Source organism: Vigna unguiculata, chromosome 3 (genome assembly GCF_004118075.2).
Source record: "Vigna unguiculata cultivar IT97K-499-35 chromosome 3, ASM411807v1, whole genome shotgun sequence".
In the NCBI taxonomy this organism is placed as follows: domain Eukaryota; kingdom Viridiplantae; phylum Streptophyta; class Magnoliopsida; order Fabales; family Fabaceae; genus Vigna; species Vigna unguiculata.
In genome coordinates, this window is record NC_040281.1 from 52,177,908 (window position 1) to 52,249,996 (window position 72,089).

Genomic DNA, 72,089 nt, shown 5'->3' on the forward strand with positions numbered 1-72,089 from the left:
CTTTCTTAAAATATGTTCCATATACATATTATATTTGTTTGAAGCCGACCATGCATTTTATTTGAACGGAGTCCTTTCTAAATATCTTCAGAAGTTACAACAGGGACTATAAATCATTTTTGTTGGATCAAGTTGTTTGAACAACTGTGTGAAAAATCAATATTATATATGTTTCCCAGTCATCTATGGTAAGATCATGCATACATATATTATATATTTCAAAGTATTTATGCTTTAATGTTTTATATAATATTTTGTTAACAAAAATCATTATTCTTTCTCCTTCAAATTAGGGATGTAAAAAAAATTCGTACCCGTGAGTATTTACGGATAAAACTCGTAACGGGTAAGAAATAAATATTGTAAATGGATATACAGAGATAACAGATACGAGTATTTTTTTAATACCCGCATGTCAACAGGACAGGTACGAGTATCATAGTATTTGTACATGTGGATACTCGTACCCGCTATACTCTAATTTAAATTTTAAAAAAACATGATTAAAATATTAACATATTGATTTTGAATGAATTTTTTTTATCAATTAGTTTAAAAAAATTATTTCTTTGTAAACTGTCATTCGACACTATTTAAAAAGTTATTTAAACTTTGTTTAAAATTTATGAATGTTATGTATTGTATTTTATTTGAATTTACGATTAAAATGTATTGTTAAATATTTATTTTTATTTTTGTGTAAATATTCACGGATACCCGTGAATATTAAAAAATGATGCAAATATCTACATAACGGATATCCGACGAATTGGGTACAAGTACAAAATGAATATTTATCCGATGGATAGAATACGAGAAACTACGTACCATATCGCCTTGTTGACATCCATATTTAAAGACATTAAAATATATCTTAAGCTTACTCCTGCCTATTTAATAATGTAAAATAGTGTACGATTATGAGGATATTTCGTTTTGTGAAAAGAAAATCAAAAGTATCCATATGATTGCACCTATATTTTAATTCAAATTCAAGGCATGTAATGTACTTATCGTAAACTTTTCCGTTAATCTGACTTTATCAGAGTGAATATACATCTAAAATATGAAAAGAAGGGTTGTTGTTTTAGTTCAAGCAAAGTTATTTCATAAATTTAAATTATTTAAATCAATACAAAATATCTCTTATTTATTAATTATAGTTTAGATCAGTCGTTTCTGTTTTTGTGTTGAAAGGGCGTGTGAATATAAGAATGGCCTTTTTTTTCTCTTGCCATCCTTTTGAGCATTGAAAAAGAGAAAGGGCCCATTAAGCATTGCCTTTCCGCTGTTTGAGGACAATGATGGATCAAGTCGGCTTTATATATGACCATTGGATCAACTAAAAAAAGTGGGCTATGATTGAGATACCAGTTTTTTTTTCACGTGTGAAAAAAAATTTAGATATTTTGAAGCTTGGAAGTTCTTCTTCTGCCTCTTGTCTCTGGTCGTGTGAAATTTTTTTGGAATATTTTTAAGGATGGCTTTATTCCTTTGTCGTCTCGGTGTGTTTCAAAATATCAGTTTGAAGTTTCACACGATAAGTTTGGAAATGAAATGAGAGCAACTTAAAAAAAAAATATATTTAAAAATAATTATTTTTATTTTTCAAAAGTGTTTTTTGAAAAGTTTGAAGAATGATTTTTTAGAGAATAATATATTTATATAAGGAATTTGAAATGTTTGATAACAAAAATATTGGATAAATATTTGTAAGTAAAATGTAATTTTTGAAATTTATAAATAATTTAATTATTTAAAACTATAAAAAAATATTTTTCTGAAAAAAATAAGCAATTTGATTTTTTTTTCTTTTTGTATTTTCTCTAGATTAATGTCTATATTTCTTTTATTGTCGTTGGATTTGTCTAAATCAAAATGTAGTCAATTCAAGCGTCTTCTTGGTTTTATATTGTTTCTGTATCAATGTTGGTGAAAGGTGAAACATTGTTTCAAGGTAACGTCGGTTCAAGAAGCAACTAAAGCACTTGTTTTAAGTCTTCAACAAAGAAAAATATTTCAATTTTCCTTTTTATTATTAATATTTTTTATTAAATTAATTATAATTTTTTTAGTGAATTATAACTTTTTTATGAAAAAGATAATGATCAATTATTTTTATTATCTTATAATTAATTTGAATTTTATTTTCTTCTTTGATATTTTTATGACTTCTTTTATTTTTCTTTGCTTTCTTATATTCAAAGGGAAAGTGTTTCTTCTTGCTTTCTTTCATTATAGAGTCCTATTTTTAGGGTTTTGGCAGGTTGCTTTCTTTGAATCTTATATTGTCCGTATGTACCAATCTTTTTATCTTCATTTCTGGTTAGTATATTTTTTCTTTCTACTAGGCTGTTGTTTTTATTCTATTTGTTAGATTTGTATTATAATTAGAAATGCGTTTCTTTTCTCTAGTTTTTTCTGGGTACTTTTTAATTTTCGGATTTCGATAGTTTTTTTTCCCAATTTTGTCTACCAAGAAAATTGCTTTTCAAATGAATATAGAACTTAAGTTTTGTTAAAAATGTATTAGACCTAAAAGGAGACAATTTGATGGATATTTTGAAAATGAAATTGTAAAATCCCTTCAAGAATAATTTATAATTGATTTTTTTTATATTATAGATAAAAAAATTACCACACTTCAAAGTAGATTTAAATAATTTAAAATATATGAAGATATTTTTTGGTTTTTTATTTAGTGTTAAAAAAATTAAAATCATAAGATTGTGTATTTGTAAAAGAAAAATGCTTAAACATTGAAAAATCTTTAAAACATGATAATCTATTTGATATTGATGGATTTAATTTAATTGCAGAATTAAATATCTTAATAGAGATTATAGGTTTGAAAAATGATAAACCAATTGACATTCTTAATTATAAAAATAATATTTTTTTTTTCCAAATGCACTACACACGCGCATATATATATATATATATATATATATATATATATATATATATATATATATATATATATATATATATAAAACTTATAGATAAATGTTAACAATTTCAATTACTTTAGCTGAGAGGAGTATTTCAAAGCTAAAAATAATACAAATTTATTATTTAAGATCAATAATGTCTCGAGAAAGATTAAACTGATTAGCATTTATTATTTATTAAAAAAATGTTAAATAAAATTATTTATAATAGTTTAATAAATAATTTACATTAAAAAATGTTCAAAATATAGATGTTAAATAAAATACCTATTTTTTAAAATTTACTTAAGTTTCTCAAACTAGTGTTCCGTGTTTCACGGTAAAGTTAGTCAAAGCTATTTTCCTATTAACATATCAAACATGTTATTTTCTTTGAGGACCAATGTTATTTCTTAATGAAAGTTAGTTAAAATTATTTTCTTCAACATCAACAATATTTTCTAATTAATGTCAAACATGATTTTCTTCTATTGACATTAATTGGAGTTATTTTTTGGAGATGATAATTAGGATTGTTTTTTTTTTTTTCAACATTAATCAAAGTTTTTTTTTCCCAACATTGGTTTTACTTATTTTTTGGTCGATACTTATTCAATATTGACAAAGGTATTTTCTGGTAGATGTTAACAAAGTTTTTTTTTTTTTTTTATTGGGGTAAGTGGAACTATTATTTGACCAATGGAAACAATTTTTTGTTTTCATTTCATATCGATTGAATTTGTTTTTGTAGACAATGATGAGATCATTTTTTTCACCGACGTAGGCTTCGATTATTTCTCAATTGATGTTAGTCAAGAGTTTTCTCAGCCAATCAAAACTATTTTTTATTAGAGTTAGAATTTTTTTTAGTTGGCATTTGTTGATATCTTTCAACCAATATTTGTTTTTATCTTTCAACAATATTTGTTTTCAGCCAATGTTAATTGACAAAAAAATTTCGGTGAACATTCTTATTTACATACCAAAATTTTGTTAAAAATACATAAATATGAAAGCATATACATAGCATAACTCCCTATTCATATATATAACTATCACCCATGGAATATACATTTTGGTGCTGTCTCAAATTTAAATATTTATCTTTATTTCGTTTGGATAATTAACTAGGGTATTGCTATTATGTCTTCTGTTTGACTAATATTTTCTGTACTGATTCATTTTAGATATAACAACACAACAACAATATCGTTCTTCTTTTTGTTTCAAGAAAAAAAAAAATATGAAGACTAGAAGCAGCGACAAGTTGGATAAAAAAACTGGGCCTAGGCCATTCTAATTAAAAAAAAATTAAACTGGTCTCATGATTGTTATTCACACCTCAGTATTACTAAAATACCCAGTTTTTAAATAATTATTCATAAGTGTTTTTTCACAGTATTTTTAATGGTGTTACGAAAAAAGTACTTTATGAAAATATTTAGTTATTTTTTATATTTCGAAATACTTTTCAGAAGTGTTAGATCCAAATGTGTTTTAATTTAAAGTATGCCTTGTTTTAACAAAATTTAGTTTTTATGTAAAACTATATTGTGAAGTGTACTTCTGATGATATCTAACATACCATGGTATAATGTGAAGTGTACTTATGATGAATATAATGAGATTTTGACATAGTAATTGTGATTGTGAATTTTATAGATGTATTAACATCTTAATAATAATAGTACTACCGACAACATTTTTAAGTGATGCAATTATCAAAATCACCCAGATCCTCTGATAAAAAATGTACTAAATGAGATTGAAAAATATTATTGTACATAATAATAGACTTGGAGTTGGATAGTGTCTATCAATGAAAAAAAAGGTTAAATATGTTTTTGGTCCCTCAAGTTTAAGTGAATTTTGGAATTAGTCCTTCATCAAAACTTTATACCAATTTAGTCCTTCATCTTTCAAAATGCGTGAATTTAGTCCTTTTAACCAAATTTTGTTAATTTTATCTGACGTTTCAAGCACATTTCATGATAGTATTTAAGTTAACATTGAAGTAAAAATGTGTCAAACAGTGTAAATAATTTAAATACTATCATGAAATGCGCTTGAAACGTCAGATAAACTTAACAAAATTTGGTTAAAAGGACTAAATTCATGCATTTTGAAAGATGAAGGACTCAATTGGTCAAAAGTTTTGATGATGGACTAATTCCAAATTTCGCTAAAACTTGAGGGACCAAAAACATATTTAACCCAAAAAATATATATATGTTACTTGTCCCTTATTGTAGGTACTCGTTTAAAAAATATACATAAATATTTTAAAATTCGTAGATATATATGGATATTCGCAAATATTAAAAAAGAGATATTTTATAATTTTTTAAACTAAAATTATAAAAAGAAAATATAAATTAAATTTTAATTTTAATTAAATTAAATTTAATAAAATATAAATTAAAATAATTTTAATTAGTTCAATTTAATAAAATATAAATGAAATTTTAATTTTATATTTTTGCGAGTAATGAGTATCTATGGATATCGATAATATGATAGTTACATCTTATTCGATTATAATCTGGTACTAAAACTTCACTATCAACGAATAAGAAATACTCATAAATATCAATTATCTATCAAAAATTTTATCTCTTTGAGCATGATTATTTTTATCATTCCTAACTGTACATCTTAGTTCTCTGCTACTATGATGCTTTCCTAATAGACTAAGACAAAAGTTAACCTTGAAAACAATTGGATTTCTTACTTTTTTTTTCATTATTAAGAAAAATAGATTTTGATAAAGTACTTTCCACATCCGTTAAACTTTTAACACTTGTAAAAGATATTTTAAACCTTAAACACTTTTGAAAAGTATTTTAAATAATATATAAAAGAGATATGTTAGTTTTGTAATTATTACGTTAGATTTTTTTTCTATTTTTACAAATTACATGTATTTGGTAGAAGAAAATCTTATTTAAGTTGAATGAAATTACATGAAGTCATGAAACTCTTTTTCCACATTGGTAAAGGAACTCAACTTTTAGAGTAATATTGTCCAAATATGCATGTGTATAAAAATGTGAGTAATACTTATGACATTGCTCCCATCCCATTATCACTTTCATTTTCTTTTCTCCCTCTCTCACTCTTTCACGAAATATTTTCTATTCTCTACTTACTCTCACTTTTTCTTCCGATCTTCATATTTTAGAATCTGATCACACTCGTAATAGTTAAGGAACTAGAAAATAATTCTATCCGATCAAATTTTCAAACAAATTAAATTTTTATTTACTCCATAGATTATTTATTCTCTTATTTTCTTTATTACTTTATCATCAATATTGATGAGAATCAATTGATAAAAATATAAACTTGTTTTGTTCTCTTGGCATACGTTGTTCTCGATCTCTAAGTTTTGAGTAGTCTTAGTGGTTGAAGTTTGAAAATTTTCCTTTTAAGATGACATTTCGGTAAGAGAAGCTAGATTAATTTTGATAGAACTCCAAGATAAATTACATGGTCGTAGAAGTGATATGGCCAATAAGTGTTGATTTTATAAAAGTTGTATGGGTTAACGAAATTGATATGTTTGACTTGTTTGTGTGATGTTCCGTATTTTAAATAGTTTACATTTTGGTATTTGAGTCAAATTAGTTCAGTATGATGTTGTTTTGAATTATATGTATCAATTTTGGCATAATAGATGAAAAGAAATCTCATTCAAAGCTAATTTGATTATCGAATTTGTCCTTTCGGGTTTCTAAATTATGTAGATTCGTTAGTCAAACAATATTTTCTCTGGACGAGACAAAATTCACTTATTGTGCTGATGCCTTTGGTTGAGTGAGCAAAATTCTGGTTGAGCGAATTTCACAATGTAGTTGGTTTGTTGTGTGAGCCAAATCCTGACTCAATAAGAGAGTATTTTATGTGTCAGGTGGGTTACCAATTTATTGGATCCACACTGATTTAATTAAGAAAAATAAAAAGAGGTATTTTTATGGGCTCCCGGACCATTATGCAATTTAAATATACAACTCTTGCATCAGGTTTGAGATGAGAAAAAAAAAATAGAGTGAGAAACAGAGAAAAAGAAGTAGTGAGTGCCTCTGGTGAAAAGCCATCAGAGAGAGAGTGAAGAAGAAAAGAGTAACCAATATATCCTGCGCAAGTTTGTGGAGAAGCTACCTTGGAGAAAATGTTTTATTCATCTTCTCATATATTGGAGTTCACTCTATTGTTGATTTAAGGTACTCATTGGGATTTGTTATTCACTTTGTTGGTGAAAAGAATAGTGCTCTGTTGATCATTGGAATCTCCAAGAGAACTTGTGGTGCGCCCATTAATTTATATTAGTGGAAGCTTTTACTGGGACAAGGTCTCGTGAGTTTTTCCTCCATATTGAGGTTTTTCCATGTTAAAAGTTTTGGTGTTTGGTGGTTCCTCCCTTCTCTATTTTATGCATTTTATTATTTTGCATATTATCATATTATTTATTTAGGGAAGATTTGATCTCGGTTTTGTTTCCGTGCTTGGTTATCTGTTATTTTTTTGAGATCTTCACAACATTATGAACTCTTAAAAAAACAAGTTTTCAAATGTTTTTAAATGCTAAAATTGATTGATCATTGTTTTGTTATATTGGATTAATATATTATATTTTGTTGGTTCTCTAGTGGGTGTTCACCAAAGTCTCACATCAAGTAATATGAAAAAATGGAACAGAAGAAAATTATTATAAAAGTGAATTGTTGATTTGAGAGTGGTTAGCACAATTCAATTAATCTATTGTGTGTATAAGGAACTTTGATAGTTGTGTGTCATTGAACAGTAGACCTTGAGATGTCAAACCATGTTAACTTTTTTGTGTGCTTTTATTTATATTTCTACTCTTATTTGTGGGTACACTTTTACTTCAACGAATTATTTTCCTATTGCATGGTTCCCAACATATTTGGTCATTATATTAATATAATATTACCATTTAAATTGAGATGAAGTATAAATTATCGATGATATGTGAGGAGTTCTAATTGTGACATAATATATGTGTGTAATTGTGAAGAGATTTAAAATTTATATGAGAATGATGAAATTTTTGTGAATTTTTGATCACATATTTGGGATGACATGATAATTATTGTTTGGTTTGAGTATAAAATATTAACACCTATATTATAACAAATACCTCATTGCTTCATTAATGATTTGATTTAAGTCATATAGACTAAGATATTAGTGGTGAGAAGTTGAGAGGAAAAGTTTTTATACATCGTGACATGTATAGTTGTGTGACTTGGAACCTGCCTTAATCCTTTTTCTTAAATTTACTTGGAAATCTAAATTTTGGATATTGGATTAGATGTTAGTCTCTAGTAAAACATAATACAAATCTTTCAAAAACTGTCAATTGACATTTCACTTATTGAATATCCTTTATGTATGAGTCCATGTGTGGTTGTTGTAGGTTGGATTTTGCATGAAAATAAATTAGTGTGACTTGTTAATTAAAATGTATATATATATATATATATATATATATATATATATATATATAAGTTAAAAATTTGTTTCAAAAATTTACTCTTACATTTGTTATTTGTGCTGTAAATTCTGATGATTGTACTATTTACACAAGCAAATACAAGTACAATTGTAAGGAAAACATTTGAAAGATAATATAGATATATAATTTTGTTTTTACTTTTACTATCCTTATATAAATAATTGTGTGTATATATCTTTTGTATTTTGTAAGGACCTAGAAAATAGTCAAGAGTAGAACGGACCTTAAAACATTGGATTATAAATAAAGATTTTATTTTATTAATGAAAGTTATATTAATTTGATGAATTAGATGAATTTGACTGGTTGGGTAAAAACACATCACCAATTTACGGAGAAAAAACACAACCATAAAGAATAATCATAATGTACAAATTTGTATAGCGTACAAAAAACATTCTCAACCCTTTGATCCCAATTATACCCATACTCTCCATAGCAAGAATCTAGCTACACCTCACAAATACTCTACTATAAGAAAATCAAACACTAGCCGAAATTGTCTTTGACTTTGAACAAAAAACATCATTCACTTAAAGTTCATTATATCATTATATAGTCATTAACACCTACTCTCTAACTTATCTTAGATGATGTGAGACTTCTCAAAATATATTATCTTCGTCGACCTAACACCAATTGATGATAAAAATAAATTTTTACGTGAACAATCTACTCTTATCTTCTCTAATTCACCGTATTAATATTACTATCACGTAAGAATCAACTATTATTATTTAGTTAATATTAAATATAAGATAAAATAATACAATAATATTATTTGCTATTCACCAATATTAAATAAAACTAAAATTGGTCTCCATCATGAATGTTCTTTTTCTTTTTCATATCTTATCATATTCTCAGTCTCAATTCTTCTACTCAAAATATACCAGACAATAATTTATGATATAAAACCCTTTACATTTATTTTGATAATTTATTATTTTGGACAACCGTTTAACAATAAAATAAATACTTACGTGTAGTTTGCTTAAATTCAGAAGAGATAAACTTTATAATAAACAATGTATTTCATTATGTATATAAAATATTAAGTAGCCCAGTCACTTCTTCATTAGGCTGTTTGTCAACTTCGAAATTATGGCCAATGAAGAAAACAAGAGAGAAGAACGTTAGGTGTTGAATCACTACACTTGAAAAATCGAATATGAGAATATATATTTATTTGAATATGAAAACTTTAATTATACATTGGTTTGACTTATAATTTTTTTTTATTTGGTAGTACATTGTAAATTCAAATAAATATAGGTTGATGTAAACTAGTTTCGAAGGTATAGATATATATAAACTTAGTTATAATCAAACAACAAGAAAATATAGAATAGAAGATATATATGTAAGATAAGATGTATGGATAGCAACATTGATTGTTGTATGAATATTGTATAACATAGGAACAATAAAATCATTTACGGGGACGCCTAAGGCATTGACCCTAACGTATTGTATTATTTAAACTTGAAGGTATATAAGAATGAACTAACCTCATACCTATAATTGGGGGTAGGTAGTAAAAGATAATTATATAAGCTTAGAGATAATCGGATAATAAAAAATATATAAACTTAGTTATAATCGGATAATAAAAAATATATAAACATAAGATAACGTGTGTAGGGATATTAACATGAATATTGTGTTAAATATGGGAACACTAAACAAATTTTTACGGGGATAGACCTTCTCATAAAAATTAATTTCCACATCATTCAAGTAGTTGAAAGATGGTATAAATTGAATAAGAGATTAAATTAGGAGGTTTGTGTTGTCTGACTATTAAAATGCAAATATTCTTCATTGTATGCCATGGAAATTGTTTATAATTTAATATATATATATATATATATATATATTGAATTTCAATTATTTTTTGATATATATTATCTGACAATCACACAATTCATCACCATTTTGTTGTAAAATTATAAAGTTAGACAAAAAATTGTTATGTAGTGTAGGGGGTGTGGTGAAAACAGAGTAAAAATACAAAAAATCATTCATATCTATTCTATCATATAAAGAATATTTCTTTTTTGATGTACATATTTAGTTTTTAGTTTTATCCTTAAATATTTTTTTAAATCAAAATAACTATTTTGTTAATTTTATCTTTTAAGTGACATTTTTTTAAATTTAACCACATTTTCAATTTGATCGTTTTTTTCAAAAGCTGAACTATGTTTTAGAATAAAATAACTATTGTAATAAAAAAATCTAAAAAAATAAACATTACTTATAATAAAATTTATTTAAATTTATTTTTGTAATTATAATAATAATAATAATTTTATCTTTTATCATAAAAAAATTGAGCACACTTTAGATAAAAATAAGTAAACTCGTGTCACGTTAAAATCAAGAATAAAAAAGTGCTTAAGTTGCACATTTAATTGTGTAATCTCATATTTAATACTTTTAAATTTATTTTTCGTAAAATGTTTTAAAAAATTTGTTGCCAATTGAAAATTGTCCTAATTTCTAATTAATATGTGTTCATCTCTTGCATCTAAAGTTAAACAAACAATTAATACTTTTTATCAGGTCATCTTTTATTTTTTTTAGTAAAGAAATATTTTAATATAATTAAATTACTTAAATGTAAAAATAAAATTAAATAAATCCAATATTTTAAAGAGAACAACTTTTTTATAAAACATAATAACTTGTAGAACACGTGTACCCATAAGTGAATGAGTATATTACAATTATTAATGCACATTTTGACTATAATCTATTTAGGAGAATATGAAAGCAAAAGTAAACATGTTTAATAAATTAAATTAAGTTAAAAATATGTACCGAGTTAATTATTTTAAAAATTTATTACGATATATAAGTGAAAACAAATATGTTATGTGTATTAATTTGTTTGGTAATATCCCATTTTAATAATATAATATTATTAAAATAAAACATTTTATTCGAATATTTATAAAATAAATAATTCAATGTATATCGTATATTAGTATAGTCATACCATATATGACTATAATAATATCAAATATATACATTCACAAAACTATTATATTATGATTCTATTGCAAAACTATGTATAACAAAATGTATTTTCTCTCAACTGTCCATACTATTGGCGACTCAACCACAAGAGATACCTTTACACATATATCTTCGTATATTCACATCAATAAGGTGATTATTGTCGAAGAAGACAAATAATACAAATGTGCAAAAGAGTTCTTCTTATAATATCATATACTTATTGAATCATACAAATCATTGGTAAAGACAGTCATATCACATACAATGACTCAAACAAGATTCAATCATTCAGATACAAGCATTGATGTGAAATCTCGGGAGATCTTGCACTTGTGATGATTTCTACTGCTCTCTAGAGTAATTACCAATGAGTTTCACCCACGTACAAAGAAATTAGTCCATTAACATTTTTAAACAAAATAAAACTTTTAGACTAAGATCTCCTGCATCTCTCATCACGTACCTCATTCTACTCCACCTCGATACCCATACCAAAATATTTCTCTGGAGATTTTCAATGTTTCATTTCTATTTTTGTTTTCTTTTTGTATTATTTTAACTTTTTTATTTCACTTTTAACACGAAAGAAACATCAATGAAACTGTTATAAGAAATGTAAATATGAATAAAATGGTTTTGCTTTCACAATTGGCAACTTTGCATTTAATTGGTATCTAAGATTAAGTCAACTGATTTGGTGCATAAAAAGTCTATTGTATCATGTTTTTCAATCGATGATGAAGCAAATCAGAGTTTTTCCTTCTGATTTTTTAATGAAATTCATTGGTAAAAGACAACTTTGAATACCAAGTGAATGATTTCAGCACTCAAATTTCCAAAAAGCATGGGAAGAATCATTTCACATTTTTCCAAAAGCAACATCTAAGTATGTATGTAATTACTTTTAATTTTATTTTAAATGGATAACCTTCGAGTAAAACTATGGTTAAATATATTCATACCTTAGCAACAATTACAAATAGCAAAATTTCTTAAGTTTAGAAAGTATTCTTTACTTGTTTTAAAAAATAGACCAATCTTCAGTTTTTTTTTTTTAGCAAACCAGAAAAAACAAACTTTGTTAAATTCAATAAATTAAGGTGACATAATTTATTGTCTCAATATATTTTGGTCAGTTAATTGTCACCTGATACCATTAAATGGAATAGTAATAGTTAGGCAGGCGTGTTTATATTATCAGTTTCGATTAGATACATAAAAATAAAATTTATGCTAATTAATTTTTATTGAATTAAAATTTCTAAAAATCATCAATGTACTACGATTCAGTCCACTTCCGTTGATAATAATTGAGTTACACAAATTTTAATTTTAAATATAGTTTTTTTAATAAAAAATATGTTGATAATTTTAATAAAAAAGTTTAATAACATTTTGTTGTAGTTAAATCACTTGAACTAAATAATAAAAAATCTAAAAGAAAAACAATTACTTATATATATATATATATATATATATATATATATATATATATATATATATATATATATATATATATATGTATGGATACCTTTTTTTTCCACAATAATTTTCCAATTTTATCCTTTAAATAATTTTTTTTAAAATTAAGACTATTATTTTATCAATTTTATCTTTCAAATAACTGTTTTTCTTTTCAAATTTAATAGTCTTCTTTTAATTTGATCATTTCTTTTAAATTTAATATATTTTTTAATTAAAAAATTATCTACAAAATAAATAAAAAATTTCTATAATTAAATTATAAAAATTATTTATATTTAATTTTATAATTATAATAATAAAAAAGTGAATATATAGTGCATGTATTTTCATTAGTTTTAAGAAACTTGTTGTATAATGATGAAGGAAAAATATTATTTTATTATTTTGGTTTAAATGGTTTAAATTTTCAGATTATACATTTAATAAGATTGATTCAAACAAATATATTTCTTAGTGCTAATTGAGATTAACAATAACAAACCTTATAATTACTGTTTAAGGGCAGAAAATCTATACATGATTTAATCATTCCTTATGTGATTTAATAGTTTTACTTTGTGTTTTAAAGAAATAAAATCAAACTTTAATATTTAAAAATACTTTTTACTACATTAATTTGTGAATGATACTTCATAACTTATTACTTTCTTTTTATTTAATTTTATTAACCAAATAGAATACCATATTTAGAAAAGATTGGTTCATAAACTCGGTTAAACGACGTATTATTTTCAATCAATAAAATAAAATAAGATAAATCAGTTTCAATTATTTTATAATGACAAAAGATAATATAAAATATATTATCAATTTTTAGATGGGAAATTAGAAAATAGTAGTCTAAAATTAAAGAATTAATAAAGTGTTTAAAATAATGAATATTTGATTATTTTAATATTAAACTATTAAAGTATAAATGAAATTTTATAAACTAGTTTCATTAGTTATAAACACCTCATTTCTCTAATAATCTTTTCTCCATAGCTCTCTCCATTCTTTCTAGATTTTTTACTTTTGTTATAAACTTTTTGTGTTAATTTGTTTGAAGATCAAAGACCATTAGGGTGACTCCTGAAATGATTTCTCTAATCGTGTTCAATCAATTTCTCAAACTGAGCAATATGATTTTTTTACCTTGTTTTTCTTGTCTGGTGTTAATTCCTATGCATGTAGGGTATTTTGATCTACATGTGACTTATGAGTTTTCTTTGTGATTTTTTCATTGATCATGTTATTGCGGTTTCCTAGGATAAGTTGTGAGCTCTCTTAGATTTGAATGGGATTTGATACTTTTTTTGGTTGTTTGCATTGTCTCACAGGTAATGGAAGATAATTGCATTATTTTAAGTTACAAACATGTTGAAATTGTAAGTGTATATTTATATTGTGACTTGTTATTGTATCTGGATTGTGGAATGATCGATGATATGTGATATGTGAAAGCTATGGAATTGAAAGTTTTAATCCGATTTTTTTAGAATGCTTGATTTTTTATTGTTGAATTTGAGGTCAATTGATATTGATAATTGTGATAAATTTGAGTTTGGTATGTGATTAACATCTGTGAAGGTTCATGGAAATGTTTAGAAATGATTTGGGAATGCAGAATTATGTAGAAATCATGTTTTGCATAATTATGCAGACACACCGGGTGAGTTTCAAGTCAAGGGCTCACTGACTATAAAGTTGTTGGGCAAATTTAAAGTCAAGGACACACTAACTTTGAGGTCGCTGGGCGAGCAATTACTCGTCGGGCGACTTAATTGAAATATTTTTCCTAGAGTCCCAGTGATAAACTTGTTGGGCAAGCCATCTAGTTGGTAGTCAAAAAAGGCATTTTTGCACTTCTCGCCTAACGAGAGGACGTGCTCGTTGAGCGAGTGGATCAGAAATTGATAAGTTGTTTACTGAGTTATTTTAGAAGCTTTTAATTTCTATGCATGATTGATTGAGAGATGATTGGTGAATTATAATTTGTTGATACTAATTCAAAGAGAATTAGTGGATTGCTTAATGTAAGCATTGATGTAGGGACCAAGTTGGAAGTTATCTTGATGCTCTAATAACCATTTAAATTCTCTAGTAGAGAAAAATGAGGTATGTGGTGAGAGGAGCATGAGGTTCTAGCCTAGGGGTTTACCTTGACCAAAGGTGTTAACAAACTAACCTTTTGTGTTGTAATGTCGACCATTTTGCAGAGCATCAGATAACTTAACATGGTCCGACATCAATGCTTGTATCCAGATAATTGAGTCGTAACTTTAGATATCTATATGAAATAAATTGTTTGATTGTGTATGACTTAAGTAATTGCATTGTGAATTGAATTAAATCTTTTATTACATTAGCTTACCCTTTCTTCTGTATTTTGCATATCTTATCTTACTGAGCAATAATCACTTGATGGATATAAGCAGATATGGAAGTTGTAGCTGATCAGAGATGCAGCTGTTTAGTTGTATTTATAATTTTTGGTGTATACTTCTTTTTTTAGACTATTATGTATAATAATTATATTTCAGAATATCTTATAAATGACTGTGATATATAATATATACATCTTAATATTTTATGCTTTGATCTCTATCATTTATGAAATGTTTGGTTTAATAGTTTAGACTATTAAATTGAATGTTATTTTTTTTAAATAATTTTCAAGACAACCTGTAGAAAAAACAAAAAACATTTAATTATGTAATTATTAAATTAATTTACATAGAAGAATTAATACATAACATTAAAGTGGTCAGTATAACTAATTAATGAAACATGTTATAAATAATTTAATTAAATATGTAATGATGTAAAATGATTTATATTTATATTTTGTATATATGTTAGTGAATTAGATTGAATTTTTATTTTAAATTATTTGAATAAAATTTAATAGTTATCTATTTTAAAAAAATGTATTCTGCATTATTTGAATGTTTTTGTAACAATTTCTTTTTTGAAAAAGTGGACCGACCTCGCAATCAGATAAAAAAAAAACTCTGAAATTTATATGATCCATTTGTCTGCATCATTTTTTGACTGTCATAAATAAGCGGACCAAAACCACATTACCATTAAATTCATGTTTTCTAATTCTTTTACTTGAAGAAGATGTTGGGTTCCTAAAGTATAATGTAAAACTTACTTACCCATAAAAGGACAAAAGAGAGGATAATAAGTAAAATTTGTGAACAATACTGTAAAAAAGAAGAAGAAATGATTGTTTAGAGATGTGAAGAGGGAAAACGTACGCAATTCACTTTTTTAAGATAATAAAGTAAACAATTTATTATGATAGTAATTATTAAAATAAAAATATTATTAAATTATAAAAATTTAAAACAATAATTAATATGCACATAGTTGTTGACACAATATATTTCCACTTATTTTCTATTTTTTATTTATTTTTGGTTTATCTCCTTACTAGATACTACTACAAGTATATGTTTCTATGTGTATTTTTTTTCTTATAATAATAAATATTATTATAATAATTATTAAAATAAAAATATTATTAAAAATTATAAAAATCAATATTTTTTTAATTTATTACATATATTTTTTATTATATAGGTGACTTTTTTTGCAGGCAATTATTTGAATGAATGATTATCTAAAAAATAAAATGATGGAAATTTGTATATATGAAAAAATAGTTAAAATATTTTAGATAGATAATACCAACTAAAAATCAACAAATATATAATAACTATTTACACTCTCCTATTATTTTTCGTATAAAGGAAGGCCGACTGTGATGAAGTAATACAGAAGAAAAAAATATATATAATAGTTATTGCTTTTATTATAAAAAAACTAAGGAAAATGAATGAATTATTATTATTATTGTTATTATTATTATTATTGAAAGTGGGTCAGAGAGACACGTTATGAGCAGACACTTCCATGTGGCCACATGGATGAGAGAAAGAGAAAGAGCAAGAAGAAGAAGAACAAGATCATCAACACCACCACCATCAGGCAACAGAGGAAGAACAACTGAAACATCTTAGACCCATAATTCTCTCCCTCTTTTCTTCTTTTTGTTAATTGTGTGGGAGGCACAGAAAAAGAAGAAGATGAAGGAAAGCAGTGATGGGTTTGTGAGGGCGGATCAGATTGATCTGAAGAGCATAGATGAACAGTTGGAGAGGCACCTCAACAAGGTGCTCACCATAGACAAGAAAAAACGCTCTGATGAAGAGGAAGATGCTGATCAGGTTCATGTTCACACCAGTGCCACTGCCTCTCCCAAATTCAGACCCGCCTCTGCTCGGCTAAACCTCAAGAAGCAGAAGCAGGAGTGGGAGATTGATCCTTCTAAACTCATCATCAAAAGTGTCATAGCTCGTGGCACTTTTGGCACTGTTCATCGTGGTATCTATGATACTCAAGATGTTGCTGGTTAGTTCTTTCTTTCAACTGATCCATTTTTACTTGATTCAGATGCCTAATTCCCCTCTCACCAAACTTCAACTGGGAGGAGTTTGTTTCCGCATGTCTTTTGTAGCGATCTTCAAGTTATTATTATTTTTATTTTCAACAAGTGGGCTAACTGTTTAATTTGTATGAATAAGCCTCCCATGAATGAAATTGTAAAAGCTCTTAGTTCATCTGCAAAATTATTACTTTAGCAAATTACTCCAATCAGTGAATTAATTCCTTTGCTCCGCAGGATTTTCTTGAAAAGAGTTGACTTTTAGAATCGTTCGGTGTGGAGTTGAATTTATGGGAATAATAGTAAAATTTGGGATTAGACCTTTAGTGATGTAGAATTCTAAGTGACCCCATTGTGGATTTGGTCTTGTGGTGTGGAGAATGTAATAATTGTGGTGTTTTTTTGTTTCAGTTGTTATTTCTTCTTTGAGTAGAATTTGTGGTTTCCTTTATCTGAATTTACCTGATCCCAGTTATTGTGGTTACTTAATGTTCAGTGAAATTGTTGGACTGGGGTGAGGAAGGACAGAGGACAGAAGCAGAAATTGCCTCCCTGAGGGCAGCCTTCACACAGGAAGTTGTTGTTTGGCATAAACTTGATCATCCCAATGTCACAAAGGTTGATTTTAATTTCTTTGACGTCAGTTTATTCTTGTCTGTGCAATTGTCATTATAAATGTTGAACTTTTTATTTCATAGTTGTGTATGTTAATATTATTTGATTTTATTTGGGTGGAGGGATCCATCTAAACATAAAATTTTCTGCCATCTTAGGTCCTATGAATTTGTTATCAGCTGAGGGTTCATTTTCAATAGAATGCAAATCAATCCTCCTTTTTAAATATGTCTTTGCATGCTTGAATGTAATGAATTAATAATGTCATACAAGGTGTTCAAGTGGTTATGTATTCTGATAAAAGATCTTTTAATTCTCAAGGATATCAAGATTTTAGTTGGTTTCATGTTTCAGGGATTTCCCTTCTTAATTATATCTTCCCACTTTTCCACCTTCCTTCTATATTCTCCTTTCCCTTACATTCAACTAGAATTTGCTTGAAATTGTACAAGGACTTTCTTTTGTGTGGATGAGGGCCACTATTGTCCTCCTTGTTGTTTGAAATTTCCATGCACTGTGTTTTAAGAACATTCTGTATGCATTCAGCCTACTGTATCTTTATTGGAAAAATACTGAAATATGAGAAATACAAGTATAATATGGAGCTGAAAATATACTATTAGTATAAAATCAAAGTTTCTTCACAACATATGAGCTTAACTGTTCTAGATATGTTTTTCTTTCATATTGTTTCTCTGTCTATAATCTGATATTGGTGGTAGAGAATGTTCAGAGGTACACTGCATTAACTTGTGGCATTATTCTCATATACTAACCTTATTAACGAGATACAGTGCTTGAATTCCAGAAGTTTTATATAATTTCTAGTTTGCACTTTAACATATTTGGAGTTTATTATTTTTCATATTTTAAAAAGCAGTTTTGAGGAGATCTCTGTTAACAGTAACATTGTTGAAGTATGCGGCTCTTAATTTATAGCATGTTAATCTGTTTTATACTCTGTTGATCTAAAATTGAATACTAATATCTTCACATAGAATGGAGTCAGTTTTGACATATGCTTATTCTATGCATTCATTATAGAAAATTTAGTGTGTTCTGAACTCGAGGGTGAAAACAAATGTGAATAGACTTTTTCCTTTTGGTTCAGCATCCATGGTTCTGTTGAACAAAGATTTTAAATAAATAAATTAGCCTGCCAGCATTTTTTGAAATTTACTTTCAGTGAAACTTCTAGTCTTCCGGCTTCTATTCTTTATGAGCAACCTTTTCTTCGGAAAAGTTTATCTGTCTATTATCACATTCTCCTCAAAATGAACATCAACGTTTTCTAACTAAAGAAAAGATACTCTGTTTCTTCATTAGATTCAATTCCATTCATTCAGTATGTTGGGGCACCCAAGTCTGGACTTTGTCCATTTATCCTAGCATCTGGTACAAAAGATGCATGTAGGTGTCGAGCACGAGCTTCTTCCCCCCACCCCCCCATCATGACATTTTCTCTTTCTTGTTCAATCTTTTGATATTTGCAGATGATTTGTTTTTCTCTTTTTCCAAAGGGTATTGTATATGTTTCTGCAAACATTTTTCTACCCAATATTTTTTAACCATTTATGTCTCCATGTTCAGTTTATAGGGGCAACAATGGGGTCTTCAGAATTGCAGATACAAACTGATAATGGTCTAATTGGCATGCCAAGCAATTTCTGTTGTGTTGTTGTGGAGTATCTTGCTGGAGGAAATCTGAAATCATACCTAATAAAGAACAGGAGGAGGAAGCTAGCTTTTAAGATTGTAATTCAGCTGGCACTTGATCTTGCAAGAGGGTATCTATCTATTTTTTTTTCCCCTAGTTTAGCGTTTGGGCCAATAAGTCTCGTAATTTTTGTGTGCAACTACTCAATCTTAATTCACTTGGTATTACAGGCTGAGTTATCTTCACTCTCAGAAGATTGTCCATAGAGATGTGAAGACAGAGAACATGCTGTTGGACAAGACACGCACAGTTAAAATTGCTGATTTTGGGGTTGCACGTGTTGAGGCATCAAATCCTAACGATATGACTGGGGAGACTGGTACTCTTGGTTATATGGCTCCAGAGGTGAGTAGTCAATACCTGAACAATCCTTTACAAATTAGATATTATTGTACTAGTATGTGTGACACTTTGGAAGCCTTAGCGCAAAGGCAAGCTGTGTACCAATAGATTTCATGTGATGGGGAATTAGCATATCATGTCCCAATATTTCATTCAAGTGAGGATAGGTGTTTCCAGTTTTCATGTCAATATTAGAGCTATTCAATGAGGGTAAATTACGACTTTCATGTGGCATCATATACTGTGAAACTGTGAATAAGAGAAGGAAAAGATGAGATAAAAATATTTAACTGATCAAAAGAGAAAAACCCTTGTAATTAAATATTTATTTTTGTTTTCCCATCGGGGATGGTGTACAGGTTCTAAATGGCAACCCCTATAACAGGAAATGTGATGTGTACAGTTTTGGCATCTGTTTATGGGAAATATATTGTTGTGACATGCCATATCCTGACCTAAGTTTCTCAGAGATTACATCAGCTGTTGTTCGACAGGTATATTTTCTTCTCTGTTTTGATTGATTTCCTCAGTTGAGCAGTGTTTATCACTGTGTTCTGTGTCTGTGGATCCATTATGATTATGTTACTATGTTGTGTTTGAATTTTAGAATTTAAGACCAGAAATACCAAGATGTTGCCCAAGTTCTCTGGCAAATGTCATGAAGAAATGCTGGGATGCCACTCCAGATAAGCGGCCAGAGATGGATGAGGTAGTTTCCATGCTGGAGGCCATTGACACAACCAAAGGTGGAGGTATGATCCCTCATGATCAGCAGCAGGGTTGTTTTTGCTTCCGCAAGCATAGAGGGCCTTGAAGGTTTATTCGTTAGTCTTGCAAACAATTTGGTTATAGTGATTTTTCACTATTTGAAGAATCAATTTGTATCTATAGTGAGAAAGCAGTATTTGGATACTAGATGAGACAAATACACAGTAAAAGGGGTACAGGTAGGAGGAGCTGGTGACATGTCAATATGTTGGGTGTGTAAAACTGTACCTCTGATTTTCTTTTACCTTTTTTTCCCCACATTGGTTTGGGTTCTGTGGGTATGAGTATTACTTTCTGCTTGGCAATGTTGCCGGATTTGACTTGTAACTTGCAGGATCTTCATTATACTATTACATACTCGCAATCATAATTGATGATATTAAGTTGGATCCATTTGCTTTGAAACCAATACTTGTTTTTGTTAAACCAGAAGTAAAACCTTTTTTATCACTTGATACAAGTTCTTCTGAAAGAAAAAACTCTTGATAGCATAAAGAACCATTGCATCCTTCCCTTTTCTTATAATTATCAGAGAAAAGTATGCCAAAAACTTTAATTTTCCCACAAGAAAAAATGAGTTTCTACGTAGGCAAGATGAGTTTTTGCATGAATAAAAAGAACTTTTAAATACAATTTCGAAACTTTTCACCTTGATGTACCACCTCAAAGTTTTCCAATCCTCGCCAACTTCTTCTGTTCCTATCAGCACATCATAATTACATTATGATTCTGATGACACTAGCATATGGTATCTTTGACAGTTTTTTCCTTATCATCACCAGTTTGTGAAAATTGGGTTGATGATAACTTGAAAATGAGTTGCAATGTGTATTGTAATAGGTTTTACCTCTTCCATGTTAAATTTAGAAAGAATTTTGTCCAAGTAATCGCCTTGGTAACCCCTGGAAAAAGTATCATGAAATCTAAACATTCCCTGGATACAAGTCTATTCATGTATCTTGTAGACTCAACTCCAGGTATGCCTTATTTCCTTTCAAACGCCTAATAACAACCTACTCTTGCCCTCTTTTCTATCCCGAATCATCGACCGAATCATCGAGTAGGGATGAATATTGAATTTCTCTTTTATGATTGGATTTTAATCCTCTTTTTCGTTATTGATTCAAAGACACCGTTACTACTCAATGTGATATATATAGTAAAGTTAAGGAAATATATAAGAGAAAAAAAAAATCGTGAAAATAAATTTTAAGGTTTTGAGTTGAAAGTATTATTATAAAAATTTAAAAATAGAAATAAAATTAATTTTATTTTTATTTATATATTTTCATATACAGATATTCTGTTTTTATAGTATTTTATTCCTATAAATCCTACTAAATTAAGAAACTTTTGATTGTACAATATTTTGTACTACTACACAAACCTATAATTTATTCAATAAAATATTCTTAGTTTATTACTTTCCTCGAGCTAGTAAATGAATGACATACATTACTAACTTGTTTAATAATCTTCTAAACATATGATTTGTCACCACTTTTGGTAAGACTATTTGCAAATTGTTCTTTATATCGAATATTTGAAAAATTTTAAAATATTTTTATCAATTTTTTTTTATTAAAAAACTATTAACTCTACATGCTTTGTATGATCATGTTGAATATGATTGTGGACAATGTCACAAGTAACTTTATTATTCTAATACAACTGAACAAGATATGTATGTGCATATTCTAAATCTTTGAGAAGTAGTGAGTCCTACCTTCACATAGTCAAACCATTCTTCTAAGTACAGTTTCTGTACTAGATCTAGCTACAATTTTCTGCTTCTTACTTTTGTATGTGTTAAGGTTACCTCCTACAAATGTGAAGTGTCTAGATGTTGAACTTCTATCATTAGGAGCACTTGTCCAATTTGCATCATTGTAGTTGTAGTTGCATATGCTCTCATGTACCTTAAAATTCATGTAACATTCATGTGTTTTTTACTTAAATTGTGCAGGAATTGACTAACCACACTAAGAGCATAAGTTGAATCTGGTTTGATGTATGAGAGATACACCAATCTACCTACGAGTCTCTAATATTTCCCTTCTTGTTGGTTAAAGTCTCACCTTCAATACATAACTTCAATCCCCTTTCAACTGAAGAATTTGTTGGTTTGCATGCATCATCCCCGATTCTTTCAATAAATCCGATGCATACTTTAAATGAGAAAGAAAAATACTTGACTTTGATATTAAGACCTCAATTCCAAAAAAGTATTTCAAGGGCCCAAGATCCTTCATTCTGGATTTCTTTATTAAGTACTCTTTCAATGACATTCCTCTACATCATTTCCCATAACTATCATGTCATTAACGTAGATAATAAGAATTGTAATATTTCCTTCCTTATTCTTTACGAAAAAAGGTATGATCTTGATTGTTCTATTGATACCAAAAGCAAGCATCGACTTAGTAAATCTACCATATCATGCTTGTGGTGATTGCTTTTGCCTCTAGAATGACTTCTTCAATTTGTACACCTTTTTGCTATGTATATCTGGGATCCCATGTCCTTCTGGTATTTGCACATAAAGAGAATAGTTGCAGTATCAATTTAAATTTGAAGAGTCAATTTAATCAAATATATTTTAAAATAATTTCTTTGTGAAACAAAAATGCATGTCTTAGCACTTGTGCCATAACAAAATATTTTCACCTTTCCTCATTGAGACCCTTCAATTGGTAATACTTAACCAAGTTTCTTTGAATTTTTTTGTCAAATCCAGATAATACAGATAATACAACCTTCCTCCTTTAATACATTAATCAATTTTCTTCCTTGTTTGAATGTCTTTAAAATCACAAGAGTTGGACCAAAAGTTACAACACATAAGAGAGGTTTGATTATTTGAGAGACTCACAATAGGTTATTTTCAGAGAAGGAACAACAAGGACAATATCAAGATTCAAATTTTTACAGAGATATTTCCTTCTCCAATGATAATGGATTTACTACAATTGGCTGTGGAAATATTTTTGTTAGAAACATTTAAGTTTTTTATTTGTCTAGTATAAAAGTCATGTGATAAAAAAAATGCAAAGTCAATTATCCACGCATTATTCAATATAGTGAATGTGCTTAATGGTAAGTAAATATACCTTTTCATGATTTAATTTTTCTAAGTATCAGTAAATTATTCTCATACTAGAGTATCAAATATAAATATGTACTGAATATACTTGCATGTGACACACAAATGTATTAGTGCATTGCATTAATTTTAAGAACTTGTTCAATTAATAACTACAAATCTATTCCTAATAATCTTTGAAATTATTATCTGATTTGATTCGAATATGTTAAAAAAAAATGTTTTCCAATCAGAATCTATTTGCTGATAAAAAAAAACACCAGAATCTAAATAAAAAATTAAATAATGAGTAATCAAGTCACTTTAATGTTAAAAATAGAATAAAAAACCATTAATAATAGGATATCATATCTATACCCAAAGGATTACAAGAGTTTAATGAACTACTTTAACTTCAAAAAGGAAAGATTAGCTGCTCACAATAATAAGAGTTATCTTCAAATACATAAAGAAAGTGTAGAGAAAAGAGAAATTAAACCTAAAATTCCAATTCACATGTGGTCTTCGAAGTTCTTCATTTTTCTATTTTTAAGAGAATATTCACTTATCCCTCTCAAAAAAGTTATGTAGATAGATGATTTTTCATGGTGAAGATAACTCCATCTTCCAAACGGTTGAACAAAATTGAGTTTAAAAACCTTAAATATCCTTTACTTCTTGCAAGAAATAAATAATTTTTCATCAACTCCTTACAAAATACATAATCACATATCCTTTTTTTCAAATATTTAAGGAGTTAAAACACAAGTATTTTAAACCTAATTAGGTAATAAAATTATTAAACATTCTAAACTAAAGACTTTCCCAAGTGTCATTTCTTCCTTCGAACATCTTCATCTTCAATCTTGATGTTCATATATAAGAGTATTATTATTTTGACATCTAACAAATTTTTACACACATTTCATATTCACTATTTTATCTTTCGATCTCTTTCTTTCTTTATAAATACAAAAGTTAACTTTTTTTTTTATAATTAAAATATCTTTAAAAATTCATTGTCCGCTGGTGCAAGAAGGGTAAAAAAATATTTTCGTATATAATATTTTCAAAATCATGAATGATCTGTTGTTGCAGATTGATACAGTGGAAAGTGTAAAAATCTCTTTGATCTTTCAGAAAACCTTTGCACACCAATGACATTTTTCTCTGCCCTTTTATACTTCTCAGTCAATAGTATATAAGAAAACAAACGAGTTTACGCATGGAAAAAATGGTGAGTTTTTGCATGAATAATATTTCTCTGACCTTACAATTGAAACAACAATTACGAAGATATAGAAATTGTAATTTGTAGGATGAATTTTGACCATACACTTTTAATTCTTGTAATAGTCTTTTCTACTATTGGTTGTATCTTATAATTTTGATTTAGTTGCACGCATTCGAAACAATAAAAAGATCTGAAATTGTGAATTGGATTTTTCTTTTGTTGTTTTCTTTTGGAGACTCTCAATATTCAGACAACTAGATCAGAACAAATTTATTGAATTGATCATGAATGAGATAATATTCTTTGACGATAATAATTTTTGTTTTTGTGGATTTTTATCTTTAATATATCAATATAAATTTGTTTTTTTTTCTTTTTTTTAATAGTTTGACAGAGATGTCAAAATGGGTTTCAACCCGTGAGCTAACCCAGCTCACCACGGGTTCGAGCTGGGCTGGATTGAGAAAAATTTAATTTTTTCAAAAGTGGGTTGAACCGCTTAACTCACAAACATTTTTTTTAATTTTCTTAATAATTATTTACTACCCCTATTATATATGTTCACAATTTCATATTTTTAAATGCTAAAATGTTGCTTAATAATATATAAATAATTTGAATATTTAATTAATTTGATTGTCAAGTTATATATGTTGATACGTTAATCTTTAACTATAATCTTTATAGTAAATTACTCAAGCAACCCTCTTATAAATAATTTTTTTCTAAATTAGCATGACAAAAATATATAATTTTTTTATTTATATTTTGTTGAATAGCATGACAGAAATGTGTAATATTAGTCATGTTTTCTTAACTATATGGATACTTTCTTGCAAACAATTCATCATATATTGGTGGTGAGCATGATCAAGACATTGGTTCTTGATTTTACTATGATTGTCATCTCATGGGTTACTTAACCCACCAACCCGTGGTGAGTTGAGCTGAGTTAGAAAATTTCTGGCTCACCATAAAGTGAGTCAGATTGGGTTCACTCATTTTCAACCCGACTCGTGGTGAGCCAACCCGTGCGAGCCGGGTTGGCTCACTTTGACATGTCTACAGTTTGATGAAATTTAATAGAATTAAATATGTTTTTGTTTCTCAAACTTCAGTGAAAATTAAAATTAATCATTATTTGAAGCCTTTGACCAATTTAGTCATTCATCTTTAGAAATGTGTGGATTTAGTTCTTTTAACCAAATTTTGTTAAGTTTATCTGACATTTCAAACGCATGATAATATTTGAGTTATTTACATTAATTATTTGACATATGTTCGGTTCAATATTAACTCAAATATTATCATGAAACGTGTTTGTAAAATCAAATAAATTTAACAAAATTTGGATAAAATTAATGATTAAATCCATGCATTTCTAAAGTTGGAAGACTAAATTAGGCCAAAATTTTAAAGATGGATTAATTCTAATTTTCATTGAAAATTCAGAAACCCAAAACATATTTAACCCAATTTAATATATCTATCGAACAATTTCACATATTAATTTGAGTTACCAGAGAAATATGTTATGAGCTATCAAATATTAGTGAAACTAACAATTACAAATACAAGCTAATCAACCATTCATACAAATCATAAACCAAAAATTGTGTCAAAATGACAATATGAATCACTTGATTCTTTTATTTTGTTTTCTCCACACATGAATAAATTTTGAAAGAATATGCAAAATTAGTTGGTAACATTACAAATTATAACAACGTTTTACAAATTAGATATATTAGACATGACTGAAGCGTTTTCTGCTAAGAAAGAACTGATTCAATACAAACAAAGTTTTTTTTCCTTTCCTCGATCCTGTTTTGGGTATAAGCAAAAAACTGGGGGAGTGTTTCAAGTGCTATCAAAGAAAATTGTGAAAATACTACTGAAAACTAATTTGGTGGGATTGTGTGGCGTGCTAATCATAGATTTTTTTGTCTGGTTTTATATGGATATATAAGGTTCAAATTCATAGGATGAGTTTAAGCTTATGTTTGGAATGTACATTTAATAGCAATTTCATTCATGAGAATTGGATTTATATTAAATTTGCATTCAGAAGTATGAATAGCACAACCTTTATGCATTCAATTCTGAAGCTAATTAATAATATGGCTGCTTTTATCCTAGAAAACATTTCGCGCGTAGTATAAAACATAATTGGATACGATAAAGAACAAGTATGGTTTTAAAAATGTTGAGAAGTATAACTCATAATGTTTGAAATTTCTCAGCTGTCACCCGCTATTATTCATGCCAAAAAAACATTCCCATGAGCTCAAATGAGCATGTACATCTTTAAAGCCAACAACAACGCTCTCTACCAGACATCAATGCTGTTATTTTTAATTTACAACCATTGATTGAGGCATGTTTCAATACGAGTCAGGAGTTTTGTTGAGAACTTGTTTATCCAAAACACAGGACTTTTTTTTTCCTTTTTTTAAAACAGAAATAGGGTCAGAAGCTCTGAAAAAAGACTTCCAACTTTATGATGAAACAGAGTTTTATTCTTTTTGTCCCTTGACTTTGTATCTTCTCTGAGACTCCAAGGAGAAATCATATGACGTTAGTGGGTTCGTCATCTTCATCCCAGTTGGTTGTTCGATAGTAAACAACGTACATGATGAGCTGTGTCAACCCAGAAAGTGTTCCCAAACCATTTGGAATCTGCCATTTAAAAACCTCAGTCATTTTTTCAAGTTCTCACTCTTTTCTTTTTTTCATCACAGAATCATAAAATAATACTTACCACAATGAATGGATCCCACTTAATCAAGGCATAGGTTGTCCACACAATTCCATTGGCGAAGTTGGCGAATGAAAGTAAGAAAGGCATGTACTTCACGCTCTTGGTTCGAATGACTTGTCTCTGCATAAGCAAACCAAAACGAAACTACGATGATAAATATTTAAGAAAAGAAATAAAAGTGCAGAATTAGGGTTACACGCACGTACCATTACAGTCAAGGGTGCGAAATACATAAGGATGTTGAAGACTATGCAGACGGGTCCAACAATGATCTTTCTTTTGTTGGGGGTGTGAACAAAGGTCATCACCAAAAACACCAGCAAGGCAAGGAAGATGATTTCAGCAAGGAAGATGAGCATGATCTTCCTCTGAAATTGTTAAGAAAAAAACATCCATTAATTAAGAATATATAATTAATTACATCAAGTTAAATTAAGTATTCTTTTTGTCACCCTCTTGCTCCAGGTTGAATAAATAAAGAAGACGAGAGTGTAGAAGATTTCAAGGAAGAAGCCAAATCCATTAATTGTGATGACAAGGGTGTTATCTGGGGTTACGAAGGGAAGTCCATAGAATGCCCACACCCCACAGTTCAATATTGTTGCAATGTATGGATCTGGCCTGAAATTTTGTACTGATTTTGACTTAAATATCGAAATAAATGTAGGTCTGCAAATCACAGTTCCAAATATATACATTATCAGTTGTTATAGCTACACCATAATTATCAATTCAGAATGGATATATAGAAAGAGAGATTGATTACACTGGTGACATGAATAAACAAAAAGAAATGACATTTCCTGTGCAACAAATAATAACAATATTAGTAACATTTTTTTAACATAATTATTACTGAAACATAGTGTTAACTAAATTCTTCCTTAAAAATGTCCCTTTTTTTCTGTTTTTCGTAATTATATCAGATGAAACGAGCAAGCATTCAGAAACTACCTGTTCTTTCATGGCAAAGAAAACAAACTAAAAAAACATGAAATTAATGGTGTGAGATTTTGGGAAACAAACCAATTATTCCAACTGCAGTTCTTACTACTTCGGAGTTAACCATGGCTACAATATGGAAACAATAAACTAATCACCGAAGATGGAAAACTAAGAAAGTAAAGTAATCCGATTTATTGAATGGAAATTTTTTTTTGTCATTTTATGTAACAAATGTGGCCATATAAATAAGTTATGAGAAGAGTCAACTAAACCAATTATACCCCAAGAAACTAGGTTTCAAGTGCTGACTTGTCCACTTTCGTTTCAGCCACAAGCATGTACTCTTTATTCGGAACTCTTTCCCTTCAACTAACTAACTGTCAGCATTTTGCCACAAACATAGAAACAGGAAGTTAGAGAATTTCTACGGATAAAGTTTGTTTATGGGATTTGTACAGTAAAAAAAAATAGGATCGACTTTCTTTTTATGGTATGTGGGATTAATTATAACCCTCACAGAATGAGCTCAAATATGACCATACACACCACAAATTTACGTTACAGATCTCGCTGGTTATGGGGTTATGACATGTATCACTACTGTTAATTGTAACTTTAACGGTAATATTTACTGATTTAAAATAAATGGGAACCCAAATCAAAATGTCGTAACATTAAATTCAACACTGTACTTGACAACTCTACTAAGTTGATATAAATATTAACAATAGTACTTAAATCAATTGCCATAATTCATACTAGTGTAAAAACAGGCGTTATCACGCATATGTATATTATTTTTTAAATATACGTGATATTATATTAATAGATGATAATATTGTAATGTTATTAAGTTAATATATAAATTAAAATTATATTTATTAAAAATAAAATGAGATATATAAGAACAGAAGAATAACCATTGATAAATAAAGAAGAAGAGAAGAAACAAAGACATCAAATTTTATAAAAAATTTGTAAAAGTAACGGTTAATTTTAAAAATTTAATAAATTATTATACTTAAAAGGTAAAATTGGTATTTTGAAATGTGGACACAAAAAGGAGAATCTCCTTTATATATTGTTATAGATAATTGAATTTCCTTTAATAAGTTTTCTTTCTTTTAAAATATAATTTACAAAGAAGATTTTTTATTGATATATAAATTTAGAGTTTGGATTCTCTGCTAATTTTTCTTTATTATTCCTCTATTGTGTCTTCAAAATATATTGATAAGTACTAATTTTAAAATTTTAAATATATTAAAATTATCTTTAAAATAATAAAATAATATTTTTTTAATATTTAGTAGAGAAAAAAAAAATTCAACAGAAACTGAGCTCATAAATTTATAGATTTTATAGATTTTAGTCTCGTGGACACTAAATACTCAAAATAGAGGGTTACTATACTATGTGTTTCTTTTATGTACACCGAGAGAGAATTTGGATAAATGGAAGGTTGTTTTTATCAAGAATTAGGGATTTATATTTCAAATCTTAGAATAACAGGAAAAAGTTCATAAATACAACCGTGTGAACAATGTAAGGGAGAGGGAAGATGAAAAGTGAGTGTAAAAGTGAAAGTAAAATATTAAAGTTTATTAAAAATTAACAGTTAAAAACGTTATATTTTATATGTAAAATTTGACGGTCAAAAACGTTATATTTTACAGGCAAAATATGGTAATTCTTCAATTGTATTATAGTATAAAAAAGTTACAGTATTTCAAAACATCGGCGGAAGAAGGTTTTGACGGGAGTCGTGGCTCCCCAACCATTTTTTTGTTGTTGTTTTTCTATTTATTTAAAAAATAATATTTATATATTATTTCTTTATTTATATTAATTGATTTTTATTTTATTTTAGTTTTTATATATTTTAAAAATATATTTATATATTATTATTTTATTTATATTAATTTAGTTTGAAATTTTTTTTTAAATTTAAAAATCACGTTTTTTTTCTCTATTATAATTTCTTATACTTTTTTATTTGGTTTTTCTTTTTCGTGTTACATTTTTTTTTCTCGTTTTATTTTTATCTCAATTTTCACCATTATTTCCTTATTATTTTCAAAATCAAATTGCACTACGATAAAATTGAAGAGTTAATAAACATTTTGGACTGAACAATTTCTTCTTTTAAGTAAGTTCATTTTTTCTCCTTTTTTTTAAGCAATTTGTTTTTTTCTTGTATGTAGCTTTTCTATGCTCTAGGCATATCTCTATTTATTAGAGATCATAAAATCATGCTTTAATTGTTGATCAAACTCTTCTTTGGATAGATAGAGCTATTTTAGGCTTTGAAGTTGTGTAAGTAAAGAACAAGATTAGGAATCTACTCTACGGTGAAGAAGCTAATCATTTAGAAGTTATTAGTTTTCTTAAAATATTGAGTCTTACTTTTAAGATTTTATTTGAGGTATTCATAATTTTATTTTTTTGTGAAAGAATTGACAATTTTATATTAGAAAAATTATGATAAAGAGTAAAAGAATTGATTCTTTTTTCAAGAGGAAGACTTGTGATAAAGATGAAAAAAATGCATCTACGTCATCTAACATTGAGAAACTTCATGATAATCCAAATATTGAAGAAAACGAAAAACATTCGGGGAAGCGTCTTCAAATCTGACAATACCCACCAAATCAAATTAATGAGGTACGAATAACTTATCTAAAACGGGGTCCATATCAAATGCATCTAGAAAATTATCCGTTATCTGGTAAAGATGATCATCCAAGAATATTTCAGTACACATGGTTTAGCTTATTTCCTTCATGGTTAGAGTATTCGCCATTAAAAGATACTATATATTGCTTACCGTGCTATCTTTTTAGTCAAAAACCAAGCGGACAACCTGACTCAGATGTTTTTATTGTTACATGTAATTGAGTTTATTTTCATTGAATTCTAAATGGCAATAAGTTGATTGTCATTAACATGTTTTAACTTTTTGAATGTTATTTTATAGGTTTTAAAAGTTGAAAGAGCATTTTGACTAAAGGTAACTTTTGTTTTTTTATATATTATTGTTGATGATAAACTTTACTCTTTCATATATATTATTGTTATATTGTTTGGATTATATTGTCATGAGAGCTTATTTTGAATAAAAAATGATGTAAAAAAATAATTTTTTTAATTAAAAAATAATAATTTATATATAACAAATATAATTTGCCCCCTTAAAATTTTTGGTCAAATTCTGTCACTATTTCAAACAATCATTGTATTAAAACTACCACAATTTATAATATTTTTTATATTGAATAAGATAAAAAAAAATTGCATTCATAATCCCAAATAACATCAAAATTAAACCGTTTAACTCCTGAGCTATCTAAGTAACGAAGCTCAAGGGAGTCATATGATCATCATCCAAATGTGTCTTTTGTAATATTTATCGTCAATTCTTTCACCACATGCCAAATTTGAAACCCGCGAAAACACTCAAATTATTCTAAACCTTTATCAAGTTATCCTTTCTGGCATGTCATAGGGACCTTCGCTTCACGCATTTCATGTGCTCCCTAACCATGTACAACTTGAAGATCACGCCATTGTGGTTCACGAACTCCTACACCACCACACGAGGCTTTAGAGAATTCAAACCTTTGTGGTTGTAAATCAGCACCATTTTGTGCAATGCGCGATACTAGAGACTTCAATGCCTTCCAGATTTATCGGTCAAACAATTTGGTCTTTTTTTTTATCCTAATAGTCTCAGTTTGCTCGTCGATTTTCAACTATGATACGACCTACAACATTGAAATATGATTGGCCTCTCGATCGATTTCGGCAAGTCAAGAACGAAAGCATTCAGATAATTTGTGGGGATCTTGGAAGATTCACAAGCTACTTGCATTCATAAACTAAGTGCATTTACGAGTTGGAGGGAGAAGAACGAAAATTTGGTAAGATAATCGAACTAAGTATTTTTGTGTGACCCTTTTGTCTTGAAAGTCGTTTAGTGAAACCCAAATTTCAAAGTCTAAAACGTATACAAAGACAAATAGAAAAGAGGCAAAGTGGAAAAGCTATGTACAAAGTGAGTTGTGTATATATAACTTCATCAGAGGTGAATGGTGAGAGAAAGAATGCTAAGGGAATGGTGAAGTTGAAGAAGAGGAAATTGAGAAGGTAAAGGTTGTCACATGTAGGGATGTCAAAAATATTCGTACCTACGGGTATCCACGGATAAAATCCGCAATGGGTATGAAACAGATATTAAAAATGGATACCCGCTACCCGCGAGTACTTATATTTTTAATACCCGCATGTTAACGGGACGGATACGGGTATTATAGTATTCGTATCCGTGGATACCCGTACCCGCTAAACTTTAATTCAAAAAAATACCTTTATATATATATATATATACATATATATTAGTAAAAAACATTCTGATCTAATATTTTCTAGGGTTAAATATGTTTTTTATCCCTCAAGTTTCAATTAATTTTGGAATTAGTCCCTCTTCGAACTTGATATCAATTTAGTCATTCATCTTTATAAATGTGTGGATTTAGTTCTTATTACCAATTTTTATTAAGTTTATCTGACATTTCAAACACATTTCATGATAGTATTTGAATTGTTTACACCGTTTGACATACTTTCGCTTCAATGTTAACTTAAATATTATTATAAAATGCATTTAAAATATCAAATAAACTTAACAAAATTTGGTAAAAATGACTAAATCCACACATTTCTAAAGATGAATGACTAAATTGATATCAAGTTTCGAAGAGGGACTAATTCCAAAATTCACTGAAACTTGAGGAACTAAAAATATATTTAACCATATTTTCTAAGCTGCACATCTTATCGTCTTTTGTCTTCATTCTTCCAGCTTTAAGTATTGGTACGTTGTCTTCTTCCAAGTACACCCCTTGACATCTTCTCTTTTCCTTCTTTGAAATTGGACATATACATCAAACCCTATATAGATAGAGACATTTATGGTATGCTTGTTGTCAAATGATGGAATCAAATTAAGAATACTTGGTATATGGCAGTTGGAGTTCAATCGAAGAAAATGGACTTGTTGATCAAAACACTAATTAAAGAATTTCTTTTGTGTTGAACGTCATTTTATATTTATTTTTATAATTATTTGGATTTGTTTGAACTTGAGTTTATTTGAACTTTATTTAAAATTTATGACAGTGATGTATTTTATTTTATTTTATTTGAATTTATGATTAAATATTTATTTTTTAAATAATTTTTAAATATCCGTGGGTACGCGTGGATACCCGCGGATATGAAAAAAATAGACGGGTACCCGCATAACGGATACCTGACGGATATGAGTATGGATACGGGACGAATATTTATCCAGCGGGTAGGGTACGGGGGAGCTACTACCCGTACCCTACTCACCCCGTTGACATCCCTAGTCACATGTTAGCACACACAACCTATTCCGGCAAAAAACTTAGAGTGATTTCTTGACCAAAGACAAAAATCTAAGAAATTCTATTGACCTAACATAAAATAAAGAACACCAAAGCTCGAAAATTGTTCCCCGTAGTTACAAAAATAATAATCGACTGACAAAATGTATTCCCTATACAAAATATCTTTTAATAAAATATCAATTAGTAACAAGACAAACTTAGACCCAATTTATGGACCCATAGACTTTAGGCCAGGTTTGGAATGTTTTATCCATCTTCAAGAATTAGGTTGGACCTTGAACGGTCAAAACAGTACACAACTATGTGACATATAATGTTCAACCCTGTTTGTCATCCCTAAATAGTTAACGTCATTGATTATGAGGATGTAATTCATCTATTAATAATGTATCAAGAAAAATTAATCCAAATTTATTGTGTAAGTTTTAAAACTTAAAACATATTTAACTCTAAAAAAAATATTAGTTTAATGGTGAAGAATTCTTTCTAAACATTTTTTTTTTCTTCTCCGTGCAACCTTATGCTTCAATTATATTCAAATATCTTACATTTGAAATAATGAATCACTGCTTAATTGAGTAGAGGTCGTAAAATATTTTATAGGAAAATTATTTTTGAAAAAATTTATTTTGATAAATTTGACAAAATTTCCATAAATAAAATTAAAACAGATTATTTTTTTTATTTTTTAACCAAAGTAAAATAATAAAATAGTATTTTTTTTAACCTAAATAAGTAATTTGATTAAGTTTGTAAAACAAAACTTTATCATTCTATCATTTTTCTATTCTACATTTATGTTGTATAAAAGAAATGTGTTGTTTTTATAGACCTCTTCGAAGTGACATGCGTTTTGACAAAGGTAAATACTGAAACATCAATTTGATTTGCCCTTTTCATTTATTCGAACATCTTTGCGCTCGTTCTATGATTGTGAAATGATTCACAGTTTTGAATGTCTCCACGGAGAGACCAGAATCGGAAAAACAAAAAGAATTTAATGAAGAAATCTAGAGATAAAACTTCATCATCTAATTTCACACCACTTCAATTCGTAACAAGAACCAGAGATATACAAAAGAATTCCAGTTTTCACATGAGCTAAGAAAAAAGCTCACTTATTGAAATTAGCTCACGGGCGATAAAAAAGAGCATGGAGCTAATTTCACAAATGTAAAAAACCTGACAAAATGTAACATGTTACAGTGTTTAGTATTTACAGAACAAAAGGCTTACGCGTATTCACAGAGGCAGAAGGGGTTGGTTCCATTGAAGTTTGCAACTCATGAATCAGAATAATGATCACCAAACGTGAAGCGATCGTTCCTGAGGAGGAGAGGAACCCTTGAGTCCAGAAGTTCTAGTCTCGTGGAAGTCCTGTATAACTTTAATCAGGAACCGCGCTTTCTTTGCGCCCTGGCTACTCCCACCCGTCACAAGCGAATAAAGCGATGGCATCACCGAAGGGTCCTTCGCCAGAACCGCCACCACCTCCGCCCCAATATTCACGCAAAGCGACAACAAGATCGAAGCAGAGTGCTCTTTCCCCGCGCGTGACGTCATAGAACGCAGCATTCCCGTCATTAACGCCAACGTCGAACCTTCTAATATCGCACGCGCCCCGTCGACATTCTCAGCCAGCGCTGCAAGAACCGCCAATGATTCAGTCACAAGCTCCTCCTTGTCTGAAGAAGCCAAAATGTCAAGCAACGCAGGAACTGCTCCAGCGGCGACCACCCTTTGGTGATTCCTAGGAAGCAAAAGCAACCCGAAAATGGCAACCACGGCGTTCTTTCTCCCGCAGGTTGTTCCTACCTTAACTAACTCCACTAAAGCCGGAATCACCTCGGGGTTCTCGCCTATTATTTTCCGGTATTCTTTCACCGAAGAAAGATAAAACATGATAGCAGCAGCTACTTGACGAATTTCGAGGCTAAGTCCGTTCTTCAGCACGGAGAGAATTACGTTTAGGCCCCCACTGGTTATGATATTTTTTGGTCCATTCGGATGTTTAGAGAGCTTCAGTAGAGCGGAGATTGCGTTCTCTTGAGTGGATTTATCGTTAGACGAAGATGCTAAAAGTTCTAGTAGAGGAGCCACTGTTCCCACTTCAATCAAACAAGACCTATTGAAAATGCTGGTTCTAGCAAGCACGCGAATCTCGTAAGCCGCCTTCTGCTGCTGCTCATGCGTTCCGAACGCCAGCCTCCGAGTCAGGAACCACGCCAGGAATTGCACGGCGTGCGCCGCCGCGGGACTACCTGCGACGATGTTGCGGTTACGGTTAGATGGGTTGTTGAGTGAAATGCCGTTGTCGGCGCAGAACTGTTGGATGAGCCTCTTGAGAGTTGTGTTGGGAACCAACTCTTTGTTGGTTAGCTTCTCCCCTGTTTTGGGACACTTGGTGTTTCCAGCTTTGAGCCATTTCTGAATGGAGGGTCGGTCGTAGGTTTGACCCGTTGACACCGTCACGGGATCCGTCATCAACTCGAGGGAAATCGGGCAGCGGAAATCTTCAGGATTAACGGACGTTAGTAATGTTAACGTTAACGGAGTCATCTCGGTGCTGCATCTGCCTTGGGATTGATTAATGTCTTCCGTAGTTTCGAAAATGACACCTCTGCAGTAACTCAAGAACCCTACCAAGCTACTGAGCAACGGAACCTCTCGCTCGTCACGATTGCGACACTCTAAGCTGATTTCCTCTTCTAGGAAAGTAATCGCTTTATTGCAATCCGTCCATGTTCTAATTTGGAGAAAGTCGGTGATTCCCTGCATGGAGCTGAGGTCAGGTTCGGTTCCCCTCGCGAACAGCCGCAGAACATTGTGGAGGGTTTTGCACGCTCGCGCGTCGCTGGGGTCCACTTCGAACTTGGCTTTCCGCGCTTGCCTCGTTACTAACTCCGCCAATTCCCTGACTTCGGCGCACATGTCGAACTCCTGAAGAGGCAAAACGTCGAGGAAGGTGGCGACGGCGCGAATGAGGTCGCGGAACTGGGATGCGACGTGTTGCGATTTGTAAAGCATTAAAAGGCGCGCTCCTTGGAGTGTGCAATCCTGCATCAAGAAGTTGATTTTTTGCAAGGCGAAGTGGAGTTCCACGAGGCAGAGGACGGTGGAGTGAGGGATTGATAAAGCCCGGTCTCGAATTTCTTGAAGGAGAAGTAAGAGTATGCCGATTTGACGTATCGTTTCTCGTGCGTTGCGACGTTGGGTAGGGAATGATTGGGGTTGAAAGTTGCATAGGGATTGAGATAGAGTGATGAGAGAGGCGAGAAGTGTGGGCGGAGATATGTCGCCGCAAGGATGAACCGCCGGGAATGATAAGACGCGGCGATCCCTTGGAGTCATTGGATTGGAAGGAACGAAAGAAGAGAAGAGAATTGGAGTTGGAAATGAATGGGCACAGGTGTAGGTAGTTGGCGCAAGCAATTATTATAAGATGAGGAAGTTGTGTTGGGCTGAGTGGAGAATCTTCTGGACACGTGGCGCTGCATCTGAGAAGGGGACTGGGAGGGAAGAGGGAAGATTCGTTTGATTATTTGGAATTGGGACACGTGGAAGAGAAGATCGCTGATATTTTCTTTTTAACTTGGAAATGGAAAGGTAAGGTAACAAATGTGTAAGTGGATTTAGATTTGGGTACAGTGAGCTCGAAGTGATGGTGGCGGGTCCCATTAACCGCCCTGACCTGACCGACAGGTGGATAAACCATGCGCCGACGTGTACTCCGGAGAAATCTAAAACTGCTGACTAGAATAATCAAAATCGCGTAACATATTTAATTTCTTTTGCTGACCACTTCAATTCTTTAATTCAAATAACCTTCTTTTTTTATTTTACGCTGAATAATAGTAAAATAATAAAATATATTGTTCATAAGTATATTAAAATTAAATCTTTATAAGATGAAATAAAAATCTTTATAAACACGAATATTCATGTATCTCCTTTTGCCGAACATAGGGTTTCTTGAACAGTAAACATGAATGAATGCAAATGGGTCCTTATTAAGTGCATATAACCTCACATATCCATATATAATTGTCCATGCCAAATCCTCATCATCTTATTTTTGTTCACACATTCACGCATTGCTTCTTCAATTAGTCGCTAATCCAATTATGATATGTGACAAAAACGATCCCAGCCTGCACGTGGACCAATCACGCTATGCCTAACACAACGCGTTTCCTTTCTTTATCACAATTATTAAACGAAAAAAAATAATAATAAAAAAAATCCAAGTACAGTATGAGAAGGAAAAGTGTTAGCCATCGGAAATTCGAATTAAAATAAAGAGAGAAAGTAAAAAGTCATTGTGGAGAAAATGACAACGCTTTCAAATATTTCTTTATTATTCTTCTGAAAACCAAATAAAAACATTTGGATTCGCTATCATTTTGAAAGGTAATAACTAAATAATGATGGAGGTTGCAGGGCAAAGTGGCCTCTAACTATTTGTTAAAAGGCCTACGTGGTTTATGTACGTGAATAGAGAAAATGGAAATTGGGCAATGTATGTAGTTTATTCAGAAATCTTTGTTTGTCCTTTCAAAGTATCTGTTGCAACGGTCCACTGGGAGAGCTGTCGTATAACGAATACACACATGCTATTGCATTGCATTCATGTTTGGATATTGAAAAATCACTTAGGATTTTTTTTTTGGAAATCACTAACCATTACTAAGCACTGTCTGTCGTTTTCGTATTAGGCATAATCTACGCGTTCATGATAATTATAATAACACGTAACTGCATCCTTCGATTCTTGGGTTGCCACGACCACACGAAATTGGATAATAATTTAGAAGAAACAACTACTACCATTTCACACTTAGACACTTGCCCAAACTTTTAAATTTATGGATCGATCACGATTGCTACAGTTCAGGTAGTATGTGGGTGCCTAATGTTTTTTAAAAAATCAAAAATTAGAGCGCATTAACAACTTACGTAAAATTTTAAAACAAAAACACTATCTTGTTTGTTTTAGGAATGTCTCGTGCCCATTTTGATTTAACAAAAATTAAAATAAAAATAAAAAACATTGTATTTTCCCCTTCCTTGTCTCTCACCTAACACCATCTTACCATAATAGTTTAGGTCGTCATGTCTTCTTTTTTCCTCTTCTTTTTGGTGTGTTAGACTCAGACGGATAGACCCATTTAACATGAGGTTTTACTTCTTTTTTTAAAAACTAAATATTAAATTATTATAATATTATTAAAATGAATTTAATTAAGAAATTAAAATACTAACGATGTGATTTTTTTAAATATTGGTATGAATTACTCACGCACTCCTTATACAAATATGGATATGTTAAAAATTTAATTTAGTCTAAGTTTAACATTAAATAAAAATGATAAAATTGCACACCATATAAAGAAAAAAACTCATAAATCTATTATTTTAAAATTTTGAGTTAAAGATGATATCAATCTCTCATAATGTAGATTAAGTTCAAATTTTATTGGTGTTATATTTCTTTAGCAGATCCTTCTTTATCTATCAAAATATGTTTACTGGGCATGGGTATATAATATATATATATATATATATATATATATATATATATATATTAAGTTATATTTTATTGATATATTATTTGTTTTTATCACATAAATCATAAAGTCCAGAAACTCCATAAATACGCATTAGAAATAGACACAATTTTCTCATACTCTCTTTTTTATTCTAAAAGATTCAAACTCTCTTTTACTTTATCATATAAGATATTTTGCGGATAAATATTTTCTTGTATTCCAACTCTAAAATATATCAAGATTCTTCAATTCAATCGGTTCTTATTATTTGTTCCAAGGTACGTATTTTGAATTTCGACAAGAACAAGATAATTTTTATATTTTAATTTGATGAAAATTCAATTAAGAAAAAAAGTAGGAAGATAAAATTTTAAAAATGTTGAATGGGGCAACACGGAGAAGTGTTAAGGTGTATCATCACCCTTGAAACTGAATAATTGTGATTGAGATGTTGTAAGGTAGATAGTGTTTATGGGTGAAGCTCATTGATTGGTTTGATTTTGTTTGGTGGAAGTCAAACTTCAAAGCAGGAAGAAGGTAGGAAGGTAGCTTGTTGAACCACAAACGCAAAGCAATGGGCCTAATTGAAGTCATGGAACAGATATTTATTTGGATCAAAACAAAATGTCTTTCTTGTACATCTAAAATTTGTAAGATATTAAATCTTCAAAATCATTATTGGTATCTTTAAATTTAAAAATAATTTGTAAATATATTTTTTTAATTTAACTATAGATCAAAAAATTCATATGCATCACGTAATACAATACTATCTATTTACTTAAATCAAATTAAACCGAAATCACTTTTAATTTGAAAATTATCTTTACCGTCATAATTAACACAAACTTTGCAATATATTTAAATTTTATAAGAACGAATTTAATATTTTAGAAACTTTACAAATAAAAAAATATATTTTACCTATAACTATATCAAGGTTATTTCTGTATACGTTTTCAATTTTCTTGGACTATTTCCTTCCTTTAAAAATAGTAAATTACGTTTTTCAAATATCTATTTCAGATTAAAAGATACCCAAAAAAATAAAATATAGAAAAATATGGCCTCTTACACTCATTAAAGATACAATATTTTAAAAATATTTCTAATATATTTTTGTTATGAAATAAAGTTAATAATATAGAAAAGAAGAAAAGGAAGAATAAAATACGAGAAAGTGAAAAGAAACTTTTTGATATCTTATCTTATTATGACAAGGAGAGTTCTATTTATAAATAATTAATACAAAATAAAAATATCTACATAAATAATATCAATCATATCATAATATTGACGTAAATAGTAATGAATATATAATTATCACATCAATGGATGACTATTTATTCATAACAATTTTAAATTTTTATAAAATTAATGACCATCGATTTATTTTGAAAACATAACTAAGAAATAATACAAAAAAATTTAGCAGAAAATCGAGATTCCTATTAAACACCGTTTTGAAACAAAACAAAATTTTATTAAAATTATATTTAAAAAAAAGTGGAAAATAGAAAAGCATTTTTCAATATGAAACATGAATAAACAAAACCTTGGATGAAGTTCCATAAACATTAAAAGCTCATATTGTCTCTAATTGTATCTTACTTTTATCAAAATTATTCATCGTGAATTTGGGAATGAAACGTGATACAGTTTCTATTGAAACTATAACCATTGTAGTTATGAAATCAAAATTCAACATGTGAAATTATAAGATTTTACATTCTAATTTAGATATTATGGATGATCATGAGACAGTAATTAACTGAGAAGAAACACATCAAGTCATTTATTGAGAAGAGACAGTATTATTATTAATACAGGCAGAGACTCTGTTTATTCTCGAAGGAACAGAAAAACCAGAATTGGAATATCTATATCCAAGCAGGATTGTTCAATGGTGTGACAACAGCTTTCACCTGAAGGTAGTTGTGAAGACTATAGATTCCTTTCTCCCTGCCAATACCACTCATCTTGTAACCACCAAAAGGAATCGCAGCATCAAAAACATCAAAGCAATTAATCCACACAGTTCCAGCTTTCAGTGCCCGCATCATTGTGTGCGCCGTCTCCACGTTCTTAGTAAACACGCCTGCCGCCAGACCATAACGTGTTCTATTTGCCCGTGCAATTACTTCATCAGTGTCCCTAGTAGTGTAAATCAAATTTTATTAAAACAAATCCCCGGAATCTTTCGTTTTTGTAGTATTGATTGCATTACGATTTTACAAATGCTGCTGCCTTTTTATTCATGTGGGTCACTTGCAATATGAACGATGATCATGAAATTAGTTCATTTAGAAGAATCCACCACATATTTGCAGAATTTATTTGATTAAAAAGTTTTAGTATGGGAAGGTGGGCAATCAAATTTCACTCACTTGAATTTCAAGATGGACTGAACTGGGCCAAAGATTTCGTCTTGTGCTATCAACATGTCATCCTAATTATCACCACGTGTTAGAAAAAGCTTCAGTATAGAATCTTGTCTTATTCCATTTATGCAGATTACTTGTGACAAATAATGAATACCTGCACATTTGAGAAGACAGTTGGCTGGATAAAGAATCCTTTTGAACCCAATCTATCTCCCCCACATTCAAGGGTAGCATTGCTTTCAATCCCAGACTTTATGTACCTAAGGACTTTCTCAAATTGTTCTCCATCAATCTGGGAATTTTGCATGAACCGTGAAATAGTGTTTAGTTACACCAGAGAATGTACTGTTCTATTAAACGTCAACTTTTTGCATGCACTCATGATTGTAAGGAGGAAAAAAAGGTAAAAGAAAGAAAGAAAAGACAAGAAGAACACGAGTCAAGTACAAGAAGACATTTGTCACTTCGAAAGAAAATTACCTGAGGACCTTGTTCAACACCTTTCTTGAATGGATCTCCAACAACACGTCTCAAAGCCCGTTTCTTTGATTTCTCCAAGAACTCGTCATAGACACGTTCATGTACAAAAGTACGAGACCCGGCACAGCAACATTGCCCCTATAAAGAATACAACGTTAGGCATAAGCTTTATTCTTGAAACTTGCATTTTAGGTTCAAGGAAGCAATGGAATCTGACTGAATAAACCTGATTAAAGAACAGAGCAAAGTGTGCAAGTTCAACAGCCTTGTCAACATCAGCATCGTCGAACACTATGAAAGGTGATTTCCCTCCAAGCTCCAATGTCACTGGCTTAAGATTACTTCTTGCAGCCAATTCAAGTACAATTTTTCCAGTATCTGTCGAGCCAGTAAATGCTAGCTGCAAAATTATGATATATTGAAACTTTATATGTTGGTAAAAATGGTTTGCTTACCACTATGTAAAGAGTAGGCTCAAAGAAAAGTGGATTCCCATGGGATTCAGACCAGACTGTACTCAAATATAATACACCATGACAACAGACTGCACCCTTAACATGTTTAGCACTCTAGACTTCCAAGATTAGAACTAGAACAAAAGCATGTTTAACACCATGACACGTTCATTCTTTACAGAGGAATAAGATAGTCTAAGATGCTTGGTTCCGAAAATACCTTGTCCACGTCCATATGACTTGCAAGAGCTGCACCAGCAGTTGGACCATACCCAGAAACTATATTCAGAACACCTTCCGGAAGACCAGCCTGCCCAAAAGGATGAAAATTACATAATACAAATTATCTCGAGAAGCAGAAATGTAACTGAAATGGCCATCAGAACTAAAGAGGCTATAGTACTTCATTGACCATTGACATATCATATCAAAACATTCTATATTTCTTTATAGCTTCTATAACATGACTCCAAAATCTATTAAGATAATGAATGACATGACAAATTATAGAGTAAAGCATCCATGAAAACTTGTTGAGATTGTGGCATAAATGAACAATGTACAAACTTCATATACTAAATACACAGTCACAAAGCAAACTGTGGTTACCAGTAGATTTTTAAGTTCATTGGCTATATACAATCAGGTAGAATTTATTAATTAGAAAAGGGTAGTCCATGGACCAGGTTCCATCAATGTAGGTGAAGAAGTGGTTTCTCCTTTATTATTAGTATTATGTTTGTGCGGGAGTTAAACCCACGACTTTTCCCAACCCCAACCAGAGAACGTGATCTTTGTATCAATTTCTTTGGAAGGTAAAAGTACAATGAAGTGCCACTTAGAGCAATGTTAGAGGGGAATAAGCAATGACAAACTAAACTAACAAGTTCAGTTTGTGTTCATGACTAGATATTTGACTGTGTCGATGCTTAAGAGTCAGGGAAAACATGGCTTGAGTTAGGAGCTGACCTCATGAAATAGTTTTGCAGCAAAGAGAGCTGTTAGTGGTGTTTGCTCAGCAGTCTTCAGGACAATGGTATTACCACATGCTAGAGCTGGTCCAACTTTCCAAGCAAACATAACTAAAGGAAAGTTCCAAGGTATAATTTGTCCTGCTACACCAACTGGTTCATGCAATGTCTGAACATGATAATCTCCATCAGCTGGGACGGTCAACCCGTGAATTTTATCCGCCCAACCTGAACAATAATACTTGTTAGGATGAGGGATTAACATAATAAACGCCTAACTCTTGTTACAGTTCTTACCAGCATAATAGTGAAATAAACGCACAAACAATGGAAGTTCTGTCTTGGCCTGTTCATAAGGTTTCCCATTGTTCCATGTCTCCAGAGCAGCAAGCTCATCGCTGTGTTTCTCAACCAAATCAGCAAAACGAAGCAATATTCGACTTCTTTCCTGAAGGAGTGATCCATAAATCATTATCAAACATTAATCGAAGGTTGAACAAGAAAGGAGGATACTCAGGAAATACCTACATATGCACTCATTTTAGGCCAAGGCCCTTCATCAAAGGCCTTGCGAGCTGCTGATACTGCACGGTTGATGTCTTCAACATCCCCTTCAGCAACATTAGCAATCACTTCTCCCGTGCGCGGGTCATAAGCTGGAAATGTTTTCCCTGAAACCACAAGAAAATTGAAGATAAGATCCATCACATGATTTTTCAAATGGGATCAAACGCGTGTTCAACTTTCAGTTGGGAGAGTTCAGAAGTTTTTTTTTTTTACTCTCCCAGCAACAAATTCTTCTTTCTTCATTTTGTTCATTGAAATTTACAAGAATACTTTCCCAACTTTATTCTAAACGTGACCTTATTTGTAGGGAATTCAAACAAGATTCCGAGTTTGCTACAACAAGATTTTTTTCAAGCTAGACACACCTGATGCTGCATCCACAAATTTCCCATTTATCAGGTGCTGTGTATAACGTATTGGAACTTGTGGAGTGATTAGGTCCTCAACTGCTGCAGCGGTGCTAAATCTGTTAATGTTTCTCCACCCTCCAGAATTTCTTCCTGGTAGAAACAGAAAAATTATGTTGAAGTTTCATGAAACGAATTGAATTATGCATTCCGATCATCTACCTTAGACTCACTACATTTGATATTGATATTAACTACTCTGTACACCATTTTAAAACATATTTGTTCTTCCGAAACAAAAGTGAATTTTGATATACTTTGAAATCTGGGAAACTGATGGGCATATTCATAAAGAAGTAGAAAACCAATTAAGTATTAACATAGCAAAAAGATGAGAGTTAAACTGAGTTGGTCACCTAGTGAGTGAAGCCAAGAAGCAGCTCCAGAAGAATGGGAATAAGAAGAGAGAGAGCGAGAGAGTAACCAGGAGGAAAGTCTACGAGCAGCCATAGTCAAAGATTTTTTATGCTTCTTCGTCTTGTCCTCCACCTTCTTGCTCTTATGGATCATAAAAATGGACTCTTCGAAGATAAGAATGGTTTCACGATGCAGTTGTCATCATCAATCGCTGTCATGAAGTGTCACGTGGTGAATGCTACACTTGCGGGTTTGAGAGTGCTATTAATGGGTTGATTTTAGGTGTAACATTATCGAGAAGGATAATTGATATTGAAATACTTGGTTTACATTAGCCTTTCCGAACTAAGTTCATGGTAACACACAATCAATGCTTTGATTCTATGCGCGGGAGGGGTTTATCATTTTTTCTTGGCATTTGTTAAGAGTTGTTATTTATTTCTCTTTTATTATTGATTATGAAATTTGTATCTTATCATGATTGGATTCAATAGTGGATAAAACCAAACTTGTAACTTAATGTTTTTTATAAAAACTAAAAATCACACGCAATCTCATAATAATTATGACATTTATTATTTTTTATAAATTTTGATTATGATATAAAAGAGAGAAAAGATATGTTTTTTTTTTAATTATCTAAGCATTTACACCATTAAATTTTGATAACTGATAGTTAGACATTTTTATAGAATAAATAGTAAATAACAAACAAAAATAATTAAATGTTCTAGAACTTATTTAATTTAATAAAAATGAGGTTTATACTTTTAAACCAATAAGTTATTAGAAGAAAATCACACAAAAAAAAACATAAAACATATAATTAGAGTTTTGACGAGAAAAAATATTTTTAGAATCTAAATGAATTTGATAGCCATTAAATAATTAAAAACATACAAAATATTTTATTTAAAAAATTAAAAAAAAACTAATAAAAACACAAAAATAAGGTTTAAAATAATATCTAATAAATTAAAAATATTTTAATAATTTAACAATTTAAAAGAAAATAAATATAGAAAGAATAAATGAGTATCTTTTCATACTATTTATATACTAAATTTAAAAATAAAATATTACTAGTATCCATATTTAGTTAATATAATAATTCCGCGGCCAAACTTAACTTAAGATGAATGTAAATAATATTCATCAAAGACGATTTATTCGTTTTCCCAGAGTGAGGTGATGCCATTTGCACCACTCATCTTTCCCGAGGCTACAATAAGAAAGTTCTTAATTAAATTAGTTTGTATTATTAAAATGGCTTAAATATTTTTTTGTTCTCATTTTCGTAGTGTTTGTTGTAAATCGTCCTCATTTTTACAGAATGTTTAGAATGGTCCTCATTCTCGCAATTCGTGTTTTATTTGGTCCTTTTCTGTAACGCCATTTAAATCATTAATGGAGCATTGTACATGTGGCACGATTTGTATTAGGGTGTATTACGTGTACTGTACTGTACAGGTGGCTGTATTACGTGGATTACGTGTACTGTATTAGTTTCCACTTCAATTTCACCTTCCACTTTAATATCACTATTCAGACCACTAGCATCCCCAATCTCTACTTTAGTAGCCTCTTCATGGGCCTCTACTTCACCACCGTGGTGGACAATAACATTCAACCTATCATCACTCATTGCCCTAAAGTAAATTAAACAGATAAAAAAATGTATTATTAAGCCTACTTTAACGCAATGGGGGACCATTGCTACAATCAATTACAAATAAAATCATGGGAATCATTACACCAACATCGACAACCGACAAATAAACCAACTAAAATAATACCTCACTGAACCCACCTACAGACACAAACTACACAAAATCATGGAAATAATTTAAAAATCATGCAGAACATCACAACAATCGAAAGACATGCAAAATTTTGTGCGTAGAGATAAGTCATGCAAAAAATGATTGAGTTTCCGTTTCGCAATAAAAGTTGTGTGAAGATGAAGCGGTGTAGGTGGAGCAGGACAGTGGAAACGATAAAAAGGAAAAGAAGCATGAGGTCCTCTCTTTTCTGTTCTCAACTCATCTCCCTATGATGTACAATTCAATGTTATTACTTTGTGAATTACAATTTTAAATAATATTATATGTAGAAAATAATTGGTATGAATTACGTGATGGGTTATGTTACTCTCGGTTTAGTTATTGAAAATTTGTGATTATAAATATAAGATATTTGACATATTTTTAATTTAAAATTTTAAAATAATAGATTTATGGATCTTGATTTTGACTCACTTGAATTATTTGGAACAATTTTTTCTTAAAGGTGAATTACTTCTTCTTCATATGGTATATTTCTCATTATGTATATGATGACCTTTTGAGTTATGGTTATGATGTCATTCATTCTGAATCATCGACTATAATACTATTTATGGATTATATAACTTACATTTATATTATTCCCAACATTATGTAATAATTTTCTTGTGAGATGGACCATATATATGAATGTTTAATACTAATGAGTGTGTATTTTTAAACTAAAATTATTGTTAAACATGTGGTTTATCTATTTAATCCATTTAGACCTAAATTGATAATGTCATGTAACTATTAAGTATATGTAGAACTTTCAATTTAAATTAATTCTAATTTACAATTAAAATGAGCTTTTTTTATTAGTGCGTAGTTTAAGAAACATCAACTCTTAAAGTACCCACGTAAAATAGGTTAGGTTAGGATTAAATGGTCCATTACAATATTATTCTTAAATAATTTTCAAAATTATATAAATTCTTAAAATATTTTAAATTCAAAGTTGATATTTAAATATTTTATATCAATTATAAATTGAACTTTAATTATCTTCTATTATCTATATCTTAATTGAAAGGTTATAACTCAATTTAACTTAACTAAAATTAATTCAACTTAAGTTTGGTTCGATTTGACATAACATGAATCCAACTTAGATGGTTAGATATGAATTTGATATTAACTTTCCTATCTTAACCTAACTTAGCATGACCGAATTTGAATCTAAGCCAACATGGACTCGACATGATTAGGTCGAAGTGAATCAAACTTGATTTAACCCGATTTGAACGTAAGTATACCAATTTAACATGGGTCCAACTATATTTAGCTTGACATGGCCTTAACATAATTCAGATCGACATAAGTAATAATATTATTATTTTATAGATTAAATATTTCATTGATAAATATCAATAAAGTATCAAATATAAATGCATATAAATATGTGTCAGAGAGATACATGATCTAAATTAAAGTATCGGTGCATCTTTTTATCATGTTAAATAAATAAATAGAAATTTTTTTCAAACTATTATGTCATTACAAAATATATATATAAATTATTAAATATATAAGGTAAAACATGATTACTGTTTACCAATCATTATTTACTGTGTTCAACAACCTTATCACTTTGAATACGCATCCCAAGTCTTTCCCCCTAGGTCTTTCAAAATCCACAATGTTTCTCTTCTCTCTTGTTTGAGTTGATAGCTTCAAATTCTTCAACAATCTTCTTTACTCCTCATCAACTTTATTCCACTTCTTCATTGTTCAAGTTCACTTATTCGATTCAATCAGGTACCACCATAATTTCCCTTGCAAGAGTTTTGTTTTTGGATGATTGGATGGTATTTGCAGGGTATTTTCATATGCAAGTGTTCACTGAATTTCGAAAAAGAATGACATCCGCTAACACCGGATTAGGAAAACCAGTGAAAACAAATTATAAAATCAGTTGGGACTAAACCCAGGTGTACTAGATTATGAAATCCATACTGGATTGTAGAATTGGTGGCCACCGAATTATAAAAATTCGAGTAATGAAAAGGGGTGTATCATTATGAATTCAGGTGTATTGGATTCTGACATCCAGGTGTACCAAATCATCAAATTTGCAAGTATCAGATTCTGAAAATTGGGAGTAGAATTACCGAATTATGAAATCTGGGAGTACCAGATATCCAGAGTACCGGATCCTAAAATTCAATAATACTGAATTCTAACATCTGTATGCCTTACCGGATTACAAAATCCGGTGACTCGAAGATCAGAAACCCAAAAACTCTTACAAATAACCCCAACCACATAATCAAAAACAAATTAATCAAAGTACAAAAATTACCTAAAAAGTGTGGTAGTAAAGGGAGACGACAAACACAACCACAAAGCATGGGGTGGAGAAGGTGATAAGGAGTTCTGTATGGATACAGGGGGTGAGGAGGTGCTGAAAAAAAGGATGAAAGAAAGTGAGTGCAGTGGCTGAAATAAATTAGGGATTTCACCCTGATAAAACTTCACTCAAAAGTCAAAGATTAAAAGGGGTAATTGGAAAATTGAGGAAGTTGGGTCGCAATAAGAAAAAATGGGGTGCAGGAAGAAATAAACACACAATAATGTTGACATCTTTTTTGTGTATTATCTTTATCATGCTAAAATGAAGCAAAATGTATGGCTTTCTATATGGAACATGTTATAATAGGAAGCAAAATGTATGGTTTTATATATATATATATATATATATATATATATATATATATATATATATATATATATATATATATATATATATATATATATATATATATATATATATATATATAATGAAAATGAATTTGGTATATTTTCTACATTCAGAGGAGTACTTTTATGTTTCTTCTTTACGAATATGATATTTATTGGGCATTTCTAATAATATCAAGTTTGATTCCTATTTTGGCATTTCTAATTTCTGGAATTTTAGCCCCCATTAGCAAGGGACCGGAAAAACTTTCTAGTTATGAATCCGGAATAGAACCAATAGGCGATGCTTGGTTACAATTTCGAATCCGTTATTATATGTTTGCTCTCATTTTTGTTGTTTTTGATGTTGAAACGGTTTTTCTTTATCCATGGGCAATGAGTTTCGATGTATTAGGGGTATCCGTATTTTTAGAAGCTTTCTTATTCGTGCTTATCCTAATTGTTGGTTCAGTTTATGCATGGCGAAAGGGGGCATTAGAATGGTCTTAATTCTTGACTATTTAGACAATTAGAAAAAAAAATATTGAGACAATTATGAATTCCATTGAGTTTCCCTTACTTGATCAAACAACCCAAAATTCAGTTATTTCAACGACATTAAATGATTTTTCAAATTGGTCAAGATTATCCAGTTTATGGCCGCTTCTTTATGGTACGAGTTGTTGCTTCATTGAATTTGCTTCATTAATAGGATCACGATTCGATTTTGATCGTTATGGACTAGTACCACGATCGAGTCCTAGGCAGGCGGACCTAATTTTAACAGCGGGCACTGTAACTATGAAAATGGCCCCTTCTTTAGTTCGAGTATATGAACAAATGCCCGAACCTAAATATGTTATTGCTATGGGAGCCTGTACAATTACGGGGGGGATGTTTAGTACCGATTCTTATAGTACTGTTCGAGGCGTAGATAAGCTAATTCCTGTAGATGTATATTTGTCGGGCTGTCCACCTAAACCGGAGGCCATTATAGATGCTATAACAAAACTTCGTAAGAAAATATCTCGAGAAATATATGAAGATCCAATGAGTTTTCAACGAGAGAATAGATGTTTTACTACCAACCATAAGTTTCATGTTGGATACAGTACTTTATACTGGCAATTATGGTCAAGAATTTTTCTATCAACTGCCATCTACTTCAGAGATATCGTCTGACACATTTTTTTAAAGTACAATAATAAAAAGCAATTCCTTTTTTAAAAATTTCATCGTATTTTAAAAATTTCATCGTAATAGAAAATACTAATACCAAACTCATAAAAAAAATTTAGGAGAAGCAAAAAATGCAAGGTCGTTTGTCTTCTTGGCTAGTCAAACATGGACTAATTCATAGATCCTTGGGTTTCGATTACCTAGGAATAGAGACTTTACAAATAAAGCCCGAGGATTGGCATTCCATTGCTGTCATTTTATATGTATATGGTTACAATTATCTACGTTCTCAATGTGCCTATGATGTAGCACCCGGAGGACTCTTAGCTAGTGTATATCATTTTACAAGAATAGAGTATGGTATAAATCAACCCGAAGAGGTATGCATAAAAATATTTGTATCAAGAAAAAATCCCAGAATTCCTTCGATTTTTTGGGTTTGGAAAAGTGCGGATTTTCAAGAAAAGGAATCTTATGATATGTTGGGAATCTCTTATGATAGTCATCCGCGTCTAAGACGTATTTTAATACCCGAAAATTGGATAGGATGGCCTTTGCGTAAAGATTATATCGCTCCAAATTTTTATGAAATACAAGATGCTCACTAAATGATAAAAATAATAAACTAATCCAAACTTCTGCAACCCCAGTCAAAGAATATAAGTACATTCTGTTATAGATCAGACAAAATAATTGATTGACATTAAATCAGGCAGAGTAATGGAAGTTGCATTCAGATATTATTATGTGAGAAATCACAAAATTCAGAAATAATAGAATGAATAATTATAGGGTTTAAAATAGGATAGGAGTTTCTTAAGATTCTAAAACAAAAACAATACTGAGTTCTTATCAGCCAAGCCAATAAAAGAAATAGGATGAACTGCAAAAATTCTTTATCTTTATAATCAACTAATTCTTTATCTTTATAATAAACTATATAACGTGCACATCACCATCAATTATACGGCCACGAAAAAAAAAACACAAAGAAAAGGGCTCGATTCTATTTTGGTAATCCTTCTCAGATGAATTCTTAATATTCTCACTCCACCCCAGAACTTCGACTTTTAGGTCTTTTAACCAACTAATTAAACCACTCGAATATTATGGAAATAGAAACCTTTTTTTGTATCGCAGAAAAAAAAGGAAAAAAATAGATAAAGAATTCATTATCTATATATCTATATCTATATATATATAGATACTATAGATAAGCGAATATACCTAATAAAAAATTGCATCTATTCTTTAATCATCTAGGAAAAGTATATCTACAGATACCTAAATAGATCAAAGAAATATGTTATGTGTCAGGAACCAGATTTGAACTGGTGACACGAGGATTTTCAGTCCTCTGCTCTACCAACTGAGCTATCCCGACCATTCTTGAAGCTTAATACTTTGATTTTAAAAGATTTTTAAAATCTATGTTAATGAATCTATATCAACTAAGTAAAAAAAAAGTTTGTAAGTGAGTTTCCGCAGTAATAATTATTTTTTATTGTTAATCGTTAATTACGCATATGAAAATTCCTTGCTAAAAAATAAGATATTAATTTATACATTTCTGATTAAAAAAAATTCTATGTGTTTCACATATATATTTATATCTATTCCAAAACTCGTCCCTTGTCATTATGATAGATAAGAAAATTATGATAGATAGGAAATTGATGAAAATAAAAATTCCAATTTCGTTGGGAAATAATAAATCGAATAAAACACATAAATAAGGACTTCAAGATAGAGAGGATATAGGAAAAAAATTAGAAAATGAAAAAGTATTTTTGGGGATAGAGGGACTTGAACCCTCATGATTTCTTAAGTCGACGGATTTTCCTCTTACTTTCAATTTCATTGTTGTCGGTATTGACATGTAGAATAGGACTCTATCTTTATTCTCATCTGATTTATCAGTTCTTCAAGGGTTTTAGCCGATTATGATGAAGTGAATAATTTCATCAATAAATATTCCATCTTTTCTTCAACTTCGAATTGATTTGATTCACATTTTTCATTTGTGAATATTTTTATCACAAATAGATCTTCAATAATAAAATAAAAAGTAACAAATTGAAAGAGTATTTCAGTATATATATATATATGTTTCTAAATGTTTATCTTTGATCCATTCCTGTAATTTTGGTGAAAGGATTCTTTTACTAATGCAATAAAAAAAGTCGTCAATTTCGTTTGTTAGAACAGCTTCCATAGAGTCTTTGCACCTATCCCTTTTTCATTATCACTTTCTGAATTTTTATTTGTTTTCAGAAAACAGGATTTGGCTCAGGATTGCCCATTGTGAATTCCAGGGTTTCTCTGAATTTGAAAATTATTACTTGGTAAGTTTCCATACCAAAACTCAATCCAATTAAGTCCGTAGCGTCTACCAATTTCGCCATATCCCCATCTTTTTTTTATTTGAATCTGATTATAATAGAATGCTTTTTTTTTTCATTTCTATTATGAGAATTATGCGGGAACTTTTATATTCATTAAATACATATTATTTTATTAAATATTAAAAACCCCTTTCTCCAATTTTATAGATTTTATTTCATCTATATTGGATACCTTTATTTGTTTGAATCAGAACTAATTCTAATATCTATATATTAACAATTCAATATACACAGATATAGACCACATATCTACTTATCTTCTATGTACCTACTTATCTTCTTTTTTCATACAATTTAGAATACTCGAATGGTCGATTCTTTTTTTTTTGTTTTTGCTTAAAAAAAAAAGAAAATAAACAATCCATTTATTCATATACAATTTATATAACTAAAACGAATCTAGTGACTAAAAAAAACCATTCTTTTAATTGAATATAATATAGAATTAGACATTTACTTAGAAATATGGAATTCCTTAATAAATATTTACTAAAATTTATATTTATTCAAATTTACTTTAAGTACTAATAAATAATCTTTTTGAAAGAAATCAATTTAATAATATATATCTAGAATAGTAGATCGAAATAAATTATATTAATATATATATATATATATATATATATATATATATATATATATATATATATATATATGTGGCATGTGGGATAATTTGATTGGGATTTTTTTTAATGGAAAGGGCTGAATAAGAGTATTTTTGGATTAATATTTTCATGAAGGAAGAATAAGAAGAAAATTTAAAATTAGATTTTTTATACGTTAATATTAACTTATTTATTACCTAATCTTTAGAATTTTGTATATAAATTTAGATTTTTTTAATTTATGTATAAATTAATTTTAAGTTAATAAAAAGTAAATTTTACTTTCTTTATTTTTCTCGAATATAATTGTTTACAGAAGAAAAAAAAAACTCATCCAAACAAAGGAAATTGAGTGGTGTAGACTGTTATGAACGAAAGCAATCGATTAGCACAAATTGATAAAAAAGAAAATAACACCGCTTCTACTAATAAAATTATAGTAAAAGAAACAAGATAAAATGAAATGAAGATTACATTTTCAAATATTTCTCCATTGATCAGATTTTTTATTAAATGACGAATGCATTTATATAATTTAATCGATATAAATTAATGACAATAGTTATACATGCATCATATTATTTTAAAAGATATGCAAAATGAAAATTATAATTTACAGCATAACTACCTAAGTTATCCGATAATTTTTGAACTATTAAGTTTTAGAATTTTTTTTGTATTATCTATTTTAAAGGGTTTACTCTCTCAATTGTCCTATATTTCATTGTGACTTTATGAATAATCTAAAGTATTTGTTATTGTGAAAAATTGGTTCACTAAGATCTTAATTCAAAGTTCTAGAAAACCTTACCAGTATTAGATGATTCACTTATATTGATATACACAATTCACGTGTACAAGTTATAAACATATTTTGTTTAAAAAATGGGATCTTTTATTTCAAACGAAACTAACTGAGAAAATTGAGACGTTTGAGTTGCAGTAAGTGAAATTTTATTGAGAGAGAGAGAGAGAGAAATTTTCTGAGTTGTAATATGTTTATCGTTAAGGATGAGCAAAATTAACCGAATTATATTGAATCGTTAAAAATTAAAAATAGTTCGTCCGAATTGTAATCAATTACATCAAAGAATTAAATCATTTGTACCATTATTTATTATTAAATTGCATTATTTTTAAAGTGAACTGCATCAATTTTAAATCGAACGACAATATTTTTAAATTAAACTGTTTGTGAATTATGTAACTAAATTATTCAACTAAACATTGCATTTCAATTAAAAAACTAAAAAATGCAGTATTTATCTACTTTATTTATAGAATAGGTTCTCATAAAAAAAGAAGAAGCATAAAACTATAATAATTCTCCAAATTTTAAAACACGTGATTTAAAAAAATGTTATTTATATGTCGTGGGTTATAAACATTTTGACAAAATTTAAAATAATTTAGTATGTACTCATAAATTGTTTACAATTTTTTAATAAACTTTTTAAATAGTTTATGAAACGACTTAATTTAACATTGTTTTCACTCAACTTAAAAAAATATATCCATAAGTAATTATACGAAATATGCTAATTTAATAAAAAAAAGTAGTTAACATGTTTACCAAAAACAATCATTAAAAAGCTAAACCCGGTAATTTACATCTTAAAAGCATTACTTTTGTGGACAACAAAACATTTTACTTGCAAAACAGAAATGACAACAGGTCGTAAATTGTAGTAGTTAATTTGTTTATTCTCAGATTAGAAGTGAGCTTCATGAATTTATACGAAAAAGAATAAAAAACTGAAAATTTTACAAGAAAGGTAGATTGTTCTTTTATCAGTGACAAATTTTCAACTAATATTTTGAAAGTGTCAAAATGTTGATTTGTCTTTTGATCCATTTTTTTTTTCAAAAAAATCAAGTTGGTCCTATAATTTTTTTAGTCTCAATTTGATCATATTTTTTAAAAATTGATATAATTTGATCTATTTCTTAAATCTCTTGAAGCAGAACAAAATTTTTTCATCAAAATTGACATTAGAATTATGTCAATTACACAAAAAAAAACAAATCATCTTTAAATTTGATGAAAAAGATCTTGATTTGATTCAAAAAATTTAATAAAAAAAACCAAATTGTATTATTTTTTTCAAAATTTGTAATTAAAAAACGTTGGAGGATTGACAAAATATTTTTGAACAAAAATATGAACTAAAAGAGTAATTCCAAAATTTTTATATAAATTAGTAAAAATATTGTATTTATTTTGTATGATAATAAAATTATAATTATTGTTATTATTATAATTATAATTATAACATAAATACAAATAAATTTTATATTTTTACAATACTTAGTTTTTATTTATAATGATTAAGTTTAAAAAATAGTGAAATCCCAAAAATAGTTAAATTGAAAAAATAATCACGATACTATTACTAAAATAATTATTTTTATTTTAAAAGATATTTAAAAGGTAAAATTGAAAAGTAAATGTGTAAAAAAAAATAGTTCTCTTTATATATAGATCTATATAGATATAGATATAGACGTATAAAAAAGTTTTAAAATATTAAATTATATCAAATATATTAAAAATATGAAATTTAAAAAAAATATATTTAAAATTACATATTATATTATATAAATATAAAAAAAATATTGGGAGACATGGGCTCGTTATCATATAAAAGGTCTGCCAATGTGTTTAGCCAATTAAAATATAATGAATTAAATTAACTAATAATAAAGTTTATAAAACAAACTCATTTACAATTAAAATCAGAAGCAAAATTCTTAATTTCATAATTTACAAATCGGCATAATCATTAATAATTATTTTAACCAATAAATCAAGGTTCCAGAATTATTTAAAAAAAAAAAAAAAAAAGTGGCCCACGACGACGGAAAAATGGACAGAAGAGCATGCTATAACGCAGACCTACTGAAATTAGGATGATTGATTTGGGTCAGATGATTTTCTTGAGATGACAGTCGTTAGTCTAATACCAATCCAAAGTTTTAATATTATTTGATTATTATACAATTATTATAATAGTTTTATTAATATCCATCATGATATTAAACATGGAATCAATGTCTTGATTAGCTAAACCAATGATCGGTCTACTTTTAAATTTATCCCTAGACATATACTATTAGATAACTAAAACAGATGTATTACATATTTTGTAATTTTTTTTAGGGTGTTGTTTGGTTCAGAGGATGAAAAAGAAATGTGAAAAATAATATTAATTCAAACATTTCCAATTTCTACTTTATTTCTCCTCTCATTCCAATCTGGCAACTTATTTATTTCTTCTGAGATTTTTATCAATATCTTTTTGGATCAACATCCACAAAAGAAGGAAGACAGAATGCAGCAGAATGGATCTGTGGTAACAAAAACAAAAGACGAGAGAGGAGTTAATTCTGAAGTTGGAAAGAAAGAGAAGAAAAAAAGCAAAGGAAGCGTTTCAATGGAGTACCTCTGAGTTATAGAACTTAGGAGGTCCCTTGGCGACCCCATTTTTCTCCGGATTCAGTGGATTTATCGGGTGTCTGAAGTTCACTGGGGGACCCTCTGTGGAGCAAAGCATGAATCCGATCACCCCACTGTGAAACAAAAACAAATAAACAAACACTTCTCACCAAAACCTTCTCTTAATATCTACACTTCAGAGATGTAAATATGTAGTTATATAAGAAATGCCTTGCATATGTAGGAACTGTGGTCCAAGCGTAGTTCACTGAGCCTTTGAATATATTCTTGCATTTTGCTATGCTTTCTGCAACCACAAAGTTCTTATGCCACAAACTCTCTGCTGGAGCAGACAACACCCCACCAGGTCCAAGAGCCTTTGCTACTGAATCTAAGAAGCAGCTATCAGCAAGAACTTCCGCAATAGGTCCTGCATATCATCACATTATCTTCTTTTCTCACTTCAGCTCCGATTTTAAATAAAAAATTGTCTGAAACAAGATTTTTTTACCCATTGGTTGAAACGCGTCCAATATAATGACGTCGTACGTGCCCTCAGGAACACAATTCATGAACGCAATTCCTGCATATGTTTGTTAGAAATTAAGTAAAACTATATTGACTAATGTACCTCGTACATAAATTTTTACCATCTCTGATGTGAACATGCACTCGGGGATCCTCGTAACCAACAGCTATATCTGGGAAAAACTTCTTATAAACCTATATATAGGGTATAAATCAAAAAGCATCAGAATATTCAATAGAACCTTTCAGAATGAATCTTAGGATTGTTAAGAAGACTTACATCAATCACCATTTTGTCTATTTCACATATATCAATATGTTCAACAGATGAATGACGCGATATTTCCCTAAGAATCCCACCATCTCCCCCTCCAACTACCAGTACCTGTAATGTTCATCAACCCTTGTTTAACAAATTTGGGAATCACATCACGTTTTCTTTCAGAGATATTGAGTAATCAAAAGTTGATACAAAAACCAAGAATGGATGAAGAACAGAAAACCTTCTTTGGATTTGGAACGGAACAGAGTGCAAGGTGAGTGAGCATCTCTTGGTAAGCAAATTCATCATTCTCTGTCAGCTGGATATACCCATCCAGAATTGCAACCTTGCCATGCCTCGATGACTGTACAATTCACAACACCCATTAAGATCAAACAGTAACAAAGTTACAAAAACAAATCAAATGATTGTAAAGTATGGAACATGTTCACAGAGAATGGGTACCTCAAATACGAGAAGCTCTTGGAATTCTGATTTCCCTTGGAATATGATTTTTTCCATTTTATATATGTGTGCTTCTCCTGTACAATTTTTGGTGTCGTCAGTACTTCAAAATGCCTTTTTTTTGTTACACTCTTTACACAGTTCATTCTTTCATAGGCCGTACTAAAATATCATTCCGACATTTTTTATATTATTGTAAAAAATTGAAAATGACGTGTCAGCATAGGTACAACACACAATCAACGGTACATTTTTTTTTTCTGGTTTTGAAAATTATTTATACTTCTTAAAACAACTTCACAAAATTAAGAAACTTAGTGAATTTGTTATGAACAAATAAATAAATGAGTGAAGTAATTGAATTTGAAGGGTCCTTAGAGAGAGTACCTGGCCAAGATACGTCAGCATACCACCCAGGAAGCGTAGGAGATGTGTCTTTAGGTGCTACGTTACACTCCTTTCCATAATTAGCTTCTGATGTTACAACGTTTTCATCATCAAAATTCTGAACCTCAAGTTGTGTTTTGGTCGGATATTGACAGACAACACTAGATGCCATTGGTAGTTTCTCCTTTGGGTTTGGTATTCAATTCTTATATTTTTATTTTCTCTGTCTTATAAAGTTTGTGCAATATTCGTAGGGAAAACTGAGAAGGGAAAAGAGAGTAAATGTTCTAATGCGTTTCCTAGCCTTCACCTGGTATAATATATATAGGTGGAAAACTATGGTGGAGATATGAAATCAAAAAGTGGGACATGTCGTAACTAAAGGTATATACTTTTAAAACCCTACTAAATTATGAAAATGTTTAATAAGTTTTTTGTTTATTAATTAATATATCTGATGGTATAAATTGAAAAAGAATATTACTTCAATCATTATTAATAATTAAAATTTAATTAGTAAGTATTTATTATTTAGCATGTTTATAGTCCTTTTATTTTTATTTTAATCAACATTAAAAAGATTGCTGGCTAATCTAGATAAACTAATTGACTGAAAATACTAACTTACTCAACTGAATTGATAATAGTGTGCTGATAAGTGTATTAAATATTTCATTGATCCTACCTGTTTAATCTCTTATTTACACTTATGTATATATATTATATATGTAATGGGTACTCTTAACTTATATTATGATTTGTGATGATAATAGGTTATTAATTAAATTAGAATAATGATCATAAATCAAATACTGTAGCAATTATATCATTGTTTTGCTAGAACTTCACACATGTAATAAACATTAATTAGTGATTCTAGACCCAAGATGAGAAATTGGGTGGGAGAAATTATTTTATTAGCTTAAAATGTTAATTGTACAATATCTTTACCTCTACAAGTCTTTAAATTTATTCTTTTACAAGTTAATCTCGGAGTCTCTTTTTTTATCTTTTTACCTTTTCAAGCCCTTACTTCTTTCGCTCTTTACAACTTTATTTATCACTTTTTTCTTCTTTTTTTTTGTTCTTGCATTTGCCCATTCTTACCTCCAATACAGAAGTTAAAACAGAATTAATCTTCAAATAGACGCTTTCTAAAATTGCCTATTTTTCTTGCTGAAATAAAGTCTCTTAATTAGCTGAATTATTTAAATGCTATCAAAATTGACTTGAGTATATAGGGGTAGTAATACAAGCCGACCCGACTCATTTAGGTCCGGTTCGCATTTGGCCCGCACAATGCGGGTCGGTTGTCCCTTCCCGCATTTTTAGTGCGGGCTGAAATGTATGGTCTGCCCCGCACATTGCATGCCCACGGACCAGCCTGCTTTTTTTTTTAATATTTTAAATTTTTTATTTTATTTTTTAATTTTCTTAATTCTTTTTTAATTCTTATGATAAAATTTTCAATGTTAAAAAAATTGGAAAACTTTAAGAAGTTCAAAAAATTATTAAAGCAAAGACTTTGGAAAGTTGGATGATAAATTGGTAATTCAACATTTTTATCACATTGATATTCATACTTTGACATACAAAATGTATTCTTCAAATTTTAGTACATTAAACAATACATAATACTTGTTTTTTCCAGTCATACAATAATTTCGAACGTTAATATAAGAGTCGAGAACAAAGTAATTGATACACACAAGTGCAAGTTTTTTTTTATGTGGGCTTGCAAACTGGATCACTGCAGACCTTCGAGTTCATTGTCCTGACCCGTCCCGCGTTATTTTTGCGGGCTTGCGGGTCAGCCCGACGGGCCAGACCCATATTGGCACCCCTAAGTATATATTATTTTACACCAACACCCAAATTTAAGTTTGGAACACATAAATTCATTAACATTTTTTATACATTTTAGAAAAACTAATTCTTTTATCTTCGAGATTTAATTTCATTTTTAATTATCCACTAGTTTTTGTTTAAAAATAGGAATGCATGTTGTTAAATAAACAATATAGACAAGTTAGAGTCATAAATTGTTGGAACTTCGAAAAAAAAATACTTTAAAAGGGAATAAAAAACAAATATTTTACTATAAAGGAACCTCTTTTTAGTAAATACTAGAGGTAAGCTTAAGTAATATACAAATTTAAAAAGTTGTAGTCAAAGGGGTGCCTCCAATATAAAGTTTGACTCTACAGGAATACGAAGAGGAATAACTTTTCTCATTCAATATATTTTGTTGTCATAACCAAGATAAACAATATATTGAATCTCATATAATGATGCAAATTACTCCCTTTTTTTATTTAATAAACTTGTTCATAAATTTCATTTACATCAATCTAATTAATAACCAACACTTAAAAACCTAATGGATTTTTTTTAATTTATTTATAACAAAAAAAATGCAAAAAGAGATGCAGGTCAGAAAGATACACTCCATTATTGAGTATCATCAACCTTTTTGTTGTCGGACGATGTAAACATGAAAAGATGATTCCTTGTGTTTAAAACAGTTTTTATGTCTTCTCGTCTTCAGAACATGAACCTGAATAAATATGTTTTCTTAATATTGTTGCTGACATTCCTGTACTATTTGACTTTAATGTTATGTAGGATTTGCAGCATTATTATTATTTTTTAATGCGAAGGAAATTAATCTAGTGTCTCATGAAATTTCGAGGAGGTCTATATATTGGAAATTCATAACTTTAATGAGACATTAGAATTGAATTGATAGATACATTATGATTCACATCCCCCGATCTTAAATCTAATCATTGAGCATTATTAAAATGGATATATTTTACCCAAAACATTAACTAGTGCAGGTATGTTAGATGGTCGAGTTAATGTTAAAAAATTAAAAAATAAAATAAAATGTTCGTAAATGTAAAAGAAATATAATAATTTTTAAATAATTATGATGGTTCAAAGAGTTACAATTATATAAATTTTTTTATTTTTAATATGGGTTTTAACCAAATGTGTCAAAAAAAAATATAAATTGAAAAACTTAAAATATTTTGGGTTAAGAAGCTTTTATAAAATACAGTAGGAGAATGTCAGTTGACGTGGCAAATCTGATTCTGTCATGCTCGTATCTAATTCAATAGAATTAATTAATGGCCGCAGTATCTGCTGCACTAATTTTTTTGTTGCATATATATATATATATATATATATATATATATATATATATATATATATATATATATATATATATATATATATATATATATATATATATATATATATATATAATATTTTATAAGCGTAGTGGGTTCATGAGGCAGTAACCCAGATACAAATTATTCTATATACTTTGAGTATATCGAAAGAACATCACTGGTTTCATACAAAATGGTACCAACTATAAGGAGAGAAAGTAACCAATTAAGTCTAAGTGTTTGAAATTAATAAAAAGATATAAATCATTCAAAACCAAATCAACTAAGTTTGATTATATATATTGATTTGAAATTTTTGTGTATATGTTAGGGCAAGATGCTTCAATAAGTTGTTGTTTTTTATGCAATTCGATTTGTTAAAGAGTGTTGAAGGTTAAACACCAACTATATATATAATATTTTTCTATTGTGATCTGCAATGTGATTTGTATTTAACAATTGATAGATATCAACAACCCAACAACACATAATTTAAGTATATGTGTGAATAGTGCAATTGATTTATTTTTACATGAGATTGTACTCAAATTATCTTATAACCTAAAGTTATCAAACAAGTATATTAAAAAAATATAAGAAATAACTTCTCTCTTTTGAGACATAAGACACAGAAATACAAGTTATAAACTTATATATATTTATAAAATCAGTATCATCCCTTTATAAAGATTACTAGTCAATCCAAACTCTATAACAATACGATTTTATGTGTATTGATTACTATGCAAATATGTTGTACTTAGTACTTACAAAAGCTGCAAAGAAAACGAAATAGAAGTGAAATCATACTCTTTTATGGTGTGTTTAAAAAATTGAAATTACTTCAACTGTTATCGTGTGTTTAATAATAATGCTCTTTTTAATGTGTAGTTACTAAAATAAATGCGTTACGTCATATCATAAATATATCACAAGCTTTAAGGGTAGTCTGCTTGCGCCATTGCTCACTAGAGTTGTGGGCTTCTAAATATGAAGCCCATTTATATATGGGCCTCTTCCCTTAATCCATATCTATCAAACGGGGAATTGTGCTTTAGAAATTAAAATAACATATTTTCCACACAAAACAAATTTTATTAAGGAAACAGTATAAAACAACCTTTTATGATATTTTTAAATTGTCAGATAAACATGCAGAGAGAAATAATTAAATATTTTAACGTAAAAAATGGACTCTATCAAAATAAAAAATTTAATTTAAAAGAATAATAAATTATAAAATTTTCTGCATACTGACTATTCTATCAACATTTACGTTACAATTATCTCTCTTCCTCTTTAGTCATTATTTAACATTATGTTAGAGTACGAAAAAATAGAAAAAGAAAAAAATTAATTTAAGAGATTTGATTAAAAAAATTGGTAAAATTAAATTAAAAAATAATGTATCTTATATACTATTTTCACTTATATTTTTATATTTTCTTTATCTGTTTATTAGTCATTAGTTTTTTTCTTTGATTTCTTTTCGATCAAGCAATTATTGTATTAACTCATCCTCCATGTTTTTTGAAATAATAATTTGAATAAAATAGTCATTATATCATTAAATTATTTAATGGTTTATGACAACTTGAAAAAGACGCATGGTTTCAATTTAAATATGTATATATGTGATTTTAAAAGCTTTTGATCTTCGATTATTATATTAGCTTTTAGGTTAGGATTAGAATGTCAACGGGACGGATAGGATACAAGTAGTAGTTTCCATGTATCTTATCGTTGGATAAATATTCTTCTCATACCCGTATCTATATTCGTGCGGGTATCTGTTATGTGGGTACTCATATATTTTTTTAATATTCACGTATATCTACGGGTACCCGCGGATATTTATAAAAGAAATATTTAATAAAAAAATTGAACCATAAATTTAAATAAAAATACAATACATAACTTTATAAATTTCGAACAAAGTCAAAATAGCTCATTCAAATAGCGTTGAATGATAATTTACTAATAAATGGAGATTTTTTTAAAACCAATAGATCAAAAATAACTTATTCAAACTCAATATGTTAATATTTTAATAATTTCTTTTTAGTTTACGTTAGAACCACGGTATCCACTCGTACTTACTGTGTTAACATGCAGGTGTAAAAAATATTTGTATCTATTTCCCACACACTTCCATTTTAATATTTTTAATATTTATTTTCTATTCATTACGAGTTTTATCCAAGTCTGCTAACTAGTAAAGATTTTGTTGATACCCACTGATAAAGATTTTGTTGAAATCCCTGCTTAGAATAATGATATTTAGGTTATCTACTATATAAGTCTTTTGCCGGGTTTCATTTCACGGCTTTCTAAATTCGGGCGTGGATGTTTTATTTAATGTATTGCGAAATCCGGAAGGATCTTTAAGGAGATCCATTGAATGGATAAATCAAATTTTGAAATTTAGTATTTTTTTAAATTGGATTTTAAAATTCAGTGTTTTTTTTAAATCGGATTTTGAAATCATGTATTTATCGAATATTTTTCGTATGTAAATTCAAAACGTCATTGTTGAGGGAAGAAGATAGCTGAAGAGAGAAACCAACCAGATGCCGTTAAAATGACTTGGGTGTGCACGCAAATATAATACATGGAGGCAGATGAATCCTTTGTTAAGTAGTAATGTGATTACCTAATTAATTTAATATTTAAAACATATAATTAGGGACAGATTGGGCATAATGGGCATAAGAGGAAAAGTTGGGGTCCAGGAAGAAACTTTGGAGGTGCAGGAAGAAAGCCTGTTTGTGTAATATATATTTATTGTGGAATTCCTGATTCATCCAAACAAATTTCAACGGTGACACCTTCAATAACCTTCATTCGAACAGCTGAATCATAGTGAGAGGAATCAAATGGAATTTCTACAATCCATCACTTTTCAACAGGCTCATGTTGAAGAGTGGAATAAGATACAGATAAAAAATGATCACTCAATACACGTAAAGTGGGATAAAAACGGTAATGTCAAAAGAATCCTGTTCCAAACAAGGAATAATGGATGCGGAATTTTACATATTTCTGGTGATTGATTGTACAATAAATACTTTTAAAGAGGAATTTGATTTGTATCAGGATCTTTTGGGGACATGGAAATTATGCACAAACCGTAAGGTAGGAAAAAGTATAGAGCTAAAAACACAAGAACACCAAGATCAGCCTCTTCACCAACTGCTGGACGACGCGGACTGAACCAGTATATCTGGATTGCACACCAAAAACAGTACAACAAAGCTATGCATATAATAAGTAGCATCGACTGATATGACTTTTTCTTTATGGAGTTTGAGGAACTTGCTCTGCATGGTAATTAAGGAGAGAAAAACTTAAAACTTAAAGCCATTGTGTGTTTATGATATATGTTGATGATTAACATGGTAAGTTGCAAAAAATAGAAACCTGTTGATGTAAAAAAAGCCACCAACTAAGCAAGCACACAAGAAGCCAACTACAACAACAGCATCTGGGTTCACTGGTGCTCTACTTTGCCACCAGCCCGTGCTCAAAATCCAAGTGTACATCGTTGTTTTTCCATTCTCCTGAGTGATTTCAGAAATAATAACATTTGTCAATGAGTTGTAGTACAAGAGTAATGGTTCAGGACAAATTATGACAAATTGCAGCATTTCGCTTTTCTATGCACACCATTACACAATTTGCAGCACTGTCAAATTCAGCTCAAATCCAGGTTTCTACCTTTGTTTCCATAAATAGGAAAGACTAATAGTAGTTCAGTGTAAAGTCAGCCACGGGAATCAAAGCTTTTAATTAAATTAGAGTTTTAGAATTTAGACTGCATAGATCAGACATTTAATCCTAAGACATTTATACACATTTTCTATAGCAATTTTGTACCGATAAAGGCTAAAATGTAAAGTCCAGGTCTGTTCAAGGGTTTATAATATCTCAGGTATTGAAATGTTTAATTCATACACTTCTAGAAAGACGAATGTAATTGACTTGTATATTATACTTCTATATTAATCTTAAATTACCCTTAGTCCTATTTAAATCATATTTCGACAAATTCCTCAGCGTTTCCATTGTTTCAGTTGAACTATGAGGTTGGTTCGTTCTTATCAAATCAATGGCTGCTTATATTTGGTCACCATTTTCTTTTGCTAAGAGCAAGTGTTAAACTTGAGTTCCAAGGTTATCGAAGCATGGGGTATATAAATAGTTATTCAACTATAATAACTAACTTTTGTGGTGTGATTCTCCCAGGATTATCATAATTTGGTATGAATCAAGGTGAATGCACAATCATCCCCCAGCGGCAGAGCTTGAGGGATGTTAGGCTCTAATTGTTAAGGATTTATAATCTGAAGAATAATTTAATGGGAAAGTAATTGAATTCCAAAGATTTATTCATCCTAGTGTGATTGATTACAAAATTCAGTGTTTAAGACTTAATTAAAACCTCCACATGTTACCTCAAACAGATGATCAAGAAAGAAGTGGGTAAAAGAGCCAGCAGATATCAAGCAAAAACATTGCATCCTCGTAAGGGGGACCTGCAATCGGAGGTTAATAAAGTAGGAAATGATGAATTTTGAGGAAGGAGGAAAGAAAAGGAGTGAGAGTGACCCTGGAGACGGAATCAAGAAGGTGTGCGCGAAGAAGATAGGTGGATATCCGAGAATAGAGAAAGGAGAGAGGAAGACCCAAAATAAGGATGTAGTAGAAAGGATGATGGATGAGATTAGCAAGAGCGGATCCCAGAGCTTGAACAGGGTCAGCACCAGAAAGTGAAGCAAGCCACTCAGAGAAAGAACCAACGTCAGGGCCAAAGAAGGCGTTTACTGTGTAGGTAAGTGTGTGGTGAGGGCTAAACCTTCCATTGGTGATGGTAGTGAGACCCAGACCAGAGGCCATGGCATACATCAGGTGAGGACCAGGGCCTGGCATTGCAACCTAGTTTCACTTCCAACAAACAACACTCCAATTAAGGACACAGCTAAGGTTTTGGTTGGTCGGGTTGGACGACAAAACTAACCGCCTCAATAAGTAATATAATTACACTGTTAGTTATGTTGGATACCGACAGTTTCTTTTTTTTTTGCCACTTTTACCCTGCAGGTTCCAAATCGGCCACAATATCGAGACTTCTCAATTTGCCTAAGCATGTCTCTATAAATATCTAAAAAAATATTTTTAAATTAATATCTAATAAATTATAAAATTTTAGTTTAATCTTCTGAATAATATTTATTTTGTCTTATATATTAGATTGTATCTTTAGTTGACCATGAAGTATTTTCGCTCTTTTGTTTTGATCTTTCAATTTGATCTTATCATAACAATGTATATCTTTCTCCATCATAAGTTTACTATGATTGCATGTAAAAGAATGACTTTTCAAAGTAACGCGTGTTTAATTAAGATTTTAGAGTAGAATTGGAGTGCATCAGATATTTAAATTAAAATGAAAAACGCATTTTAGGTTTCACAAATTATCCAAATTCCTCTTTTAAAGTGTTAGGAGAAAATCAAAAATCATGTTTTTATTATAACAATATAATGAAAACGAAATTCTGAAATAGTCTTTCGTTTATCGTGTCAATTCAAACTAATGAAATTTAAAATTAGGACCAATTTTATACAATTCAAAATTTCAGAGACTAAGATAGTATAAACTTTAAGTAAGGGAGGAACGAAAATAAAAAATCAAGTAATAGTTGAGAGATGAGAGACGAAAACAAAAAATTAGCAATAGTTGAGGAACGAAAAACATAATTAATCCTTAAATTAAATATATATTTTTTTATAATTTTAAGTAAAAATTAAAACTAGTTACTCTTCAAAATTTTATTTCAATTTAGTTCTACCATCCTATAAATATATGAATTTAGTTTTTTTAATCAAATTTTGTTAAATTTATTTAATATTTCACGATAAAACTACACGGTTTCAATATTAGAAGATAAACTTATTTGAATTGTCAAATAAACAATTAAACAAATTTTGATTAAAAAAACTAAATTAATATATTTTTATAGATAGATGAATAAATTGATTTAAAACTTGAAAAAGAAAACTAATTTCATGTATCACCCAAAATTAAGAGATAAAGAAAACATAATAAACCCTTTTGAGTAAACAGTTCAACATATATTTTCAATAAATTAACATATTTAGTATTAGTATATCATAAATTATTTTAAATTTATAAATGTTGGATATTAATGTCTCCTAGAACATTGATAATAACAAATAATAAAAACACTACAAATTTAACCTGGTTCGCACATCATGATTTACACAATAAATATTTAATTAAAAATATATTTTTATTCAAATAGAATTTTTTGGACAAAATTAATAATTTTTATATTTGTATAATGTTTCTGGAAAAAATAATAAATTTGTATAATTTTTCTGACAAAATTCATAAACTTTTTCATATATTATTTTCTAACAAATTGTAAACTTTCATATTATCGCTTCTAACAAAATTGCAAACCCTCTGTACAACTGTCCAAACTTTTATACATGAAAGAAAATTTTTAGTTTTGATTATAACTTCCAAATCAATTTCTCATTTTTATAATAGTCATTTGAGAATCAACTATTAAAATACTTTAATTATTCTCAAACACTTACTAAAAAGTATTCAGAAAAGCAATATGTTTTCTTTTTAATAGACTCAATTTTACATATAAGTTTATAAGAGAATTTTGATTATATTTGATTTTTATATTGTTGAGTTGTTATTGGACATGTTAATAATTGATCAATTAATATTAAATATGCTGTATTTTTTTTAATAAAGGATCTTAACAGAAAGTTCTTTTTATATGAATTTTGCTATGCTTTATCACTTTTAACTAGTAATTTCTTTTTCAAATGAAACTATATTATAAGATTACCGATTTAATAAATTTTTTTCTACATTCTAATTTTATAAAACTTAAAATACTATTTCTTTTCTTACATTTCAGAGTTAAATTTTGTTTGACATCAACCTACTCTCATATAATATTTTATAAGATTCATATGTTAAACTTATTACTCCTAAAAAAAGTTAATTATGATATACTAAAATGTCAGTAATTCAAAATATTTTTAAAAGATTCATTTGTTTTTTATATTTTTATCTCTTTTTTAAGTAAAATACACTTAAATGTCAGTAATTCATTTTTTTTATTTTTTTTTCTTTTTACTCTTCCTTTTTATTTAGGGTTTTCTTTATACTTTTGTTTCTTCTTTTTTACTTAATTTATTCTCATCATCTTTTTTAGGGATTTCCAAATTTACAATTTCATCTACTCTATCTATCTATGAAATAATTGATCATCATAGAAAAAACATACAAACAACATAATAAAACACAAAACACATATAAAGATATGCTAATGTATAAAAGATATAAAAAATAAATTGAAATTAAGACAGTATATTTATCATTGACACATGATATTATCCTGTTACATGATAATATCTTTTATTTTTTATTTTTTAAAAAAGAATTAAAATTTAAAAATAAAAAAAAATCTTAATTGAAATATTTTTACACAAGTTATGATGCAATTGAAATTTTTTTAAAAATAAGAACCAAATTAATACACTGTTACCAGAATAACAAAACGAGACCCTTATAATAATTTAGCCTATAAATATCTTGTAAAATTTATGACTTAATAATTTCTGCTTAACCTAACGCTTTATATAAAATTGATTAGCAAAGTATTGAACACTTTATATAAAGGAAAAAAATAAATGAATAATGGTTTGATAATTATTTTTTGTATAACTAATTAATAACCATTTTATAATAATTTACATATATTATAAATATAATAATAATAATACATTTTTTATAAATAATGAAGAAAGTAGCCATTTCTCAAAATGAAATCATTTTAGATTTGTCTTATTATTATTAGAGGAAAGTCCTTGCTAGCTAAGTAAGTTGGTTATGATTAAGGAGGAAGTAAAAGGTCCTGAAGACTGAAGCAGTGAGAGCAAGCAACCGTCTTCACCATAGTTTCATACCAAAATGCGATCCTCAACTATGCGATGCTTCACCATCTTCACTCTGTTACTTCTCCTTTCGCAGGGACACGCAACCACCCATAAACTTCTCTCTTCTCCATTTTCAACCGCTCTCGAAACCCTCCAAAAACAACTCGGGTAAACCCTTTCCCTTTTCTCTCACAATCTGTGTTCAAGTATTGCTCAAGTTTTTTTTTCTGCGCCAGCTACACCTTCAAGAGCATTGATCTTCTCCGTCGCGCCATGACCCACGCCTCCTTCTCCGAAGAAAACAACAAAGCTTTCGCCATTCTGGGCGCCACCGTCATCGAAACTTCTGTCTCTTTCCACTTACTATCTAAAGACGTTGATATTTCTCCTAAAGAGCTTAACCGTCGAGTGTCCCAAATCACCAACGTCGACTCTTCCTGCGCCGTCGACGGAACTCGATTAGGGTTGCAGAAGATCGTTCGCGTCTCGCCCAAAACCAATTCCTCCGCCCCTGCCGTCGTTTGCGGCGCGTTTCGAGCAATATTCGCTGCCATTTCTATTGACACCGGCAAGTCCGATGATGCAGGTAACGTCTTCTGGAACCTTCATGGCGGCGACCTAGGATCTGCCGTGGCTCTTTGAACTAAGTTTAGTTTTCAATTTTTCTTTATGGTTGTGTTTGCTGCTCAAGATACTTCATAGTGACTTGTGTGTTGGTTGTTTATAGCTTCTTTTTAAGGCAATCTACTTACTTTTATTAGCAGTGCTGGACCACTACTTATATTGTGATGCAGCGAATGATAATCTAGTGTGAGGCCATAACTAATTGCTTGTTAACTGAATGAATTATGGAGCTAGCTATGTAGCTTTTTTTTTTTGTTTTACTGTTACTGTTAGTTTACAGTTTTTTCATGCTATGAACTTTTGATGTCGTCTGTCTACTGTCAAATGTCAATTACTTATGCTGTTATCATAAAACTTAATACTTATATTGACATGCTAAAGACACATAGGATATTGAATCGATGCTGTTGAGTATGTTCTATTCTGCAATAATTATTTGAAGGGTGATCATTTGAATTGGTCCTTTAAAAATACAGGGTTTTTTTATGTCAGTCTTCTCGAGTTTCAATCTACATTTTTTCCTCCAAATACCCTTGGATTTGAATATCTGTTTGGTCTTTTTAATTGATGTTTTTGTTTTCTTTACATCATGGAAGACAAAAATGTTGTTTGAAATCTTTGCAGGACCTACTTTGATGTAAAGTTGAGGTTACTGGTTTAAGTATTTTAACCAGGTTTTTGACACCTTTTTTCTAATCATTGCCTTGGTCTGTTTTGGGTAAATCTTCCTTAGTTTTTACATTCGGTAAATTCTCATGAAGCTGGGAGGAGTAATGGGGTGAAATTTATCACTAAAGCTGATGCTTGTTTCATTTCAACTTTCTTAAACTCGTTCTTAACTGCAGGTAGAGCAGAACCCATGTTTTTTTTTTTACTTATCCTTTTATCTTTGAATGATAACATCTAAGGGGTGTGTTAAGGTAAATAAAATAATTAGGCGATTATTCAAGAAAGCTCAAGGCACAAACGATGAATACCATAAATTAGGCTATTTTCACAGGGCTAACCAAGCACTCAATTTTTATTTTAAATGTTCATGAAAGTTG

General features: G+C 29.4%; 7 protein-coding genes and 1 non-coding gene across 8 annotated transcripts; 2 read left to right on the top strand and 6 right to left on the bottom strand.

The window, feature by feature from the left end:
• Positions 1 to 16,860: 16,860 nt before the first annotated feature.
• On the top strand, positions 16,861 to 21,263 carry LOC114178203 (dual specificity protein kinase zakA-like). The gene is made up of 6 exons (XM_028063969.1): positions 16,861 to 17,382; positions 17,913 to 18,034; positions 19,622 to 19,818; positions 19,919 to 20,093; positions 20,450 to 20,584; positions 20,698 to 21,263. The coding sequence occupies exons 1-6, from the start codon at positions 17,058 to 17,060 to the stop codon at positions 20,902 to 20,904; spliced, it is 1,161 nt and encodes a 386-aa protein (XP_027919770.1). The 5' UTR covers positions 16,861 to 17,057; the 3' UTR covers positions 20,905 to 21,263.
• A 6,176-nt stretch (positions 21,264 to 27,439) lies between these two features.
• On the bottom strand, positions 27,440 to 29,070 carry LOC114174946 (bidirectional sugar transporter SWEET5). Its single transcript, XM_028059680.1, has 6 exons — positions 28,962 to 29,070; positions 28,702 to 28,738; positions 28,388 to 28,604; positions 28,142 to 28,303; positions 27,936 to 28,055; positions 27,440 to 27,853 (listed from the first exon to the last, which is right to left on the bottom strand). The coding sequence occupies exons 1-6, from the start codon at positions 29,002 to 29,004 to the stop codon at positions 27,743 to 27,745; spliced, it is 690 nt and encodes a 229-aa protein (XP_027915481.1). The 5' UTR covers positions 29,005 to 29,070; the 3' UTR covers positions 27,440 to 27,742.
• A 6,253-nt stretch (positions 29,071 to 35,323) lies between these two features.
• Positions 35,324 to 37,737, bottom strand: LOC114178701 (U-box domain-containing protein 19-like). The gene has a single exon (XM_028064754.1). The coding sequence runs from the start codon at positions 37,661 to 37,663 to the stop codon at positions 35,615 to 35,617; it is 2,049 nt and encodes a 682-aa protein (XP_027920555.1). The 5' UTR covers positions 37,664 to 37,737; the 3' UTR covers positions 35,324 to 35,614.
• A 3,891-nt stretch (positions 37,738 to 41,628) lies between these two features.
• LOC114179110 (aldehyde dehydrogenase family 2 member B4, mitochondrial-like) lies at positions 41,629 to 45,786 on the bottom strand. The gene is made up of 11 exons (XM_028065328.1): positions 45,482 to 45,786; positions 45,084 to 45,218; positions 44,680 to 44,822; positions 44,449 to 44,599; positions 44,150 to 44,379; positions 43,401 to 43,490; positions 42,952 to 43,125; positions 42,726 to 42,863; positions 42,400 to 42,537; positions 42,249 to 42,310; positions 41,629 to 42,015 (listed from the first exon to the last, which is right to left on the bottom strand). The coding sequence occupies exons 1-11, from the start codon at positions 45,633 to 45,635 to the stop codon at positions 41,742 to 41,744; spliced, it is 1,689 nt and encodes a 562-aa protein (XP_027921129.1). The 5' UTR covers positions 45,636 to 45,786; the 3' UTR covers positions 41,629 to 41,741.
• A 6,691-nt stretch (positions 45,787 to 52,477) lies between these two features.
• TRNAF-GAA lies at positions 52,478 to 52,550 on the bottom strand. The gene has a single exon. It is a non-coding gene; the product is annotated as a tRNA-Phe (tRNA).
• A 4,793-nt stretch (positions 52,551 to 57,343) lies between these two features.
• LOC114179506 (spermidine synthase 2-like) lies at positions 57,344 to 58,941 on the bottom strand. Its single transcript, XM_028065864.1, has 8 exons — positions 58,868 to 58,941; positions 58,644 to 58,766; positions 58,421 to 58,525; positions 58,263 to 58,335; positions 58,124 to 58,195; positions 57,844 to 58,042; positions 57,620 to 57,746; positions 57,344 to 57,524 (listed from the first exon to the last, which is right to left on the bottom strand). Exons 1-8 carry the CDS (start codon positions 58,922 to 58,924, stop codon positions 57,465 to 57,467), a joined length of 816 nt encoding a protein of 271 aa, XP_027921665.1. The 5' UTR covers positions 58,925 to 58,941; the 3' UTR covers positions 57,344 to 57,464.
• Positions 58,942 to 65,310: 6,369 nt separating this feature from the next.
• On the bottom strand, positions 65,311 to 67,447 carry LOC114176315. The gene is made up of 4 exons (XM_028061315.1): positions 67,042 to 67,447; positions 66,888 to 66,968; positions 65,854 to 65,993; positions 65,311 to 65,753 (listed from the first exon to the last, which is right to left on the bottom strand). Exons 1-4 carry the CDS (start codon positions 67,360 to 67,362, stop codon positions 65,504 to 65,506), a joined length of 792 nt encoding a protein of 263 aa, XP_027917116.1. The 5' UTR covers positions 67,363 to 67,447; the 3' UTR covers positions 65,311 to 65,503.
• Positions 67,448 to 70,356: 2,909 nt separating this feature from the next.
• Positions 70,357 to 71,303, top strand: LOC114176469 (protein NUCLEAR FUSION DEFECTIVE 2). Its single transcript, XM_028061517.1, has 2 exons — positions 70,357 to 70,587; positions 70,656 to 71,303. The coding sequence occupies exons 1-2, from the start codon at positions 70,454 to 70,456 to the stop codon at positions 71,059 to 71,061; spliced, it is 540 nt and encodes a 179-aa protein (XP_027917318.1). The 5' UTR covers positions 70,357 to 70,453; the 3' UTR covers positions 71,062 to 71,303.
• The last annotated feature ends 786 nt before the right edge of the window (positions 71,304 to 72,089 follow it).

What these genes read in the sequence shown, in the direction of transcription:
- LOC114178203 (XM_028063969.1), top strand. Translation starts at nt 17,058, where the DNA reads ATGAAGGAAAGCAGTGATGGGTTTGTGAGGGCGGATCAGATTGATCTG. An exon ending in ATCATCCCAATGTCACAAAG is followed by an intron (nt 18,035 to 19,621) that starts GTTGATTTTAAT and finishes CTCCATGTTCAG; the next exon opens with TTTATAGGGGCAACAATGGG. An exon ending in CATCAGCTGTTGTTCGACAG is followed by an intron (nt 20,585 to 20,697) that starts GTATATTTTCTT and finishes TTTGAATTTTAG; the next exon opens with AATTTAAGACCAGAAATACC.
- LOC114174946 (XM_028059680.1), bottom strand. Translation starts at nt 29,004, where the DNA reads ATGGTTAACTCCGAAGTAGTAAGAACTGCAGTTGGAATAATTG. An exon ending in TCGCACCCTTGACTGTAATG is followed by an intron (nt 28,056 to 28,141) that starts GTACGTGCGTGT and finishes TTGCTTATGCAG; the next exon opens with AGACAAGTCATTCGAACCAA. An exon ending in AGTGGGATCCATTCATTGTG is followed by an intron (nt 27,854 to 27,935) that starts GTAAGTATTATT and finishes TTTAAATGGCAG; the next exon opens with ATTCCAAATGGTTTGGGAAC.
- LOC114178701 (XM_028064754.1), bottom strand. Translation starts at nt 37,663, where the DNA reads ATGACTCCAAGGGATCGCCGCGTCTTATCATTCCCGGCGGTTCATCCT.
- LOC114179110 (XM_028065328.1), bottom strand. Translation starts at nt 45,635, where the DNA reads ATGATCCATAAGAGCAAGAAGGTGGAGGACAAGACGAAGAAGCATAAA. An exon ending in ATTTGTGGATGCAGCATCAG is followed by an intron (nt 44,823 to 45,083) that starts GTGTGTCTAGCT and finishes TTGTGGTTTCAG; the next exon opens with GGAAAACATTTCCAGCTTAT. An exon ending in GTCATATGGACGTGGACAAG is followed by an intron (nt 43,126 to 43,400) that starts GTATTTTCGGAA and finishes ATAATTTTGCAG; the next exon opens with CTAGCATTTACTGGCTCGAC.
- LOC114179506 (XM_028065864.1), bottom strand. Translation starts at nt 58,924, where the DNA reads ATGGAAAAAATCATATTCCAAGGGAAATCAGAATTCCAAGAGCTTCTC. An exon ending in GCATGTTCACATCAGAGATG is followed by an intron (nt 58,196 to 58,262) that starts GTAAAAATTTAT and finishes AAACATATGCAG; the next exon opens with GAATTGCGTTCATGAATTGT. An exon ending in GGACGCGTTTCAACCAATGG is followed by an intron (nt 58,043 to 58,123) that starts GTAAAAAAATCT and finishes GATGATATGCAG; the next exon opens with GACCTATTGCGGAAGTTCTT.
- LOC114176315 (XM_028061315.1), bottom strand. Translation starts at nt 67,362, where the DNA reads ATGCCAGGCCCTGGTCCTCACCTGATGTATGCCATGGCCTCTGGTCTG. An exon ending in TTCTTGATCATCTGTTTGAG is followed by an intron (nt 65,994 to 66,887) that starts GTAACATGTGGA and finishes GAAATCACTCAG; the next exon opens with GAGAATGGAAAAACAACGAT. An exon ending in GGCTTTTTTTACATCAACAG is followed by an intron (nt 65,754 to 65,853) that starts GTTTCTATTTTT and finishes ATTACCATGCAG; the next exon opens with AGCAAGTTCCTCAAACTCCA.
- LOC114176469 (XM_028061517.1), top strand. Translation starts at nt 70,454, where the DNA reads ATGCGATCCTCAACTATGCGATGCTTCACCATCTTCACTCTGTTACTT. An exon ending in ACCCTCCAAAAACAACTCGG is followed by an intron (nt 70,588 to 70,655) that starts GTAAACCCTTTC and finishes TTTCTGCGCCAG; the next exon opens with CTACACCTTCAAGAGCATTG.